Below are 72,089 nucleotides of genomic sequence, written 5' to 3' on the forward strand. Positions count from 1 at the left end.
GAGCAGGGGTTGGCTAATAGAGAGAGTAGGCTGGCAGCCCCCCGCCCCCACGTTAGAATTAAAAATTCTTTCATCCTCATGCCTCTCTTCGGAACCCGTACTTTTGCCGGCTGGCTCCAGCAGTGATGGGAAGGAATTGCCATCTCAAGGAAAGCTTGCAGGGCTGATGCTCCCAGAAGCAGGAAGCAGGCAGAAAAGAGCAGGTAGTTTCTTCTGCCCCCTTCTGCCTCATACTTGCCCTCTACACACACCACCACCATCATCATCACCACAGAACTTAATAGGGGACCAGCTGCCAAAGCCAAAATATGGTTTGAAGAGTCCCAGCTCCAGCATCATGTATAGCAGTAGGAAGATTGGGTGCTAAGATACAAAAACCTAGTAACTGACACATTCATTTAATTCTGAAAATAAAAAGCTTCCCTTCCCAACCAGTTGCTTTGTTTTCTATGTGTCTGGAATTCCCAGAAAGTTCTCACATGGAATGATCAAATATCTTATAATTTTAACCAAGGCTGAAATAGAGTTGATTTTTACTTTCTATTACAGCAGGAATTGGGAACCCACAGGAATTATCAGGAAGGAGGAAAAGGATTATTTTTAATTTCTATAATGGATATTTTATTTTTATTGTTGCTATTATTGATGACCTTAACTATGTTGGAGGAATATGGAGTCTAAATTACAAATAAATAAAATTCAGCCATGTTAACTAATAAAAATTATTACCTAATTTTCTAGCCTGGGATGCAATTATAGGGGTAACCATTTCAGGTTTGTAGCAGAAGGCAGGATATGACAGAATGGAAGAGAGAGACACACAGCAAGACACAGAAATTCTTTCTTTTTTTTTTTTTTTCTTTTTGTAGTAGGGATTGAATTCATGGGTATTTTACCTCGAAGTGAAACCCTCTCTTTTTATTTTTTATTTTGAAATCGAATCTCACTAAATTGCTAAGGCTGGCCTTGAACCTGAGAGCTTCCTGTCTCAGCTTCCCAAGTATTAGGATTGTGGGCGTGCACTGCCACAACCAGCAGGCACGGCAGTTCTTTAATCACAACTTCCTTTTTCATTCACCTGAGGGCCAAGAGCCTAACAGTAGTTCTAGTTCCTATGTTATATTCAGATATAAAATGTCCCCTGGAAAGCTCGTGTATTGGCAATTTAAAAATGTTCAGAGGTAGCCGGGCGTGGTGGTGCACGCTTGTAATCTGAGTGCTTGGGAGGCTGAGATAGGAGGATCGGACAGGTTGGAAGCCAGCCTCAGCTACTTAGTGAGGCTCTCAGTAACTTAGTGAGATCTTGTTTCAAAAAAAAAAAAAAAAGAAAAGAAAAAAATAGGTCTGGGAGTATAGCTCAGAGGTAGAAAAGTCCTTAAGTTTCACCTCCAGTCCCACACACACAAAAAAACAATGTTCAGAGGTAGCCGGGAATGGTGGCACATGCTTGTAATCCTAGTAGTTAGGAGGCTGAGACAGGAGGATCTGGGTTCACAATCAGCCTCAGCTACTTAGTGAGGCCCCTTGCAACTGAGTGAGACCCTGTTTCAAAATAAAGAGTAAAAAATAAAGCTGAGGGTGTAGCTGGGAGGTAGAATGCCCCTGGGTTTCATCCCCACTACCAAAAAAATATATTCAGAGGTGAAATAATTTAATCACAAAACTCTAATCTCATCAGTAGATAATTCAATGATGGTTTAATAATTTGGATTTATTGAGTGGTAACTTAGGCAGGTAGGGTATAGCTGGAGGAGGTAGGTCACCAGGGATGTGGCCTTGGTGATTATATATTTGTCCCTCGTTCCCTCCCTTCCCTCCCTCTCTCCCTCCTTGCTCTTTGCTCTTTCTTCCTCTCTTTCTCTCCCTTTTCCAGTCCCTCTCTTCCTCTCCCTCTCTTTCCTATTTTCTCCTTCTTTCTCCTTCTCCCTCTTTTTTTGCAACCATGCCCTGAGCTCCACAGGCATGACCCAACCTAACATGGACTGAAACTTCTGAAACCTCCGAGGAGTGAGCAAATAAATCCTCCTTCCTCTAATTCATGATCCACAAGTATTTGGGGTCACAGTTGAAGAATGTTGCCTGAAACATCCTATCTCTCTTTCTTTCTTTTTTCTGAATTTGTTGCACTGGGTATTCAACCCAGGGGCATTCTACCTATGAGATACACCTCAGAGTTTTTTTTTCTCTAATTTTGAATTAGGGTCTTGCTAAGTTGCTGCTCAAGCCTAAAACCTGCGATACTGCCTCAGCTTCCCAAGTATTGGAATTGAGGCATGTACAATATACCCAACTTGTAATCCTATTTCTATCATTTCATTCCAATCTTATTTCTATCATTTTAAACAGTCGATGGACCAACCTGAATTCCACACTATGTAGCCATCATCGCCCTTTGCATTTTGCATATCAACTTACCTCTGTTAGAAAAACTCTGCTACAGAAATAAAAATAACTTTGCATTGATATCTGTGGCCTCAAGTTTTGAGGCACAACTTTCATAAACCTATAAAAATCTATATTAGTTTCCCTTGGCATTTTCAACATTATTTATGATGTCCCTGCCTTCATTTTATAGAAGTCCACATGTGTTAGTCCATTTTCTATCACCACAGCTAACACCTGAGATGACCAACTTATTGTTGGCTTATAGTTTTGTAGGTTCCAGTTCATGAGCAGGAAGACTCATTGCTTTTGAGGGAGGATACATCATGGTGGGGAGAGTGTGGTAGAGCAAAACCACTCACCTCATAGCTAGGAAGAGAAAGGAAAGAAGAGATGAGGGCCCCACAGTCCCTTACTGGACATACTCTCAATAACAAAAACACCTCCCTCTCAGCTCTACTTCTTAAAGGTCCCATTGCCTGCCAATAGTGCCAAGCTGCAGGCCAACTCTTTAACACATGGACCTTTGGAGGATTTTTAAGAAAGTCTTTTTTAGCAGGGCATGGTGGCACAGGCTTATAATCCCAACATTTGGGAGCCTGAGACAGGAGGATCGTGGTTTGTGGACAGCCTCAGCTACTTAGTGAGGCCCTTTGCAACTCAGTGAGCCTCTGTTTCAAAAATAATCAAGAATAAAAAATAGGGCTGGGAATGTAGCTTGATATCCCTGGATTCCATTCCCAGTACCGAAAAAGAGAGAGAGAGAGAAAAGAGTCTTCTTCTTTTTAATTTTCTATAGTGCCAGGGATGGAATCCAGGGACTCAAGCATGCTAGGCAAGCATTCTACAACAAAGCCATAAACCCAGACCTGAGGGGCATTTAAGATCCAAACCATGCCTTCATTAGATTGAATTTTATTATCAAGTTGTTGTGAGGATTAAATGAGATAACACAGAGAACTGAGCAAGAATTTGAACATCAGGGGTTGGAGGTCTGCAGGTTTACTGATGAGAATTTTGGTACAAAAAGAATTAATGATTGGCTCAAAAAAAAATTTTTTTTTTTTTTGGTGGTACTGGGGGTGGAACCCAGAGGCTTTCTACCTCCAGGCTATACTCCCAGACCTATTTTATAGTTTATTTGGAAACAGGGTTTCACTAAGTTGCTGAGAGCCTCACTAAGTAGCTGAGGCTGGCTTCGAACCTGTGTGATCCTCCTGTCTCAGCCTCCCAAGCGCGGGGATTACAAGCATGCGCCACCACGCCCAGCTCTGATTGGCTCAATTTTGAAGATTCTAAGTCTTCCTGCAAATACTAGAATTCTTTCAAATAGTCATTCTGTTACCTTTTATAAAAAAAAAGTACACTTTTTTACACTCAAAGCACTCAAATGAAAAAAAAAAATTGCTTAGTATAGTGGTTAGAATCAGGCCTCAGAGCCACCATTGAGGCTGGACACGCCCCTTTCCTATTGAATGATTCTGGGTAAGTGATTTTCCTCTTATTTTATTTCTCTATCTCCTTTTCTCATCCCTACAAAAGGGATAATAATAGAACCTCCTCCACAGGATCATTAAAAAGATTCACAGAGTTCACATATGTCGGGTATTTACAACAGAGGTTGGCTATGTTAGCCAATGTTAGCTACCTTCTAAGGATAAATTTAAAAAGTCTTTCAAATCAACTTAGCTTCTGGCAATTTATTTTTAACTTAGTTCCAGTAACAACAAAGCTAGGATTAAGACTTTTGCCCTATAATTTATAAGCAGGCTTAGAAAACTCTGTTTAAAAACTTTTATTCTATACTTACTTTAAAAAAATGACTTTCTGCTTTTAAAAATGCATTAATTATTTGAGGCATCTCTGCAAATCTCAATGGGTTGTTTAGCGTGTCTATGGAATTATCATTTCTAGAACCTGCTTTGAAAACTAATGTGTTTGGCTCACTCTAATCTGCTTTACTCTAGCCTGCAGCAATTTCCAAACCTGTACTTTTCTACCAATAATAAATATGTTGTGATACAGATTCCTATCTGTGTATTGCTAGGAACCTGAGCTGAAAGCTACCATAGAAATATAATAAATGAACTCCATGTTATCTTGGTTTTTCAAAAATATATTTCATAATTTACTGGCAATTTTTAGATCACTCCAAATAAAGTGACAATTAGAGCTGCCGCATATGACCCCATTCAATAGTTTGTAATTTACATCACAAAACAGCCTTGGCTCATCAACTTTCTGTTTCTCTTCTGTGACTTATTCTTTGAGATGCCTTAAATAGATGATGCAGTGATCACTGTGATGTAACTAGTTCATTTTATTAAGCTTAATTTAAGATGTATATAAAGAAAGCTAAGGGCTCATAAATGATGAAAAACAGGCATTAAAAATCAATTGCTGTTGGAACTTGGACATAAAGTTAATGAGGTGGTGCATGTTTTCTGGTAACTTTTCATCTCTTGCATGGGATTTTTCCATTAGAAGCAAGGTTTGAGGACCAATATGTCATCCATTTGTCTTTTCTAGTAATGATTTTTCTTTCTCCAACTTGTTCTTTTCTTTTCTTTCTTTCTTTATTTATTTATTTATTTATTTATTTATTTATTTATTGGTGGTATTGGGGGTGGAACCCAGAGGCTTTCTACTTACAGGCTATACTCCCAGACCTATTTTATATTTTATTTGGAAACAGGATCTCACTGAGTTGCTGAGAGCCTCACTAAGTTGCTGAGAGCCTCACTAAGTAGCTGAGGCTGGCTTAGAACCTGTGTGATCCTCCTGTCTCAGCCTCCCAAGCGCGGGGATTACAAGCGTGTGCCACCACACCCGGCAACAACTTGTTCTTTTATAATGATCTTGGGGAAAGCTCTAGTCACATTGGCATTATATTGTATAATATTAAAATATGGTTAAGTCAGTAGAAAAGGCATTAGTAGTTAAGCAGTGGGGGGAAAAAAAGGAAATAAAATGGAATGTACCTGGAAATAAATGACTTGAAGGAAAACATCCAGAGTCCTCCTCTTTTATAGTTTGGGCAGCAAGATTTCTCATTTTGTGGTAAATAGATAATGCAATCCTCATTTCTGAAAGACCATAAAAATAGATTGAATATTTTTAAAAAGCAATATGGTTGGAAGATAACTGTGCTATCTGAAGAATAGCTAACAACAGTATCTTCCTGGGAATTTATTAAAAGAGAATTGATGAACAGGTTTGATATTTTTAGCATAAATTAGATTTTATTTTGCACAAATCTTAGCTGGGAATGAATTTGTAAAATAAAATGTCTTCTAATGTAATTATATTGTCTTCTATTAAACCATTTCAGAAATAAAATCTCTACTTTTAACAACAAAGGAATACATGTTTCTAGCAGAATTAAATAGAGACCCAAGTGGAACCTACAATGCATATATGTAGTAGAGGCTGAAATATGAAAAAAAGTGGGATGCATAGCACCTCTATAAATACTTGATTTGAATAGGGACAGCTATATTCAGGATATAAGTTAAATTTAGTGCATTTGTTTTTTTTAGTTTTTAATTTTTGGTGGTACTGGGGTTTCTGGAAACTCTTCTACCTCCAGGCTACACTCCAAGACCTATTTTTTTTTAAATTTAGAAACAGGGTCTCTTAAGCCACAGAGGCTGGCTTCGAACCTGAGCGATCCTCCTGTCTCTGCTTCCCAAGCAAGGGGATTACAAGCGTGCACCACCACGCCCGGCTAGTACATTTGTTTTAAAAGTCTATTTTTGTAACTTGAAAATTCTCAAGAATTTTACTTTTTTAAATAGGGTGGGTTTGTTGCAAAATGTTTGTCCATCTGTTTCTTCTGGATAATTAAGGACTTAGGATATATTTGAACAAACATGACTAAGCTGAATGTTATTAAGTGCATAATAGTTATAGTGGGTGTGTTATGGTTGGGGATGAGTTCATTTGAATCCTGCTGTGCGTGTGTGTGTGTGTTTGTGTGTGTGTGTGTATTATTAGGGGTTGAACTCAGGGGCATTCCACCTCCAAACTAAACTCCACCCCTATTTTTATTTTTATTTTGAAACAGGAGCCGGGTATGGTGGCATGCACACTTGTAATCCCAGTATTTGGGAGGCTGAAATAGGGTCTTCCTAGTTTGACATGACTATCACTAGTTACTGAGGCTGTCCTTGAACTTGCAATCTTCTGTCTCAGCCTCCCAAGTACTGGGATTACACACGTACAACCCCATGTGCGGTTTGAATCTTATTTTTGTCACTTATTCTTTGAGCAATTTAGGCAACCCTCGCCTGTAAATTGGGAACACAAAATCCAACTTTAAGCCCTATCCTAAGGATTGATATGTGGAGGATACAGCATGCTTCCCCAGTGTTCTCTTGGTACCTAAGTTACCCAAGAAATAGAAACTTTAAAAATTCTATTCATGAGTATTTATTAAAGAGGGCTTCTTAGAAAAGACAAATTGAATTGACTAAGTCAATTCTGCTCCTTTCAATCATACGCCCTTACTATCCTCACAAGTCTTAAAGTGATGTGTGTGGGTTTATATCTACCTTCTTGCCAGGCGTGCTAGCACAGGCTTGTAATCTCAACACTTGGGAAGCTGAGACAGGAGGAACACGGTTCGAGGCCAGCCCCAGCTACTTAGTGAGACCTTTGCAACTTAGTGAGACCTTGTTTCAAAATAAAGAATAAAAAAAAATATGTCTGGGGATGTAGCTCAAAGGTAGAATATCCATTGGGTTAAATCCTAGTACTGTAAAAAACAAACAAACAAAACATTCTTGTCTGTTCGTAGTTTGCAAGTCTTATTGACTCCTTACTCTTGACAATTGTTCTATTCCCCTTTTTATATGTATGTCTTTTTATTGTATTCTGCATTGTGTATGAAAAAAAACAGTGGAAAGCAAATGTATTTTCATGCATGTGTGCATGCAGGAGAGCACACATGTATCCAAAAGCCTTTTAATTCTGTGTGGCTAGGATGATAGATTTTTCCATCAGAATCCCCTGCAAGTTTAACTAGAGGGAGCTCCGCTGCAGCTTTAATTAGACTGAATTTTCTTCCAGTTAGCCCAGTCCCTAACCTTCCATGCCGCAGCTGCCAAAAGACTAAGCTATTTGACCTCTATTGTGTGAATTGGAAGAGAGTTAAGCCTCATTTTTAGATAATTTGGATTCAAAATAGTTTCAACTCTAGAACTTCAATTCTAGTTCAAACACTAGAATCCCAGCACCAGGAGAATGTGTACTGGTATTGGGAAGAGAGTTTAAAAAGTATTAATGTGTCAATACTGGGAAAGATGTCCAATCTTGAAATATGTCTTCTTTACTAAGAAAGCCAGGGTTAAGCTAACATGTCCTTGCATTCCTAAGAACAATTTAACACATTTTGGGGGAGAAGACGAAAGGTAAAAGCCTGTGTCTGGAGACAGAGATGCCTCCCCCTCAGGCCATAAATCTGGGCCTGTGTTTGGAGACAGAGATGTCTCCCCCTTTAGGCCATAAATTTGGCTGGAGAGATACCAGAAGCAGAGCCGGGGTTGGAGATAAGGGATAACATGATCTCCAAAAATCAGAGGGACCTGCTGGACTTAGACAGGATAAAAACTCAGTAAACTGGAGTTCGTTGGCATTTTCATTCGAATTGCCCCCCTGTGCCTCGCTCCGGCACAGGGCTGTAACTATCTCTATATTTCTATCTTTTTAATAAACTTCTTTAAATCTGCAGCAGCTGTCCAAGCGATGAATACTTATTCTTAGCTTAGGACAAGAATCCACGGTTTTTCTGTGTGTCTCTTGTGTCTGGTGGTGGTGGTGGGGGGGGATTATTTCACACCACACACCTTTCCCCCCCCAACCTATCCCCTGCAACAGAATGTACAAAGCCACACGGATTCTCTGTGCTTAAAGACCCTCCTGTGCTGCCATGATCCTGCCAACATTCCAGAGAGAAGGGGCAGAAGAACTGTTGGGGCAAGCATTTAATGCTCTTGCAGACCCATGTCATCAGCCTGCCATATTGTCAAATCCTCAGTCAACTTCTTAGGCCCTGCAAGGTCTCCTGTCTATAGCAGCTACACTACTCACCTACCAGCACCCAAGCAGCCATCGGCCCAGGGACAGAAGCCGCATCGGACTCTGCTTGCTTGTGTCGAGTTCAGTCCTCTTTGGAATTTATTTCATGCAGACTTGGTTGTATATGTGATACTTTAAAAGCATCATTAAAGTATACACTTATTTCAATAAATTTCATATATTTCCACTGGAGTAAGGGCTTGTTTTGCATTTTATGTCCTAACCAGATGTAGAAGTTGATTTCACAAGATTTTTTTTAAATTACATTTACCTTGGCTTTTAGTTTAAGAAAAGTGAACACATACCTATGTCTTCTCTTCCAGTTCCTATTAGATAAATAATGCGGGAATAAACAAGTGACTGTACCATCAAGATGTAGGGAATGAGAAGATCCATTAGACTTAAGAATTTAATACACAGCAAGACGATAATGATGGACAAAAGAGTATGCACTCGCATGTCAGAGAGGAGCAAGCTGTAGCCTAGCAACCTCATACAAGAGGCTCTGGGAGGAGCTTCCTACATCCCGCATGACCCAGAAAGGCTCTAGCCTCAGAGACCACTGATAAATTGAGGGAGGAATTACTCAGTTAACCACACACACAGACAAAACAAAACAAGACAAAAAATCCAATTGCCCTTCTCTCCTGTGCTCCTGAGTTTGTAGCCAGGTGTTTACCCTCTGGGCAAAATAACTTAAACAGTTCTCTAAAGTGCATTTAAATCTAAGAGTAAAGCCTTTCTTCTTTTTTTTTTTTTTTTTTTTTTTGACATGTTGGGAATATCCAGGACATAAAACTCGGCTTCCTGGTTGACAGTTCTCACAATTGATAAATAGATTTAAGTCAGCCTTTTTATTGCCTTACTCCTTAAACCTGAACAGGCAGCCAAAGGTCTGCAGATATTTAAGGAAAGTTTGAAGTACAAGAGCGATTACGGGAAACTGACAGAAAGATCAATTTCAGAGAAAGCAAAGAAAATTTAGAAATCCAAAGAGAACTTTAAAAAAAATCTCTCTAATTAGTGTTTAGAAAATCTAAGACACTAAATTCATATCATGAAAAAGGAGTTATAAAGAATTTGAAAGAGTTCTTGGAAATTAGAAGTATGTTTTCAGGGGAGTCATGAGAAGTACTGACAAATAAACATGAGAAAATCTTCCAAGATATAGAATAATAACACCAAAAAAAAACTAAAGAAAGTTCTACATCCTGTTAGTGGTACATTAATAAAGTGAGCAGACAGAAAAGAGAGGAGAGAAAAATTTGAGGAAATAATACAATTTTCAGAGCTCTAGGAAGACACAAGGATTTGCTATGAAATGCCAATAAGAACAACTAAAAAGATACCCATACTCAAAAACTATTGTAATGAAATTTCAGGAAAACCAAAGATAAAGAGAAAATATTTTGAGGGGTCATAAACACTTCAGAGAGGGAAAACGACTAGAGTATTGACAAAAAAGCCAAAATCTAACTGGCAATAGGAACAATGCCATCAAGTTTCTATAGGCTAGAATTCTTTATCCAGACATTCCAAGAGTGAGACAGAAAAATAACCCTGTTAGAAAAACATCACCTAAGAACATTTTCTTCCATGTGTTCTTTCTTTGGAACTTACTTCATTAAATTTTCTAATCAAAGTGATCAAATGAAAAAGAGGCAGACATTGAATCCAAATGTTTCCCAATGCTGGCCTTGTCCAAAGCTCTAGAGAATAATCAGTACATGTCGGGAATCCAGCCCGACGACTCGAACACAAACCCACGAGCCGGGAGTCAAGTCAAGCAAGATCTCATTTATTTCTCTCCAAGCAGTCCTTTATATAGCACCAAGCCACGAGGGGAATTTGCATGAGAAATAGCCTAGCCTATCAGGATAAAGATCACTAGCATGTAGTTTACAGCCAATCCCAGGCCAGTACATGAGCCATTCATGTGTGCGGAAAGCTCCTTTAAAGGTAGAAAGGGAAAAATCGCTCAGTCTCCCCACCCATAATGAATGGGGAAACCACGCCTTACTAGCTTCCTCCGGGTGCCATCTTTGCCCCTTTTCTGCTGAATCACTTTACTTAAAGTTTTGCCTTAGGCTATAGGCCGCTCAGGCCGAGGAAGGCTGCATCTCCTTAGGCGCTGTATGGACACACCCCATCAAGTACAGACTAGAAGAAGAGAAGAATAGGGAAGAGAAATTGAGGGACGCCAGCATGTGGCACATGTTTGTAATGCCAGCATTCAGGAGACTGACACAGAAGGATTGCAGTTTGTGGACAGCCTCAGCTATTTAGTGAGGCCCTTTGCAACTCAGTGAGACCCTGTTTCAAATAGGGCTGGGAGTGTAGCTCAAAGGTAGAATGCCCCTGGGTTCCATCCCCAGTACTACCAAAAAGGAGAAGAAGAAGAAGAAGAAGAAGAAGAAGAAGAAGAAGAAGAAGAAGAAGGAGGAGGAGGAGGAGGAGGAGGAGGAGGAGGAGGAGGAGGAGGAGGAGGAGGAGAGAGAAATTGAGGGAAATTATAGCCCATACATCAGATAGCTTGCACTTAGAAGAATGTAAGAAAAATTGGGAGGATTTTAGATGTTGGAACTGAAAGATATAATCAGAAATGTACAGGGGCAAGCTGGGCATGGTGGCACATGCTTATAATCCCAGCATTTGGGAGACTGAGACAGGAGGATCACAGTTTCTGGATAGCCTTAGCTACAACTTAGTGAGGACTTTTGCAACATGCAAGACCCTGTTTCAGAAACTTAGTGAGACCCTGTTTCCAAATAAAATATAAAATAGGTCTGGGAGTATAGCCTGGAGGTAGAAAGCCCCTGGGTTCCACTTAGTTTGTGAAGCTCTCAGCAACTTAGTGAGAACCTATTTCCAAATAAAATATAAAATAGGTCTGGAAGTATAGCCTGGAGGTAGAAAGCCCCTGGGTTCCACCCCCAGTACCACCAAAATAATAATAATAATAATAATAATAATAATAATAATAATAATAATAGAAAGGAAAGCAATCTTTTCTATCAAATTTACAAAATCACATAGAAACTGGCAAGCCTCCATTTTGTAAATGTATATGTGTCTATGTGTTTCACTACAGATATACTATTTAGTGTTTCTCCTTTTATAAAATCTGCCCAGTGAAAACTAATCAACCAGATTAGATCAGAAAAGTCATACTTCAGCCAATGGGGATCAGAGTAGTGGCTTTCGTGTTAGGGAATAAAAGGCTGAGTGGACACCCCCACAGTGTGTTTGTTGTACCAGTCTTACAGTGGCTTAGCACCCTTCTGTGCAGAAGTTAATTGCCTTGCCCTGCTGGGGTCCAGCCCTAGCAAGAGTCGAGGTTCATATGTTGGTGAGAGAAAGCCAAGGTCAAATGAGAGAAGAACTGCCACACGAGATCAGATTCAAGCTTCTTCATTTTATTTTGGATTTGTTACAATTTTTATACTTTATTTTTTGGCAGAAAAGCAAGGGCATAGCCATGCAAGCAGGAACTCCAAGGACAGGAAAAGTTTTATTTTTTATAGAGTTCAGGGCAAGGGTGTCAGACATTTAAATAATCATAGTATGCTTTGTCTCACTTCACAAGGCTGACTCAAACTTAATCTTATACATTAGCCCAAACTAAGGTCAGTTTAAACTTAATGTTTGGCCCAAACTTTATCCTTGAAAAAACATCTTTGTTGCCTGAGTCTCTCACAAGCCTCTGCCCATCAGTTTTAGTTATAATGCTTATACATAAAATTCCAATTTACATATTAATCCAAATAATTCTAAAATAATTTTTTGAAAAAAGGAATGCTAGACATACTTTATGGGGGATCTATGCCATTGCGGATCCCCTGATCGAGCTTTCTCAAGATCTGCGTGAGATGCTGTAGTAACTTGAATGTTTATTTGCAGCTCCCCTAAGATCTGTTTCTAACAATAATAATATAACTGTGTAATTGTCAGCCTTTAAAGTCAACCATTAAACCAGGTGTGGTGTGCGACCATTAAACCAGCTGTGGTGGAGCACACTTGTAATCCCAGTACTTGGGAGGCTGAGACAGGAGGATTACAGGTTCGCGGCCAGCCTCAGCTACTTAGTGAGGCCCTCTGCAGCTTAATGAGACCTTGTTTCAAAATAAAGGATTAAAACATAGGGCTGGAGGGTATAGCTCTAAGGTTACAATTTTCTTTTTATAAGCTCCAAACATTCATAGAAGAATCTTTTTTCTGTTATATTTGAAACTAGTTATTTTTGGTGAAAGGAAATTTTTAGCAGAAAGACCCTAGCCCCTCCAAAAAAATCATATAATAAGAAAATGAAGCCGGGCATGGTGGCACATGCTTGTAACCCCAGCATTCGGGAGGCTGAGACTGGAGGATTGTGGTTCGCAGATAGCCTCAGCTACTTAGTGAGGCCCTCAGCAACTCAGTGAGAGCCTGTTTCAAATTAAAGAATAAAATGCCGGGCGTGTAATCCCCGCACTTGGGAGGTGGAGACAGGAGGATCGCGCAGGTTCGAAGCCAGCTGTGCTGGCTTAAGAGACCCTGTTTCCAAAAAAATAAAAAATTATATAAAATAGGTCTGTGAGTGTACCCCAGAGGTAGAAGGGCTTCCAGGAATCCCAGTACCACAAGAAGGAGAAGGAGGAGGAGGAGGAGGAGGAGGAGGAGGAGGAGGAGGAGAAGAAGAAGAAGAAGAAGAAGAAGAAGAAGAAGAAGAAGAAGAAGAAGAAGAAGAAGAAGAAGAAGAAGAAGAAGAAATTGGGCAGTGGGTATAGCTCAGAGGTTAAATGCCTGAGTTCCATCTCCAGACCCACAAATAAATAAGAAAGAAAGAAAGAAAGAAAGAAAGAAAGAAAGAAAGAAAGAAAGAAAGAAAGAAAGAAAGAAAGAAAGAAAATGAGAAGCCAGACAAAGAAGATAAATGCCAAAGAGGAGGGTCAAGAATAGGTTTTTGAGTCCCTCATCCCTCTGGAAGATGTAAAAGGCTGAGAAGTTGGGGGTTAAAGACAGATCTGTGGAGAGATCCTTGGAAAGAGTTGTTGTGTGTCCTCACTGAGAAGGGGATGATGAAGTATATTCCTCTCATCTCAAATCATAATGAAAAGACTTTAGTTGAGCTCCTTGGAAATGCTGGTACTTGGCTCTGCAGTCGGCAGGCACAGTGGACTGGTGTTAACACTCGCCTGAGAAATCTGAAAGACCAGAGAAGGAAGGGCCAGGTGCTGAGAAAGGTGCTGAGAAAGGAGAAATAGCTACTCATATGCCTGGACTTGTTGGGCATGGTTACAAAAAGGGTTTCCATAGACTAAAAGATGGCCAGGACAGAGTGTCCGGGACCACATAAGTCCTGCCCATGAGGGTCTCCCACCCTAGAACAGCAAACACACCTCGGTAGGAGAAGTTGGGGTATCAGATGAATCCCTAAAAATATGGAAATAGAAAGGTAAATAAACAAATGCATACAGGCAGAAGGGCCCCAGCAACTAGTGTTTCAGTGTAGGGTGTGCTGCATGCTGCAAATACCATCAGAGGCCAAGGGCAGAGCCATGTTGTCATAGTATTGAGATAGGACACCCAGTCAGAGCCTTGTCAGGTGGTTATTACTGTCCACCATTTGTGGGTTTTTTTTTTTTTTTTTTTTAGTACTGGAGATGAACCCAGGGACATTCTACCTCCAAGCAACACCAGCAGCCCTATATTTTATTCTTTATTTTGAAACAGGGTCTCACTGAGTTGCAAAGGGCCTAAGTAGCTGAGGCTGGCTGAGAATCCAGATCCTCCTGTCACAGTCTCCCAAATGCTGGGGTTATAAGCATGCACTGCCATGCCTGGTTTTTTTCATTTAATTTAATTTAATTTTTTTTGTGGTACTAGGGATGCAACCCAGGATAGTTCTTCCTCAAAGCTACACCCCCAGCCCTACTTTTTATTCTTTATTTTGAAATATGATCTCACTGAGTTGCAAAGAGTCTCACTAAATAGCTGAGGCTAGCCATGAACCAAGATCCTCCTGTCTCAGCCTTCCCAATGCTGAGATTACAAACGTGCACCACCATACCCGGCTACCATTTGTGTATTTTTGGAGAAAAACTTATTCAAGTTCTTTGATCATTTCTGCCTTGGCATTTTGTATTTTTTGTTTTTGTTTTTGTTTTGTTTTGTGGAGCTGGGAATGGAACCCAAGGGCATTCTACCTCCAAGCTACACTCCCAGCCCTATTTTTTTATTCTTTATTTTCAAATAGGGTCTCACTGAGTTGCAAAGGGCCTAAGTAGCTGAGGCTGTCCTTGAACCATGATCCTCCTGTATCAGCCTTTCCAATGCTGGGATTACAAGCATGCACCACTATGCCCAGCTCTAGACTTTTTTAATTTCCTTTTCAAATTGTTCATGTGTAAACATAGAGCTGATTTTTTATTTTGAAATAATTTTATTTAAAAATTAACTTATGTACTAGTTATATTACAGAATCCCTCAAACACCCCTTTCCCTATTGAAATACAAGCACAGGGCATTCACAAAGACAGTCTTCTATTCCACATAGAGCTGATTTTTGCATATTGATTTTGTATCTTGTTACTTTGCTGAAATCATTTACTAGTTCTAAGAGGCGCCTCCGCCAATCCCCAGAATCTTTATGTGTATGCAGAGATGCTTTTACATCTTACATTTTACTTTTATTTTTTCCTAATTGCTCTGCCTAGAACTTCAGTATTGCTGAGAGGGGTTGTGAAAGTAAGCTTTTTTTTTTTTTCTGATTTTAGAGGAAAAGCTTTCAGTCTATCAGTGAATCCAATGATTGCTATGGGTTTGGTTGTTTTGGTGTGTGTGTGTGTGTGTGTGTGTGTGTGTGTGTGTGTGTGGTACTGGGATGGAACCCAGGGGCTTTCTACCTCCAGGCTATACTCCCAGACCTGTTTTATATTTTATTTGGAAACTAAGTTGCTGAGAGCCTCACTAAGTAAGTAGCTGAGGCTGGCTTCGAACCCATTCAATCCTCCTGTCTCAGCCTCCTAAGTGCAGGGATCACAAGCGTGCACCACCATGCCCGGCCATTTTGTTTGTTTGTGGTACTGGAAATGGAACCCAGGAGCATTCTACATCTGAGCCATACCCCCAGCTCTATTTTGTATTCTTTATTTGGAAACAGGGTCTAAGTTGTGGAGGGCCTAATTACCTGAGGTTATCCAAGAACTGCCATCCTGCTGTCTCAGCCTCTCAAGAGCTCCCACCACACCTGGCTTCGCTATGAGTTTTTTAATATATGACTTATGTTGAGACAGATTCCTGCTATCCTCTACTTTTATCAAAAAGAAGTTTTCAATTTTGTAAAATGCCTTTTCTGTATAAATTGAGATTACCACACATTTTTTTTCTTTCATTCTGTTAATGTGGCATATGATATTGATTTTCATGTGTTAAGCCATTCTGTGCATTTCAGGAATAATTCCCACTTGATCATAGGATATAATTCCTTTAATATGCTAAACAATTTGATTTGTTAATCTTTTGTTGAAGATTTTTGCAATTCGAGAAGTTTGCTGTCTATGTTGGTGTAGCTGGTATACAGTGGTTTGAATTCAGACTCCCGGCCATGGGACAACAAAGCTCACAGGATTTTGACACAGAGTGTCTCAAGGTAACTCGGCCTGCTCAGAGCTTCCAAGCTGCAGTATTCTGCCACATGTGGACCCTGCACCACAAACAAAGAATGATACAGTAAATACACAAGTCAATCAGCCACTGGAAGAACAAACCCTGGCTTGCTTCCTTCGCTTCCAGTACAATCAATCCCAACCTGCTGTGACAACAGGCAAGCGCCTTGCTGTACCAGTGGGGAGGCTGAGACAGGAAGATCACGGTTTGAGGACAGCCTCAGGTACTTAGTGAGGCCCTTTGCAACTCAGCGAGACCCTGTTTCAAAATAAAGAATAAAAAATAAGTCGGGCGTGGTGGCACATGCATGTAATCTCAGCATTTGGGAGGCTGAGACAGGAGGATTGTAGTTGGCAGACAGCCTCAGCTACTTAGCGAAGCTTTCTGCAACTTAGTGAGACCCTGTGCTGGGGGTGTAGCTCAAAAGTAGAAAGCCCCGAGATTCTATTCCCAGTACTGTAACAAAAACAAAAACAACAAAAAACCCCGACCTGCTCATTTTCTGGGAAAGGAAGTACCAATGGTAGTAAGAGAAATAAATGCAGAACGAGGGACCCTTTCTGTGTGTTGGGGGGGGGGAGTACTGGGGGTGGAACCCAGGGGCTGTTCTACCTCTGAGTTATACTCTCAGACCTATTTTATACTTTATTTGGAAACAGGGTCTAATTAAGTTGCTCAGAGCCTCACTGAGTAGCTAAGGCTGGCTTCAAACCTGCGTGATCCTCCTGTCTCAGCCTCCCAAGCACTGAGATTACAAGCGTGCGCCACCACGCCCGGCTTCAAGGGACCTTGTAAACATCCCAGGAAATCCCGCCCTTCTCCAGCAGCCATGCTATCTCCAAAACAGACGCGTCCTCAGAAGGCATAAACTCCCTCTTTGCAGCACCAAGGTTTGATTGGAAAACTCAGATCCAGGTGCAGAAGGGGCTCTGTGCTGCAGCCTCCAGCCACCCAGAAGCCAACTCCATTCTACCCAGGAGCAAGGCCGTGGCCCCTATTGAAGAGCAGGAAGGACACGCAGCCCTCGCCCTCACCCAGGCTCAGTTTGAGAATGGCGAATTCTCAGAGACCAAGGAGCTGAACTCCGCTTCCATCTGCCAGTCCAATCCCTAGTTTTCTGAATCGACAAACCTCACCAGGAGAATAGAAGGCCAGTGGGAACCGTGCACTGTCTCTCAAAAATTGTCAAAGAAAAGAAACCACAGCTGGGTAAGGTGGCACAATGTCTATAATCCCTGTACTCATGAACCTGAGGCTGGCAGACCCAAAGGCTGAGGTCAACTTGGGCAAGTTAGTGAGACTCTGTCATAAAGAATATAGACAAAAATGGCTGGGGGGAGACCCCTGGAGAAACCAGGCCCATTAAGACGCTGGGTTCTGGGCGGGGGTCGCGGGACTCTGGGCCCCAGGCCGAACTGCGAGTAGCACGCCAGACCCCTGGAGAAACCAGGCCCAGTAAGACCCTGGGTTCTGGGCGGGGGTCAAGCACAGGGCACACCAGCTGGGGCTCGGGTCGCGGGACTCTGGGTCTCGGCCGAACTGCGCATAGCACGCCAGACCCCTGGAGAAACCAGGCCCAGTAAGACGCTGGGTTCTGGGCGGGGGTCGCGGGCTGGGCACGCCAGATGGGGCCCGGGTCGCGGGACTCTGGGCCCCAGGCAGAACTGCGAGTAGCACGCCAGACCCCTGGAGAAACCAGGCCCAGTAAGATGCTGGGTTCTGGGCAGGGGTCGCGCGCGGGGCACGCCAGCTGGGGCCCGGGTCGCGGGACTCTGGGCCCCGGGCCGAACTGCGAGTAGCACGCCAGACCCCTGGAGAAACCGGGCCCAGAACAGAAAAAGATAAAGAAAAATATCAGAGAGGTGGTAAGAAAGCCGTTATGGATGCCAGGACACTGGAGATGCAGACAAAACTTATCTAAATGCACTGGAACTTATGGAAAAATTCGCCATGAAAGAGGACTGCTATTTCTCTATATTGTTAAGAATCTCAGACATCACATATAAGGAGAGAGTTTAGCGGAGACCAAGGAGAAATGCAGTGTTGAAAGAGTTCTCCGCGATGGTGGTGGAGACTTGTATTCAGGAGAAGCAGAAACCGGATCTTACCAACTTTATTTTTTTGGAGAAATTACACCAAATGTCGAATGCTACCATCACGCATGCTTAGGAACACTGGACAACATTCATAGTGGAAAAAGAGCCTGGGAAGGATTTGAAACGGTGGAGGCAGTGGCAATGCCAGTGGCCAATATTCGGGGGAGGCAGAGATCTGATACATTACAACTGGAACCTTTGAAATAATAACCACAGAGACAGTGATCGGAACCTGCTGAGGGGTTAGGCGGGCGCCGGGGCCAGTGGCCAACATCAGAGCTTGCTGTGAGACAAGGCCACTACTGAGGCCTCCGTGGCCGGGATTGGAACCTGCAGAGGGGTTAGACCGATGCTGGGGCCAGCGAGGCCGGCATTGGAGCCTGCCATGATGCAAGGCTTGTGCTAGGGCCTCCAAGGTCGGGTCCGGAACTTGCTGAGGGGTTAGGCCGGTGCTGGGGTCAGCGAGGCTGGCATCGGAGCCTGCCGTGAGGCAAGGCCAGTGTTGGGGCCCCCGAGGACGGGACCGGAGCCTGCTGAGGGGTTAGGCCGGTGCTGGGGCCAGCGAGGCCGGCATCAGAGCCTGCCATGAGGCAAGGCCGGTACTTAGGCCTCTGAGGCCAGGATAAGAGCCTGCCGAGGGGTTAGGCCGGTGCTGGGGCCGGTGAGGCCGGCATCGGAGCCTGCCTTGAGTCATGACCAGTGCTGGGGCCTCCGAGGCCGGGATCGGAGCCTGCCGAGGGCTTAGGCCGCTGCTGGGGCCAGTGAGGCCGGCATCGGAGCCTGCCTTGAGGCAAGGCTGGTACTGGGGCTTCTGAGGCCAGGATAAGAGCCTGCTGAGGGGTTAGGCCGGTGCTGGGGCCAGCGAGGCCGGCATCGGAGCCTGCCTTGATGCATGACCAGTGCTGGGGCCTCCAAATCCGGGATCGGAGCCTGCCAAGGGGTTAGGCCGGTGCTGGGGCCAGCGAGGCCGGCATCGGAGCCTGCCTTGAGGCAAGGCCAGTACTGGGGCCTCTGAGGCCGGGATTGGAGCCTGCCGAGGGGTTAGGCCGCTGCTGGGGCCTGAGGCCGGCATCGGAGCCTGCTGTGAGGCAAGGCCGGTACTGGGGCCTCTGAGGCCGGGATCGGAGCCTGCCAAGGGCTTAGGCCGCTGCTGGGGCCAGTGAGGCCGGCATCGGAGCCTGCTGTGAGGCAAGGCCGGTACTGGGGCCTCCGAGGCCAGGATAAGAGCCTGCCGAGGGGTTAGGCCGGTGCTGGGGCCAGCGAGGCCGGCATCGGAGCCTGCCTTGATGCATGACCAGTGCTGGGGCCTCCAAATCCGGGATCGGAGCCTGCCAAGGGGTTAGGCCGGTGTTGGGGCCAGCGAGGCCAGCATCGGAGCCTGCCTTGAGGCAAGGCCGGTACTGGGGCCTCTGAGGCCGGGATCGGAGCCTGCCGAGGGGTTAGGCCGCTGCTGGGGCCTGAGGCCGGCATCGGAGCCTGCTGTGAGGCAAGGCCGGTACTGGGGCCTCCGAGGCCAGGATAAGAGCCTGCCGAGGGGTTAGGCTGGTGCTGGGGCCAGCGAGGCCGGCATCAGAGCCTGCCTTGAGGCAAGGCTGGTACTGGGGCCTCTGAGGCCGGGATCGGAGCCTGCCGAGGGGTTAGGCCGCTGCTGGGGCCAGTGAGGCCGGCATCGGAGCCTGCCGTGAGGCAAGGCCGGTACTGGGGCCTCCGAGGCCAGGATAAGAGCCTGCCAAGGGGTTAGGCCGGTGCTGGGGCCAGCGAGGCCGGCATCGGAGCCTGCCTTGAGGCAAGGCCGGTACTGGGGCCTCTGAGGCCGGGATCGGAGCCTGCCGAGGGCTTAGGCCGCTGCTGGGGCCAGTGAGGCCGGCATCGGAGCCTGCCGTGAGGTAAGGCCGGTACTGGGGCCTCTGAGGCCAGGATAAGAGCCTGCCGAGGGGTTAGGCCGGTGCTGGGGCCAGCGAGGCCAGCATCGGAGCCTGCTGTGAGGCAAGGCCGGTACTGGGGCCTCCGAGGCCAGGATAAGAGCCTGCCGAGGGGTTAGGCTGGTGCTGGGGCCAGTGAGGCCAGCATCGGAGCCTGCCGTGAGGCAAGGCCGGTACTGGGGCCTCCGAGGCCAGGATAAGAGCCTGCCGAGGGGTTAGGCCGGTGCTGGGGCCAGCGAGGCCAGCATCGGAGCCTGCCTTGAGGCAAGGCCGGTACTGGGGCCTCTGAGGCCGGGATCGGAGCCTGCCGAGGGCTTAGGCCGCTGCTGGGGCCAGTGAGGCCGGCATCGGAGCCTGCCGTGAGGCAAGGCCGGTACTGGGGCCTCCGAGGCCAGGATAAGAGCCTGCCGAGGGGTTAGGCCGGTGCTGGGGCCAGCGAGGCCGGCATCGGAGCCTGCTGTGAGGCAAGGCCGGTACTGGGGCCTCTGAGGCCAGGATAAGAGCCTGCCGAGGGGTTAGGCTGGTGCTGGGGCCAACGAGGTCGGCAGCGGAGCCTGCCGTGAGGCATGACCAGTGCTGGGGCCTCCGAGGCCGGGATCGGAGCATGCCGAGGGGTTAGGCCGGTGTTGGGGCCAGCGAGGCCGGCATCGGAGCCTGCCGTGAGGCATTACCAGTGTTGGGGCCAGCGAGGCCGGCATCGGAGCCTGCCTTGAGGCATGACCAGTGCTGGGGCCTCCGAGGTCGGGATCGGAGCCTGCCGAGGGGTTAGGCTGGTGCTGGGGCCTCCGAGGCCGGGATTGGAATCCTGCCAAGGGGTTAGACCGGTGCAGGGGCCAATGGCCAGCATCGGAGCCTGGCGTGAGGCAAGTTCACTCCTGCAGTCTCCAAGGTCGGGACCAAAGCCAGCTTAGGGGTTAGACCAGTGCAGGGGCCAGCGAGACCAGAACTGGGGCCTCCCATGAGGCAAGGCCGCTGTTTGAGCCAGCGAGGTCTGGATCAGTCCACTGAGTAGCCAGGCCACTACTGGGACCATCAAGAGTGGGATTGGTACTTGCAACGCAGCATGCACAGAGAAATATCGCAGAAAATATAAATCAGACGCTTCTCTTAATCAGCAATAACTAGGAGGAAAAGGGCAACAGGAAGAGGTTGAACTATAGAAAGGGCCCTATAGTGAAGCAACTAATGTGACCAATCAGAGGGTATGTAATACTGGAGGACGAAGCCTCTTTAAAACGCAGGAGGTACATAAACAAATGTATCAAAGTAAATCACCAAAGAAGTGTGGGATGGAGGGAGGGGGAGGGAATGGGATGGGGGCTGAAGGAGGGCTAATTGGATGATGTGTGCTTGTATATCCTCTCAAGTCTTGTACTCCAATGTGATTGATATATGACTACAATGCACCAATTTAAAAAATAAATTAATTTAAAAAATTAAATAGTAAAAAAAATAAAATAAAATAAATATAATTCAAAGCACATTTTTGTTTCTAGATTCAAAAATAAACGAATTTTATGTATACACACACAAAAAAAAAAAATGGCTGGGGGTGCAACTCAGTGCTTGCTTAGCATGTATGGGTCCCTGAGTATGGAAGGAAAGAGAGAACAGAAAGAAGAAAAGGAAAATACCAAGTAAAATGTGTAACACTGAAATTGAGCTGGGGAGTCACTAAGGAGGTAAACACCAGGCAGGTTATCAAAAGTGGCTTTAATCAAAACCTGGCACCTTCGGGGAGTCTGCTGGCCATGAGGAAAAGAATTGATGAGCCACACATGGTCTGGAGAGTCCTGTAATCCTTATTGAGCCGACAGAGTCATGTGGCAGAGCAGTAGTACCAGTGTTTTAAGCAGTGGGGTTTGGGGTGAGGCTAACAGTGTGGGAACACCAATTCTCTCATGACATCTGGAGCCTTGCGATGCCTGGAGTCTGCCCCACGATGCCGGGGGTCTCATGGCGTCTTTGCTCTGGATTCTGGGGTTCTGCCTCCTTTCTCCGCTGTGGAGTCACGTAGGGGAAGGGGGGACTCAGCTTATCATCCCAGCCTTTTTGTGATAATGAGTGAAGATCGAGTTCACAACTACTTCCTGCTGTCAGGGGACATTGTAGGAGGCCCCTTGCCCAGGAAAGGTCGAGTCCTTTGGAAGTGAGCAGGTGGGAGTATGGCTGCAGCAAGAGTCGGAAGTCACCCTGGACAGCTTGGTAATGCATGTTGGAATAGACTTTAACAGACAAGGAGTTATGGCTGTCTGGCATCCGGAGAGGGAGAGCACCATACTATGTAAACAAGTGGACCTGCTGAAATAAAAGCATCAAATAGAATTATGCTGAGAAAAATGGAGCTTAGTGGGCCCCAACACTGTACAAGAGAATTTGTCATGAGGTTGTTGTAATGAAGCCCTTTTTAGCCAAGTAAGGTGATGCCAGTTGGGGTCCCCCAGCAGTTTGGCTGCAGTAGGTATGGTAAGGATCACTGTAAAAAGCCCAGTCCATTGTGGTTGGAGATGTTTTGGTTGGAGCAACTTGAGGAGGACTTGATCCCCTAGCTTAAAGGCCTTGACTGCCAGGTATGGAGCTGCTTCTTTAGTACCAGGTTGGAGAAGATATCAGGGGCTTAAGAAATGCTTAAGCACCATAGGTCCCACATGTAGGGAATTATGTATTAGGGTAATGACCTCTTTGGCCTGAACCTCAGGCAGGGCAATTCTGTACTGTAAAAGAGGGCCTGTAGACTTCAGCCAGGCCAAGTAGGGCCAGCGGCAGGGCCTGATCTGGAAGGGTGGTCCTTCTGTGTTGAGACACTTGAGGCCCATTGCTTTTCCAAGGGCACTCACTTTTCCAGTGTCCCTCCTGGCCACACGCCGGGCACGGTCTAGTTGGTGGGCATGGCTGAGGGCAATTTCAGGCCCAGTGTCCTTGCATCCACATTTAAAACAGGCTCCCAGAGGTAGTTGTCGTTGCTGTCCTTCAACCCTAGGTGGCACTCGTTGTCCTGAGGGTTAAGCCTTCTCCATTGGCTGCAGGGCAACTACCAGGGCTCAAGCATGCAAATCTGCCTTCTGGTGAAGTCAGAGTGTACACTCCATTTCCGTCTGTTCCGCTCTGGAATTAAAAACTTTAAATGCCATGTTCACCAATCTCAGATAGGAGTTTGAGGCCCGTCCTCAGCCTTCCTTAATTTTTTCTGAATATCAGGGGCTGATTGCCCAATTAAATGAGTTGCCAACACCACAGATCCTGCCTCACAGTCTAGGTGAAATGAAATGTTTAATATGTGACTGAGTACATGCGCCTGGAGTCCCACAGATGTCTAGGCTGGGTGAGACATTTCAGATTCATCAGTGGAATATAGGGTAAATACCAAATGTGGGTAAGGTTAACGATAAAAGTAGATCATGGGATGGACTGAGGGGGAGTTAGGAGGTAAAAACAGTAAGTGGAGAAAAGGTTGGCAATATATACCAACAAACTAAGGCATGTCCAGACAAGTAGCAGCAAATTAAGAACAGTATTAAAGGGCTGGACTATAGTGCTGTGATTGGGCACTTGCCTTATTATGTTCGGTGCCCCGAATTCAATTCCAAGCACCTCACACACATGAAAAATAGAAGCCAAAGACAGAGAAAATAGAAACAGAAAGCAGTTAATAAATGCTCTAGAGATGAATTGAAATAATGTCTCTTTATTTGACAATTTGAAGGTCATTGGTAAGTGAGCAAGAATGTTACTGGGGTGTTTTGGGTGGAATTCAGATTGCTGTGGATACAAGATGCAGTGAAAGAAAATAGGAGACTAATTGTAAAAGGCTCTTAAGTAATCTTGTGGTGAACAGAAAAATACATAAAGTTCCCATGTATTATTGAGGGAAGATTTCACTATCCAAAAGCCTAGAGAATGCTCATACCATATTCCATAGAAAAAGCACCAGTAGACATTAATAAATTGGATAGGATTAGTAGTTAAAAGAATTTGAAGCTATACCTGAGTCTGAGACCCAATTTAGGTAGGTCTCAAATGGGTTTGAGACACAATTTCTTAGAGCTGTATTTAGAAAGGTACGCAAGTTCTTGCCTAACTCTGCTCACTTATAAAGCCAAAGTATATACATCATAAAAAGTGATTGGTAAGGTTTAATGAAATTATGTATATAAAAGTACCTGGGCATGATGGCTCACTCTTGTAATCCCAGCAGTTGGGAGGCTGAGACAGGAGGATTGCAGTTAGCGAACAACCTCAGCTATGAGGCCCTTTGCAACTCAGTGAGACTCTGTTTCAAAATAAAGAATAAAAAATAGGGCTGGGGATGTAGTTCAGAGGTAGAATGCTCCTGGGTTCCATCCCCAGTACTGAAAAAAAAAAAAAAAGTGCTTAGTGCAGTGCCCAGAACACAGTAAACACTCAGTAGATGATAGTCATGGTTGTTTTTATTGTTGTGGATAAAGTTATTTTATATGAAAAGAAAGCAATCCAAAGGCTAGGTTTAGAGAGAAAAAGGAATTCCTCTTCTAATTAGGTAGGAATGGGTATCAATACACATGGATGTAGATTACAAATTAAAATCCTTTCTCCCCATTTTTTTTTACCAATAGTTGTGAAGATAAAGAAATCATTATAAGGACTCTTGGAGAAACTAGAAATATCTATTAAAAATGCATTAAACTAGTATTCACTTGGAATTCCATATATGTATACATATATACATATACACACACATACAATAAGATAATTTGTTTAGTGAAAATTCATTGTGCTGTTTGCATTTCAAGACAGAAAAAAAATATTTAAAAATATTCTGGAGTGCCATTAACATCCAATATCATGTGCAAAGATTCTGTGTTCTGTTATAAGGAGGATAAAACAAATGACTCACCACAAGATTAAAATTGCTTTTAAGTGTTATAATTTATATTAAAAATTGACACAAATTTGGCTCATCAATACATTACTATATGTTTTAATATAAAATTTTTACTTACCATGAAGTAAACAATGCTAGTTTAGGGAGATATGCCACATTTCTTATTTATTCTTGACACACCGCTAAAAATATTTTAGCTAAACCAGTACTTTTAGGTCTGGACCAAATAACAACAAAAGCTTATTACTATTATTCACCTCTTCTAATTATTTTAAGTTCGAACTTAGAAAAAAATGTAAAGTCATCATACAAAATGGTCAATTTGATATTTTTGATCAACCAAATGGATTTTACTATTAGATATTTTAAAAACTCAAATTCTTGCTTTAACCTCATAATTCTCAATTTTCAATCAGCTTTGGTCTAATAATAAATGAAGAGTAACAAATATTTCCTAATAAACATAAATGTAGATTGCTTTAGCCATAGAATGTTGCTCAAAGCAATCACTGCTTAGATTTCATTGATTTATATTTTATTTCTATGTATCACAACTGTAACTAGGGAAGATACCTTAAAGGTAAGTGCAGTTTCCCTAGCTTTTCCTTAACCTGTTTATGTTGATGGGCCACTTTTCTGGCTTAACAATTTAGTTGTCACTGATAGGCACAAATTCTTTTGTTCACCAGTCAGACTTTGAATGAGTTCCATTTATAGTAAATCCCTAATCTGTCTAGATGTAATAACAAGGAAATAAAAGACTCATGATTCATCTTGGAATCATGACAGAAATGGACTCACCTCACAAAAAGCAAATTTTGGGTGATATCAGTTATATTTTCATCCAAAACATTGAGACAGGTTACCCTTCTTTAATCTGATACTTACTACTTTTAACTTCAAATCTTTCACCTGCTTATTGAGGAAATTGAAATAATATACATTCAAATGAAATTACAAAGGAAATGTACTAATGTACAATCAAGTTATTCCAATTTCTCAAGATTTTAAATTCATTCACTCAGTTGAAATTTCAAGCAAGGCACTCTTCTGGGTAACTGTGAACAGAAATACCAAAATATGAAGGCATTAGCAACCTAAAAGAGATGACAATGTAATCGTTTCCTAGAGGCATTCCAAAGTACTAACAGATCTAACTCCTTTGAGCAGTTACTCTCAAATACATCTAATCACTTTCTTTAAATTAAACCATTTCTTCTGCAAACATAGTATTACTACATCATCTGTGGAAAGATAACGTAGACCATTGCCTCAAAAGAAACTGAGCTCTAATTGTGAAAGAATACATATAAAGAAGCAGTACCCTAAACAACAAATATGTCAGGAAGTACAAAGAAAATATACTAGCTGGGTGTGGTGAAGCACGTTTGTAATCCCAGCATTTGGGAGGCTGACACAGGAGGATCATAGTTCACTGACAGCCTCAGCTACTTAGTGAGGCCCTTTGCAACTCAGTGATACCCTGTTCCAAAAATAAAAAAATTAGGGCTGGGGGTGTAGGTCAGAGGTAGAATGTCCCTGGGTTGCATCACCAGTACCACAAAAAAAGTATATAAAAAAAGAAAATATACTTAGAAATAGGTCCTAATGAAGACTTTGCTCATAAATTTACCCACTGATGCATTAAATATAAATGCATCTTAATTAAGAATGTAATTGTTGCCGGATGTGGTGGTGCCCACTTGTAATCCCAGAATTCAGGAGGCAGAAACCAGAGTATCGTGGTTCATGGCCAGCCTCAGCTACTCAATGAGGCCCTCCACAACTTAGTGAGACCCTGTTTTAAAATAAAGAATAAAGCCAGGCGTGGTGGTGCACGCTTGTAATCCCCGCGTTTGGGAAGTGGAGACAGGAGGATCGCGCTGGTTTGGAGCCAGCAATAGACCCTGTTTCCACATAAAAAAGTTAAAAAATAGGTCTGAGAGTGTAGCCCGTGGGAGTGTATCCCGGAGGTAGAAGGGCTTCCAGGAACCCCAGTACCACCAAAAAATAAAAAGAAAAAAGAAAAAAGAAAATAAAGAAAATAAAGAATAAAAAAATTGGGCAAGGGGTGTAGCTCAGAGGTCGAATGTCCCTGGGTTCTATCCCTAGACCCACACACACACAAAAGGAATGTAAATTTTGAGGCACATAATTTATGAAAACACTGATTATTTTAGTTTCTTTCACAGAATGTTGAGAGCAAGACAGATTTTATGGAAAGATAAATCCAACTCTCCTAGAGGAAGAGTTTAGACCAGAGTATATGAATACAAAAATTTTAATGAAATAATAGCACACTTAAAAGTTACAGGGAGAAAAAGAACTTGGCCCCTTAATTTATCACATAATGGTATATACTTTCTTAAAAGATGTCCTCAGGGACTAGTCCTTCTGTGATTTCTAGCAAGGTATCATATAATAAAAAACAGATATTAAGACAAATAATGTTGAAAATATTTCCATGTTCTCTCTTTTGAGCAGAATGAGTTTTTACCCTAAAATAATTCCTTTTATGTGCAGCTATTCCTTTATTTATATATCTGACCTATAAAATGACAACCATGAACAAATAATCAGTGGATGGATAATTTAAAATTTTAGGTCAAAGTAACCAATTACTTTATTCTTTTTATACTATTTTAATAGGCTGTATTATTTAGGATATATCACCCTAAAAATCATTTATAGTTTCTATTTGGTTAGGAAAGGAATTTCACCAAAGTAAATACTTTATTGTAAATAAATTTGCTTTGGTCATAAGCTTAGCCTAAAGACCTTTTCTGATTATTCTTTCACAAAAAATATATATATTAAAAATTTAGATTTATGACTTTAAGATTGCTATCTTTTTTGCTTTGTTTTGTGATACGAGTGATCAAACCCAGGGGCATTCTTCCTCTGAGCTACACTCCCAGGCCTACTTTTTACTTTTTATTTTTTGTTATTATTATTATTATCATTTGCAGTACTGGAAATGTATTCTACCTCTGAGCTATATCCCCAGCCCTATTTTTCTAATTCTTTATTTTGAAACAGGGTCTCACTGAGTTGCAAAGGGCCTAAGTAGTAGCTCAGGCTCTCAGTGAATTATGATCCTCCTGTCTCAGCCTCTCAAATGCTGGGATTACAAGTGTGAGCCACCATGCCCGGCTTTTTTTTATTTTTTATTTTGAAACAGAGTCTCACAAAGTTGTAGAGGGCCTAAATAGCTGAGGCTGGCCGCGAACCTGCGATCTTCCTGTCTCAACCTCCCAAGTACTGGGATTACAAGTGTACCCCACCATGCCAGATGATTGCTATTTTTTTAGTGTAATTTTTAGTACCATCTTAAAAATACTTTATAAAGAATGAAGACTATACTTGTATATCTGGCTTTGTCAGAACAAAGAGATATGCTTTAGTTAAAGCTAATCTGTTCAGTACTGAGAAATTTAAAAGGATATTTTATATAACATTGGTTTTTTGATATAATAAGCTAATAATTATTTGTGTGTGTGGTACTAGGGGTGTAACCCAGGGGCTTATCTACCTCCGGGCTATACTCCCAGACCAGAGTCTCACTAAGTAGTTGAGACTGGCTTTGAACTTGTGCTATCCTCCTTTCTTAGCCTCCCAAGCGCTGGGCTTACAAGTGTGTACCACCATACTCAGCCTAAAGCTAATAATTTTAACATGCCTTTTCTACAGCATTACATCTGAATAGAACAATAATGAAACATTGTACTATTCCATTTGAATAAGGCTAATATACTTAACTGAATATAGGAAATTTTTATATCAACCTGCCACAAACAAGAACTCTAAAAAATGGGCATTTTTTATAACTTCTGCTTTTTTTTTTTTTTGGTGGTACTGGGGATGGAACCCTTCTACCTCCAGGCTACACTCCCAGACCTATTTTATATTTTTCATTTGGAAACAGGGTCTCTTAAGCCCGTGAGGCTGGCTTCCAACCAGTGAGATCTTCCTGTCTCCGCCTCCCAAGCACGGGGATTAAGAGTGAGCCACCACCACGCCTGCCCAGCTAACTTCCACTTTTAATATGCTAAAATCCTCATTAACTATTAATCACGTATTAAATGAAAAATTAATTCTTTAACAAAATTTTATTCAAAGCATCAGAAAACCATATTCAAAACATAGAAATAACCAGGCTGTAACAATGCTGCATAGATAGTGGTATACAAGTTCCCTGGCCCTATGTGACTTCTTCCTAACTAAAACTTCAGTCTTCAGGTTAGCAGTACAAAATGGTAGAGGCATTATTTTTTTCTCTCTCTGAGGCTGGAGAAATGGCTTTAATGGTGAGAAGCACACCATTTAAACAATGAAAGTTACATTATATCCAATTTAATTATGCTCCCTTTCTCAAAGATGAAAATTTAGGATGTAAGGACTATTGGAAAGGACTAAGAAGTGAATTATCTCTTAGAAGATACCCTAATCAGTGCATGCATTACTCAGACAAAACACTGAATTAAGCTGAAAAATTACACACCATTATGCTTAACTAAAATTGACAACATGAACACTTTTTTACATAATACATTACATATATATAAGAAAACAATGACTTATTTCCTATTCAGTAGGGAAAAAAATGTTATCACAAATGGGGATCAGAAAAATAATTTTCATGGCACAACATTAACTTCACAGAGATCAAAATCTTTTCTGAATACTTAAAATAGACTGAACTGGTCAATGAGAAATATTTCTTTATTTGGGTACTTTTGGAAAAAAAAAAAAAAGACAGATTGTTTCAAAGGAATTTGTAGCTTGAAACACTGTTCATTAAGAAAACATTAAGTTACCCTGAGAAAGACTTAAAATTACCAGTGTTTTCTGAGACCCTCATCAATGCATAAAGAAACAACATGTAGGCTCGAGACTGTACGGTCGAGATTGTTACAGTTACATACATAAAAATGTTTTGATCTAAAAATTAATTTGGGTCTCTGCTTTACTGGTAACAGGTCACAACCAAGATATTTAAATGTGATGGAATATAAGCAAATTTTGCCTTCATTTTGGGCAAACAAAATGCCTCTTGCTTTTCTAAGGGTTTATAGTTCCTCAAAGGTCTTAGACCCAAACCTACTGTTCACACAAAAAAAGAAGACAGTTAGGAAATTGGTAGTTTTCTTAAAATAGTAAACAATTTGTCTGGTCTACATTCTCTAATGTATGCCTAGAAAATAAGGCATTAATAATTATTCATTGGCCATTCAGAGCATAGACAACTGTTTTTTCTCTAATTAGAGCAAATGCAAACATTCATGAAAGTGCATTGTTATTTTTATCATCTTTTATGCATTTATGGTCAGTATTCATGACCACCTAGATACTTTTAGTACAAAATAGTGCTTATTCCCAACACCTTACATATCTCATAATTACTTGAGAAAAGACAAAGTGAAAGCAGCTACAGAAGTAGCAAGCTTTTTACCACAAATAAAAATATGGCATACAAAAATGGCAAGTTAGTGATAACTGGTAATATGAACTCTCAATAATATCCTGCTTTGGGGTCCAAGTTAAGATTTGACAAGTTTAAAGCCTTGTCCTGTGTCCAGCACAGTAGGAAGGAACCAACTCATTTTCAATCTTTTCAAGCACCTGAAACAAGTTTTGCAGATCCAGAAAAGGTTCAGCCCACATAGCCAATTTGCCAGATGCACTAGTGGATACGTAACACGAGGAAAGTGCAACATCCAGTGCTTGGCCACGTCACTCCCTGTTGGCAAGTGCAGAGTGTAGTCGCTCCACCGCTTTGACACACCATACACTGCTTTCACTGTGCGTCCCTTTTCAGTCCAGCAGATGTTATGACTGGAATTGCAGTTATATTCTACCCAGTCTTTTGTAAAGTCACCCAGCTGTGGCAGGTCAGCTTCTTCAATGTCTACTGTCTTTGCCATCTCTGCTCCTTGCACTGCAATATACTGGTCATTAATCTTTCTTACTTCTTTCACCCAAGGGGTTGAGTTCTCACTGTCTAATATGATAATCAGTCGGGAACAGAAGGAGCCATTCTTTTCTCTCCACAATTCCAAAAGTGTGTCAAGGCGTAGTATTTCCCCACCTGTGGACAGAGAAAAATTCAGTAGAGCAATACCTTCTGTAGTCTCTCATTAAGTATATTCACTTGGCTGGGAATGATGGCGCACACTTGTAATCCCAGCATTTGGGAGGTGGAGACCAGAGGATCACAGTTCTCAGACAGCTTCAGCTACTTACTGAGGCCCTTTGCAACTCAGTGAGACCCTGTTTCAAAAAATAAAAAAAATAAAAAATAGGACCAGAGGTATAGCTCTGGGTTTCATCACCAGTACTGGAAAGAAAAAAAAAGAATATTCTCTTAAGTATATTTTCTTTAAATTCTCAGAATTCATAAATAAGAAAACAGAGGAAAATATTAAAAAATACTTCCAAAGTATCTTTTCATAAGATACACACACACACACACACACACACACACACACACACACACACACACATTTTTTTGGTGGTGGTACTGACTATTGAACCCAGGGACATTCTACCTCTGAGCCCTACCCCCCCAGCCCTATTTTTATTCTTTATTTTTAAAAAGTACTTACATTTATCTCAGATAACAGCTATCTGAAGCATTTCAAGTAATTGAGACTACTTTTTTTATTATTTATTTATTTATTTATTGTGGTACTAGGGATGGAACTCAGGGACCTTCTACCTCCGAGCTACATCCCAGCCCTAGTTTTTATTCTTTATTTTCAAACAGGGTCTCACTGAGTTGCAAAGGGCCTAAGTAGTAGCTGAGGCTGTCCTCAAACCATGATCCTCCTGTCTCAGCCTCCCAAATGCTGGGATTACAAGCATGCACCACCACACCTGGCTCTGAGATTGCTTTTTAAAGGCTTTGTTTATCTATGATAAACTGCTTTCTAGATTATCTATATTTCTTATTTTCTTTCTATTTCTCTTATAATTAATATAATTGTTTTTTACCCTAAAGCAAAAAAGCAAAAATAGCAAGTTCTATATTATGAAACTCCATAAAAGTAAAAATACTACATATTCTAAGAAGTGCTGTGAGTAAAAGTATGGGATATAAGGCAAATGGAGGCTCCCTTTTCCATAGTAGTATTTAGTTCTGGACCTGCTCTTTCTAACCCAAGTAAAATCCAGTCATGATGCTTACTATTTCAAAGGTTGTTTAGAAAGATAACTACTAATAAACTATCAGAGCTTAAAGTTCTTTATCACTTGGTTTGAAATAAGTGAAAGCATTTCCTCAGAACAGGGGTGTTCAATATTCCAAGACAGAACCAGCCTTGTAAGTCTAAGGCAGGCCTTAGCATATACTGACTGAAATGAAGGCTTCTAGCTCTGACTCAACCTGAGTACCTGCAAATGAGACAGGGCCTCTGGCCTGGTGTGATGGTGGGCAGTTGCTGAATTATGGAATAAGGGAAGGCCAGGTCGAGCTATGACTTCTCTATTCATTTTTTTTACTTATTATAATAAACTCTCTGACAAAGATAGCTACACAGAAACAAATTTAGGCTAATAGAAGTGTTACAGTGGTATAGCAAAACTGTACCAGTGTGAGATGTAGCCACAGGTTCTTGGTACACAGCAAAACTACCAGTGTGAGATTTGGCTGTAAATTCTTGTTTTTAGTTATTTGTAGAAAAGAATAGCCAAAAACTCTTCTGCTGTAAGCTTAAGCAATTTTATTACTACAAAGGCAGAAAGATAGACAGAAATTAAAGCACTACATGAGGAATGTAGTGGAGTAGCTTAAAAATAAGTTACTGAAGTTTTGGGATATAGAACAGGGGTTTATTTATTTATTTATTTATTTATTTTTATTTATTTTTTTTTTGTGTGTGTGTGTGTGTGTGTGTGTGTGTGTGTGTTTTGTGGGTCTGGGGATGGAACCCAGGGCCAATTTGACCTCAGAGCTACATCCCATGCCCTACTGTTTATTCTTTATTTTGAAACAGGGTCTCACAAAGTTGTGAAGAACCTCACTAAGTAGCTGAGGCTGTCCGCGAACCACGATCCTCCTGTCTCAGACTCCTGAATGCTGGGATTACAAGCATGTGCAACCATGCTTTACTCAACCAATAGTATTTCTGACCAAACATAGGTGTCAATCAGTTGGGACAAGTCTTTTGACATGATGATTTCTTCCTGTAGGCCCATCCTGTCTCCAGTACAGACCCAAGCCTTTTGTTATGCCCCAAAATGTGTTAATTGGTTATCAAAGGCAGGGATCTCTTGAAGACATCTTCCCACATCCTTGGGGAATTTTAGCTTGTCCTATAAGTTATTTATTGTGTAAAACTTGTCTGTAGAATGCAAAGGCCCTGGGTTACCTCTATCCTGGGAACTCTGCAGGGTTCCTTCTCTGCCTGAGTACTTGTGCAACACCCAAGCTCTGACTACTTTCTATATTTTAAAATTAATGCCAAAGCACTTGAAGCCAATACATATTGAAATCAGTACCAAAGACGGTTCCCAATACTGGCACAAGAATTCTACAATGGTCACTTTATTGGAGGTGTGCATCAAAAAATGAAGATACCATTCCATGTGATGTTACATATTTTATCAAAATTATAACTATTTTAAGTCTTCATAATTATTTCTAATTCATCATAAATGAAAATTTAATAGTAATTTATGGTGTTTATCTTATTTTTTTTTTTACTTTTCCTAGGAAAAAAAGCTTAAGTAAATATTAACAAACTGAATGCCCAGAATTTATTTCCAAAGCCATCTTTAAAAAATACTTCAAATTTGAGCCGGGCATGGTGGCGCACGCTTGTAATCCCCACGCTTGGGAAGCTGAGACAGGAGGATCACACAGGTTCGAAGCCAGCCTCAGCTACTTAGTGAGGCTCTCAGCAACTTAGTGAGACCCTGTTTCCAAATAAAATATAAAATAGGTCTGGGAGTATAGCCTGGAGGTAGAAAGCCTCTGGGTTCCACCCCCAGTACCACAAAAAAAAAAAAAAAAACAAAAAACCTTCAAATTTTAAGTATTAAAAAAATGCTAACTTCTTGAAAAATTATTTTCTCATGATACTTACAAAATAACTAGGGATATATGAGTAACTATCAGAATTATGCCTTTTCCCCCATTTGATCTGGGAAGAGGATATTATTATAAACACTACAATGCACTTTCAATAACTAGTCTCTATGTTTAGTTCTGAAATTTTGCTTCTTTTTAAATCAACCAGAACTTTTTTTCTTGTGCTGGGTTAGAATAAACAGAATGCTGTACTTTACCTGGAATTGAAGTAACCATAAAGGTTAGTAAGTTACATTCTACTTGTGATTAAAAAGTTACAGGCCAATTAAATGAGTTTATAAACTACGTTTAACTAGTACTAGTATAGAGTACCTTCTTGAACATTCTACTATGTTGAAAATGGGTGATCCATGCTAACAGAAATACCAATTTAACCAGAACATGCCATTTCTCTATCATCACCTTGTTCGCCTTTGGTGACAAAATGTAAGAGTGGGGGAAAAACACTTCAGGAATCAAATCCGAGTTTAACTCCTAGGTCTACAACTTTGTGGTATGATCATAAATAGATTGCATAATTAGTTTCATCCTTTGAAAAATGAAGATAATAGAAGTAATGATATCTACCTTAAATTATTTCATAAAGATTCAATTTAATACTGTCTGTGAAGTATTAGCTGATGCTTTGAATGTGTCCAATGAATGTTATTACTCCTAGACAGCACTGAATTATTTAAAATTTATTTGCAAAAAAGTAAAATTTTAAAAATATTATTTTTGCAGTACTGGGGGGAACCCAGGGGTATACTACCACTAAGCTACATCCTCAGCCCTATTTTTTTATTCTTTATTTTGAAACAGGGTCTCACTGCATTGCAAAGGGCCTCACCAAGTAGCTGAGGCTGTCTGCAAACCATGATCCTCCTGTCTCAGCCTCCCAAATGCTGAAATTACAAGGGTGCGCCACCATGCCCGACTTAAAAAAAAAAGGTATTTTTTTAAATGATAAAACCATGCTTCAAAATCTGGCATGAAGGTAGTAAGATCCTTCTGGTTTAAAATAATCTACTTTATCCTTGAGTTTGTTGGTTTCCTTGTGGAGTTATCATACTAGCAGTTCTGCCTGTTTTTTCTATACTACTTCTATCTTGTTGACATGAATGTATGTTTCCATTTATACTTTACTATTTTACTATTGTCATGTGTTCTTGGTTTAACACTTCTAGAATCTTTAATGAAAAAAGATAGGTTATTAAATTTTTATATTATTATTATTATTATTATTATTATTATTATTATTAGTGGTACTGGGGTTCCTGGAAGCCCTTCTACCGAGCTATACTCCCAGACCTATTTTATACTTTTATTTTGGAAACAGGGTCTCTTAAGCTAGCAGAGCTGGCTTCGAACCTGCGTGGTCCTCCTGTCTCTGCCTCCCAAGTGAGGGGATTACAAGTGTGCACCACCACGCCCGGCAGGTTATTAAATTTAAATGAACTATTTTAAGTTTAAAATAAAAAATTATCTTCCTTTTTATATGATTCATTTAATGACTTCACCCATTTATAAATTATTTAAGGATCCCCCACTAACTGTTCCAAGCTTGGTTCTATATTCTAAGCATATAATAATTCATAAAAAAGACCCTTGACTTATGAGCTCACTACTATCAAAGGGAAGATTGAAAAAATAATATTAATATTAATATTAATATTAAAGAAAGATCTCATTTCCCTTCTGGCAATACTCTTGAGAAAAAAATGGGGTTTTTTTCCCCATAATGCATGCAAACTATGGTTATTTTATGTAAAACAGCCTAAAAGCATCAAAAAATTCAAACAAACATTAAAGAGTTTTATACCTCACAATAAAACTCAATGATCATTCAATATAACTTTATCATTTTACAGATGAGAAAATCAAAGCCAATAGGAGCACCTCACCTAAAATATCTCACCTAAAATAACACTGTTGTGGCAATTAGGACCAGAACCCAGGTCTCTTGCCCTGGTACTACTCTTACCATATCACAATACCTGTTGTATTGTATTTGTATAGAGCTATTGAACTAAACATGTATAGAGCTATTGAAATACACATTATAATATGTAACAACTTAGAAGCACTAGTCAAATAAGTTAATTACCTTCTGAGAAATATAAGTATAGTAATCCTTTTTTTTTTTTTTTTTTGCAGTACTGAGGATGAAACCCAGGGGCATTCTACTTCCAAGCTTCACCCCCAGCCCTATTTTTTAAATTATTTATTTTGAAACAGGGTCTCACTGAGTTGCAAAGTGCCTAAGTATTAGCTGAGGCTGTCTGTGAACCATGATCCTCCTGTCTCAGCCTCCCAAATGCTGGGATTACAAGCATGTGCTACCATGTCCGGCTTAGTAATTCTGAAAATAAGGAAAAACTGATTTTAAGTCTCAACAAGCACAATTTTTTCTTTCAATTCCTATAGGACATTATTCTCAAACCTTATTATTATAGATTACTAAAAATTATACTAATCAGGGATGCTAGGGAAAAGAAAAAATCATCGTATATATTTCTGGTAAATTGTAAAGTAGAAAATTGAGAAATCTAATGTCTCTAGGTGAAGAACAGATATTCATAAATGTGTTTATTCACAATAATGAAATTACTAAAGATAAATTTACCTGCTAGAGCCCATTCTCCGGACCCATGAGTGTGTCCACTGTAATACAAAACATAGGTATCATGTCGAGGTCCATCCACAGTCCGAAGCTCAAGGAAAGCTTTGAGTTTGGAATGTAGAGTATCAAAAGACAGTCCGCTTGTGGAATAATCACATCCATAGGTCTCAATCATGTGATATGCAAAGAATCTTTGGATAGCATTGAGCATGCCAGTAGATCTCAAATTTAACTCCTGCACATGTTCTGGTGGAAGCAGTGTGGGCTGACCATCAGGACTAAAAAAGGAGGAAGAAAAATTATTTTCTTGTTTAAGCAATATTACTCTATTTCACATTCTCATCTTGTCATTTATAATTTATTAAGAACAGTAATAGGTGCTGCTAAGTGACAGGAACTTTTTTTTCCCTAGTACTGGGGATGGAAGGCAGTGGGGGGCATTCTACCTCCGAGCTATACCCCAGCCCTATTTTTTATTATTTTGAAACAGGGTCTCACTGAGTTACAAAGGGCCTCACTATGTAGCTGAGGCTGTCCGCGAACTGAGATCCACCTGGCTCAGCCTCCCAAATGCTGGGATTACAAGCATGCACCACCATACCCAGCTGACAGGAACTTTTTTAAATAATTTTTTTTTTTTTGTGGTACTGGGGCATTCTACCACCAAACTATACCCCTAGCCCTATTTTTTATTCTTTATTTTGAAACAAGGCCTCACTAAGTTGCAGAGGGTTTAAGTAGCTGAGGCTGGCTGAGAACCTGCAATCCTCCTGTCAGCCTCCCAAGTACTGGGATTACAGGCGTGCCACCACACCTGGCTCCTAAAATAATCTTTTCTATAATTTCTATGGGGCTAAGAGTTGAGCTTAGAGTCAAAACCTGGTTTTAAAAGTTGTATATTTTATATATAAATATGAAATAGTCACAGATATATATCTGTTTCTTTTTATTTCCATGCCAAATGACAAATAATAAACAAGATTTTTTAAAAGCAAGAATATATCATGTTTCAAGGACATCTGTTGGGAACTATAAGAAAATAATATTTTATTCTGGAGAAAAGAAAATTTAACACAAGAGTTGGAAGTAATATTTTAATTATATATTTAATTTCTATATTGGAAAATGATCTTTGCTAGGTGTGGTGAGACATGCTTGTAGTAATCCCAGTACTTGGGAGGCTGAGACAGGAGGATTGCAGGTTCACAGCCAGCCTCAGCAACTTAGTGAGGCCCTCCATAATTTAGTGAGACCCTGTTTCAAAATAAAATAATAAAATAGGGTTGAGGGTGTAACTCAGGGATAGAATGCCCCTGACTTCCTCCCCTGTAAAACACACACACACACACACACACACACACACACACACACACACACACAAAAGCTTTATAACTTGTGTTTGTGTTTTACTAAGTTAAAGTACATAAATGCTAGAAGAATGATCTATTAATAAATGTCGCATAAAAACAATTCTTAGCCGGGCGTGGTGGCGCACGCTTGTAATCCCCGTGCTTGGGAGGCTGAGACAGGAGGATCACACGGGTTCAAAGCCAGCCTCAGCTACTTAGTGAGGCTTTCAGCAACTTAGTGAGACCCTGTTTCCAAATAAAATATAAAAAAGGTCTGGGAGTATAGCCCAGAGGTAGAAAGCCTCTGGCTTCCACCCCCAGTACCACAAAAAAAAAAAAAAACAATTCTTAAAACTTATTTCTATTGTCTTATACTACTGAGCAATAATTAAAAACTCAGATCTAATCCTAGGAACAAATGTAAAATGGTACTTTACTAAAGACACTAAACTGAGCCTGCGTAGTGGCACACACTTGTAATCCCAGCATTCAGGAGGCTGAAACAGAAGAATAACAGTTCATAGACAGCCTCAGCTACTTAGGCCCTTTTAACTCAGTGAGACTCTGTTTCAAAGTAAAGAATAAAAAATAGGGCTGGAAGTGTAGCATGGAAGTAGAATGTCCCTGGGTTCCATCCCCAGTACTACAAAAGATAAAAATAATATAAATAAAGACACTAAATCATGTCTTATAACTATCAAACTATTACAAATGTTTAGAGGAAATAAAATCATTATTCCTATCCAGAAAAGGAATTTCTACAGAGAATTTTGAAAACTTTAAATTTTGCTCCATCTACTATCAATACTATTATAATAACACATTGGTTTTTATTAAAATAAATACTTTTTTACATATCTATAATATTTAACAGTCATAAAAAAGTTTATAAAGTAATACATAAACAAAAATTATAATGGAACAAAAATCTAATTGCCGGGTACAGTGGTGCATTACTGTAATTTCAATACTTGGGAGACTGAGACAAACGGATTGCAGGTTTGAGTCCAGCCTCTGCAATTTAGTCAGACCCTATTTCAAAACAACAATAACAACAAAAATAAATAAAAAGGGACTGAGGGTATAGCTCAGAGGTAGAATGTACTTGCAATCAACCTCCAGTAAATAAATTCAATTCAGTTAAAAAAGGGCTGGGTGTGTGGCTGAGGGAGGATGTCCTGTGTACAATTCCCAGTACCAAATAAGAAAAGAAAAAAAAAAGTTGTGTCTATTACTATTTGTACACATTGTTTCTGCAGAATTCAATGTCTTAAATTACAGGCCCCTGTTGAATCTCTTTCATTTCTCATGAGAACTTTCAACTTTTTATCAGTCCTTTAATATGGAGGAAAATATGTATTACAAATCTATTTGGGAGGTTTATGTCAAATATTTGAAATCAGGTAAAAACATTTGTTTTAATTTTCTTTTTTTCCTCTTTTATTTTTTATTTTGAAACAGTGTCTTACTTAATTGGTGAGGCTGGCCCAGAACCTGCTATTGTCCCATTTCAGCCTCCCAAATACTGAGATTACAGGCAATAGCCACTGTGCCAACCAACTTTTTTATTTCACAGTACTCCTACCACTATAGGAAAGCATAATGTAAATGTGGCAAAACTCATTAGTTGCAATACGTTTTTTTATTCTAGTATAGATTCTCACATATTTTGGGGAAAAATATTTTGGAATAAAATTGTAATCAAATAAATATTTATTAAGCCTCACTGCTAATGTTTATAATTCTTGGTATTTGTATAACAATTATCAGGGTGCAGAATGCTTTAATATCTTAGTTTTTCATAACATTCTTCTGAAATAGAATGTGTATTGACATTTACACTTTAGATAAAGACACTAAAGTTCAGAGAAGTTATGATTTACCAAAGGAACTACAAGACTTGAATTCTAGGATTTCAGGTCCTGTGCAGATTCTATTTCACCATGTTCTTCACAGGACATTTTCCCAAATGATATATTTCCTTTAGAGAAGGACTTTTCCTTAGAAAATTCACTCATTTTTTTCTGATTTCTTATTAAACTATAAATTAATCATATTTATCAAGATACTTAAATTAAACTTGGAATATTATATTGTCACCTGGAATAGTTTTCTAAAAGTCTGGAATAAAGAAATGCAATATAATATTATATTTTGAAAATATTATGTTTTTCAAAATCTAGTTATACTTTATATACATATTTATATAAATTTAAGAAAAAGTTTGAGTCAAGTAGTTACTACTAACTATACTACGTCACAGTACCTGCAGAAGTTGGTGGGAATTACAATAGCATATCCAACAGATGTTCCTCCTAAACAGTTACCCAATTCATGGAAGAGCCCATGAGCCATGGACTCCAATGGCAAGACGATTAGAAACATGCTCAAGAAGATTCCATTTGTTGGCTAAAAGAAAATCAAAACAACATGCTTATATAGTATGTGTATTTATGTATATATTTACATATATGCATACTGATTCACATTCTTACCCCTACTTCCAAAAGAAGTAAAAGCAACAATTAATAACCTAAAAACAATTATAAGTTAAAGCAGACACATATACACAGATAAGCTCACTAGAAAGAAACTTAAATTTATCTTTAAGCTTCCTGGAAGTTGTGGCAAAACACATCATATTTTTTTTAAATCTCTGAAATAATATCCTATTCAAACTAAAAATAGAACAAAATATAAAACTTTAATATGAAAGAAGAAAACCCAAAGCATATGTTTAATGATCTTATATTTAGAAGATCAAAAAAACTCAACCAGAAGACTTCTAGAGCTAACAAATTATCAAAGTACCTGGACACAAAATCAACTTACAAAAATCATTAACTTCTCTATACACCAATCATGAATCCAATAAGAAAGGCGGCCAAAAAATTCCATTACAATCGCCTCAAAAAAAAAAAAAAAAAAAACCTTAGGATTAAATCTAACCAAAGAGGTTAAACCTCTACAATGAAAATAGAACACTAAAGAAAGAAATTGAAGATCTTAGACGATGGAAAGGCTACCCATGTTTTTGAAAAGGCAAAATAATCAAAATGGCCAGCCATACTACTGAAAGCCAAATGCAAATTCAATGCAATCCTTACTAAAATACTATTGTCATTCTTCACAGATCTAAAAAAAAAACCTAACCTAAAATTCATATTTAAAAATAAGACCCAGAATACTCAAAGCAATTCTCAGAAGAACCACACTAGAGGCCTTATAATACCTGATTTCAAATTATACTCCAGAGCTGTAGAAATAAAAACAGCAGGCTATTGGCACAAAGACAGACTAATGGAATAAAGTCGATGATACAAAAACAAAGGCACACATTTATAGCTGGTTGATTTTTTTGAAAAGATGACAAAAATATACTCTGGAGAAAAGACAGCCTCTTCAACAAATGGTGCTGAAAAAACTAGCTATCCATATATAGAAGAATGAAATTAGACCCCAATCTCTCTCTGCTGAGTCAACTCAAAAAGATAAATGAAAGAGCTGAAATCAGACCAGAGACTGCAATTACTAGAGATTAGCCTTTCTTCACTATGTATGTGCAGCCGGGCATGGTGGTGCATGTTTGTAATCCCAGTATTTGGGAGGCTGAGACAGAAGAATCTCGGTTCTCGGACAGCCTCAGCTACTTAGGCCTTTTGCAACTCATCGAGACTCTGTTTATGAATAAAGAATAAAAGATAGGGCTAGGGGTGTCACTTGGAGGTAGAATACCTCTGGGTTCAATTTCCAGTACCGAAAAAAAAAAAAGTATGTATGTGCACAGAATACTTATGATTACTACTGAATTCTGCATTATAGAATTTTATAAAGCTGTTAATTCTAATAGCTTCTTGTGAAATTATATATTACAGTTTTAGCATTAGAAAAAAGTGTTAGTTTGATTTAGCAGTGATACAAGTAAAGATAAAGTTGAATAGCCAATCAATTGGTAAATAACTCAAATGAGAAACCTAAATAACTTAAAATTCTATTTAAAATGTTAGTTGATATTGATGTTATTCAATACTCTCATGTTCATTTTACAAAATTGACGGTGATATTTAATACAAGAGAACTAAGTAAATAGATATTCCAAAGTCTAATGATGACAATTCATATACAACAGATGGTTGGCTATCATTAGCTTGGTTATTTTAAAACTTTGACAATTGAGAATTTTGTATTATAAATATCTTAAAGGAAAAGGCAATTAGATAGTAGTAAGTAAACAGTTAAGATAAATATTATTATGATAAAACACATAAAAGTAAATACTGTTTGGCAATACTAAAATAAAAATCTTTTTTTTGTGGTAGTAGGGACAGAACCCAGGGGCATTCTACCTCCGATCTGCTCTGCACCCCCAGCCCTATTTTTTATTCTTTATTTTGAAACAGGGTTTCACTAGGTTGCATAGGGCTTCACTAAGTATTACCTGAGGCTGTTTGCAAAATGCGATCCTCCTGTCTCAACCTTCCAAATGCTGGGATTACAAACATGTGCTGCCACACATGGCAAAAACACACAATCTTAACAGATGACAAGTATATCCAGGAAAAGCAAAAATAAACTTAAGATGTTTTAGTCACTTGTTACTTTTCTGCAAGCTTCAACTTTACTGGCTTGTAAACTTTTATTTTATAACCTGAAAGTCATTTGTGACTAGAGTACTCTTTTATATTTCAGATGATTTTCAGTAACAAATAAAATAAACCTATTAAATTAAAACCAGTAAATTTAGGTACTTTTCTTCCTTCTCCAAATTATCCCACACTATCAATTTTTTAAGACATGGCTCAACTTTTAGAGCAAATATAAACTCAACCTAATAATCCTTTTACTTAAGGTAGTTATAAGTAATTATCTATTCAGCAAGGTGTTCAAATAATGGTCAAAATACTCAACATTCCCTATCCTAAAATATTTCAGGGAACAGGAACAAAATCTATGTAATATATAAATATCAACGTTAAAACTTCATTTCTGTGTGGGTGTGTGGAGGTCTAGGGATGGAACCCAGGGGCATTCTACCTCTGAGCTATACCCCCTTCCCTATTTTTTATTCTTTATTTTGAAACAGGGACTCACTGAGTTGCAGAGTGCCTCACTTAAGTAGCTGAGGCTGGCTGTGAGCAAATGATTCTCAGGTCTCAGCCTCCCAAATACTAGGATTACAAGCATGCACCACCATACCCAGCTAAAACTTCATTTAAGAGCCAGGCGTGATGGCGCATGCTTGTAATCCCAGCATTTGGGAGGCTGAGGCCTGGAGGATCGCGGTTCACAGACAGCCTCAGCTACTTACTGAGGCCTTCTGCAACTCAGTGAGACCCGGTTTCAAAATAAAGAAAAAACAGGGCAGGGGGTGTAGCTCGGAGGTCAAATGCCTCTGGGTTCCATCACCAGACCCGCAAAGAAAAAAAAAAAAAAAAAAAAACACTTCATTAAAAAAAAAAAATTGGCATTAGCTGGGCATGGTGGCGCACACTTGTAATCCCAGTGCTTGGGAGGCTGAGACAGGAAGATCACACAAGTTCGAAGCCAGCCTCAGCTACTTACGAGGCTCTCGGCAACTTAGTGAGACAAACAAACTTTATCTGTTTCCAAATAAAATATAAAATAGGTCTGGGATTGGAGCTCAGAGTTAGAAAAGCCCCTGGGTTCCACCCCAGTACCACACACCCCCCCAAAAAAATGGCATTTACATAACAGAGTACTTTATCAGAAGTATTCTATCAGTCACCTTAAGTAAGCCTGATTTAGAAAATAAAGACATCTAAAGTAAAGCACAACTAAAAAACAATAGATGTTATAAAGCAATATATAGATACCTTGCTGTTCAATGTAAGAAAACAATAGGTTTAAGAAACTATACATGACTTTCAAAACTTTGCTTAGTTCAGGAAATTCAAGAACATTATGAAAGTCACCACAGCTTTAAAGTTGAGTGACTTCCTTATGTAGAGACAGTTGGGTGTTACAGAAAGAACTTAAGCTTTGAAGTTAGACTTTGATCCAGTCCTAGACTAGCCAATTTACCATCTGTGTGTACATAAACAAGTTAATTAACCTTTAGGGTCTCGACTTCCTGAACTTATTAAAAGGGCAAATTTTATTATATATACATTAGAAATATATAAAATATTGTAGCACAATAAATGGTAGCTATAATTGTCAATGAAGAATTTTAAAATTAAATGAGGTTATAATGAGCAAAAAAACAAAAAATCTAAACTATTATGTTTTTATCTAAATGACTAAGAGCTATTCAGAAGACCTAGGTATATAGTTGTCTAAGTCCTAGTAGAAGCATGAGAACTCTATCTTCTAGTTGAGAAGCCTCAAATGAGAATTTTTATTTTAGACCACAACTCTGATGAAACAAATTGCATAGAAAATCAACTAGGCAATCTACTGATTCTTACTTTTCCCTATTTCCAACTTTATTTATTTATTTATTTATTTATTTATTTATTTATTTAGCACTGGGGATAGAACCCAGGGGCATTCTACATCTGAGCGACACCCTCAGCCCTACTGAAACAAAGTCTCACCAAATTGCAAAGGGCCTCACTAAGTAGCTGAGGCTGTTCATGAACCAAGATCCTCCTGTCTCAGCTTCCCAAATGCTGGGATTACAAGCATGTACCACCACGCACGGCTCCTTTTTTTAAATTTTTTTATTGGTGCATTGTAGTCATACATCTTAGTGGGATAAAAAAAGTTGTGTAGACATACATGCATACATCACCCAATTAGCCCTTACCCAATCCCCACCCCATTCCCTCCCCTTCCCTCCTTCTCATGCTTGGCTTAGTGATTGACTTTGATATGTTTAAGTACATCCTGTGCTTTAGAGAGTTTCTCTCTTCCCCTCTCCCATCCCCTCACCTAGGCTGCCTTATTTGCTCCTCTATAAGATCTCTTCCTTCATCCAGAGTTCCTCCTGTTACCCATTTCTCCTTAGCTTTCACATAAGGAAAAGCATCCAATTTCTTTTTTGTGACTGACTAATCACACTTAGCATAATGTCCTCCAGTTCCATCCATTTCCCTGAAAATGATGTGTGTTATGGCTGAGCAAAATTCACAGTTTTGTAATCCATTCATCTGTTGATAGTCATCTTGGCTGTTTCCATAGTTTGGCAATGGTGAATTGTGCAGCTATGAACATAGATATGCATGCATTAGTTTGGTAGTTTGGTTTGCTTTCTTTGGAGTAGATAGCCAGAAGTGGTATTGCTGGATCAAATGGTAAATTTGTTTCCATTCTTCTGAGGGTTCTCCATACTGTTTTCCAAAGTGGTTGCACTAATTTGCAATACATTTTAGAGTTCCCACTTCTCCACATCCTCACCAGCATTTGTTGTTGTTTGTGTTTTGAATGATTGCCATTCTAGTTGGAGTTAGGTGAAATCTTAGGGTAGTTTTGATTTGTATCTCTCTGATTGCCAATGATGTTAAACATTTTTTCATGCATTTATTGGCCATTTGAATTTCTTCTTTTGTGAAGTGTCTATTTAGTTTACTTGCCCATTTTTTGATTGGGTTGTTTTCTTAGTACTGATTTTCTTGAGTTCTCTCTATATTCTTTATTTTGAAACAGGTCTTACTAAGTTACAGAGGGCCCTCAATACGTAGCTGAGGCTGTTTGTGAACCAAGATCCTCCTGTCTCAGCCTCCTAAGTACTAGGATTACAAGCATGTGCCACCATGCCCAGTTTGTTCCCAAACTTTAAAAGTAAAGGAGGCCAGGAGTGGTGGCCCACGCTTGTAAGGCTGAGACAGGAGCATCACACAAGTTCGAAGCCAGCCTCAGCTACTTAGTGAGGCTCTTAGCAACTTAGTGAGAGCCTGTTTCCAAATAAAATATAAAATAGTTCTGGGAGTATAGCTTGTAGAAAGCCTCTGGGTTCCACCCCCAGTACCATGAAAAAAAAAAAAGTAAACGAAACCAAGGAATGTGGCTCTTTAAGAGTAGTAGTATAAACAGGGCATGGTGGTGCATACTTGTAATCCCAGCATGTGGGAGGAGGATCAGGGTTCACAGCCAGCCAGTGAGGCCCTTAACAACTTAGTGAGACCCTATTTCAAAATAAAGAATAAAAATAGGGCTGGGGGTGTAGATCAGAGGTAGGCATTCTGGGTTCCATCCCCAGTACTGAAAAAAAAAAAAAAAAGAGTTGTCATAAAAAGCCAGGCGTGGTGACACATATTTGTAATCCCAGCATTTGGGAGGCTGAGATAGGGGGATCTCGGTTCATGAACAGCCTCAGCTACTTAGTGAGGCCCTTTGCAACTCAGTGAGACTCTGTTTCAAAATAACCAATAAAAAATAGGGCTGAGAGTGTGGTTCAGAGGTAGAATGCCTCTGGGTTCCAACCCCAGTACTGAAAGAAAAAAAGTAGTAGTATGAAGATGAAGATAGACTGCTAAGAATACATTTCTCAAAACTTCTCTTTCATATCAAAGATTTTTATATGACCAATAAACACATAAATATCACTCATCATTATCATAATATAACTAATCATTAAGGAAATACAAATAAAAACTATAGTCAACTACTACTTGCTCCAGCCTTTTACCTTGAGTTTGTTACTATCTTTACTTGTAAAGTGTGTTTCTTGTAAGCAGCAGATAGATGGATTCTGGTTTTTAATCCATTTTGCCACTTTATGTCTTTTTATTGGGGAATTGAGGCCATTTACATTCAGTGTGATTACTGAGAGATAACTTTGGAGATTCATTATCTATTTTAGTCTCTTACCTATTTCTAAATTGTATTGTTTGCTTTTATTGTTGCTAATTTTTAGGATTTATATTTGGAATATTAATAAACCTTCAGATATAACATTTGGAAATATTTTATCCCATTCTATCAGTAACTTTTAATTCTGTTTACAATGTCTTTGAATGTACAATACTTTTCTATTTTTTATGAAGTTTGTTTATTCTTTTGTTTCCTGTGCCTTTGGAATCATATCCAAGAAATCACTGCCAATTTCAATGTTGTGAAGTTTTATGACCCTGGTTTTCTTCTAAAAGTTTATAGTCTTAAGATTTACATTTAGGTCTTTTATCTATTTTGAGTTAATATTTGTATATGGTGCTAGGTAAGGGCCCAATTTTATTATTTTTCATGTAGTTATTATTTTTCAACAATATTTAGTGAAAAGATTATTATTTCCTTCCCCAAATGTTCTTGGAAACCTTGTCAAAAATAACTTGACTATATATGGGGAAAAAAAACATATCAAAGTTAATTAGGAAACCAAGCATGTGAAGGAGGGAGGAGGGAAGGAAAGGGAAGGGGTAGGGATTGGGTAGGGACTGATTGGGTGATGTGTGTATGTATATCTCCACAAGTTTTTTATCCTATTAAGATGTATGACTAAAATGCACCAATAAAAATTTATTTAACAAAAAAAGAACTATATCATATTTTTCTTTATGAAGAAAATATTCAGACCATTGTTACTGGTGGTTAATTAAAAAAAAAAAAACTACTCCTGACCAATAGTTTCAATATATTCCCTCCTCAAAAGCATGTGTTGAGCAGGGCATGGTGGCGCACTCTTGTAATCCCAGCATTTGGGAGGCTTACACAGGAGGATCATGGTTTGTTGACAGCCTCAGCTACTTAATGAAGCCCTTTGCAACTCAGTGAGACCCTTTTCAAAATAAAGAATTAAAAAAATAGGGCTGGGGGTATTGCTCAGAAGTAGAATGCCCCTGGGTTCTACCTCTAGAACTGCAAAAAAAAAAAAGTGTGTGTTAGAAACTTAACCCCCAATGTAACAGTTTTGTGGAGATGGGTCTTAAGGGGAGCCCTCATGAATGGATGAATAATGATGATGAAAGGGCTTGAGGCTGTGAGGTAGATTTCTTATTCCACCTCTTTTGCTCCCATCTTCCTCCCAGGGACAAGGCAAGAAGGTCTTCACTAGATATCAGCACCTGATGTAGACCTCTTATCCTCCAGAACTGTGATTCCATTTTTTTAAACATTATCCACTGTGTGGTACTGTTAACAAAACACGGAATGAACTAAGACATCCTGTTTCATAGTGTTCTGGCAAAAGTGACAAAATTTTAGTTCAAGATAAGTCTACTATTGCTGGGCGTGGCGGCACACACTTGTAATCCCTGCATTCAGTAGACTGAGACTGAAGAATCTTTAGCAATTCAGTGAGATCCTGTTTCAAAAATAAAAAGACTAAAAAATAGGGCTAAGAGTGTAGCTCAGAGGTACAATACCCCTGGGTTCCATCCCCAGTCCAAAAAAAAAAAAAAGATGAGTCTACTATCTGAACTAAAATGGCTCAAAACTTTAAGAAGAAATGAACCAAAATAAAAATTAAGAAAAATGAGCACTTTTAGTTTGGGAGCAGATATAAAAACTCCCTATTTTCTATGCCAAGAAAAATAATATGGCTGATCCTGCCATCCTGCCAAAATTTAAACTGCTGCAATATATGGATTTTATCTCTTGTTTGGATGCAAGGCTTATACTAGGACATCTGTCATACCCAGTAATTGCCACTCCTTCCCTGCAGAAAAATCAAACTGTGATTATGTTTTTTTCTGGTTGGGTCAAAAGGGCTTGTACAAAGAACAAAAAGCTGCATCAAATGCCCATGGAATTTGCAAATGACAATAGCTGGCAAGGATAAAGGCATATAAAATCTCATGTGAGATTCAGAGAGTTTCTAAATATAATAAAGCACCATGGAGCATATTTCCTTAGGTATCTGGTAATATTCCCTCTTTTATCCTTCTGTGAATTATCAATTACCATAAAAGCCTGTGGCTAAGCAGCAAAATTAGCACCAAATGCTGTGGGGTATGTGTCTTTCTAATTGACTTATTTAAGGGAAAAAAGTTTAAAAGAGGAAAGCAAATAACATTCAATGAACATAATATAAATTGTAGGAAACAACAGCTGTAATGTTGCATTTAAAGTTGAAATGAGATTATGAACAAAACACAACAGAAGTTAATGGTAAACTTCTAGCTTTTTAATGTAAATGACTTGGAATGATACTACTGACTCATTGCGACAATGTTAAACTTGGTAAAATTAACAAAAATAAAGTTTTTTATATGGTGTTAGGCAAAGATTTCTTAGATAAGACATGAAAAGGTTCATAACAGAAAAATAATGATGAACTAGACTATACCATCTCTACTTTCATCAATCCTGCCTATAGCTGACAAACTAAAAAGATTTCTTTAATTTCTCATTTTTCTTCTTGCCACATGGGTTCTGCCACCACCTAGTTGAAGGAACAGTTTTTCTAGTGGAAATCTACTGAAGGATGTGTTAAAAGGGCAGTGTGTAAAAACAATTTAGGATTTTAGTATTACTGTTACAAAAATGTGTGTTGACAAGCATATATATATATATATATATATATATATATATATATATATATATATTGTGGTACTGGGGGGTGGAACCCACCGGTTTTCTACCTCCAGGCCCCCAGCCCTATTCAATAATTTATTTGGAAACAGAGTCTCACTAAGTTGCTGAGAGCCTCACAAACCTGTGCAATCCTCCTGTCTCAGCTTTCCAAGCACTGAGATTATAAGTGTGCGCCACCAAACCCAGCTGGTTTAGATATATTATTAAAATGTTATAGACGGGTGTGTTAGCACATGCTTGTAATCCCAGCATTCAGGAGGCTGAGACTGGAGGATCGTGGTTCGCAGACAGTCTCAGCTACTTAGTTAGGCTCTCTGCAACTAAGTGGGACCCTGTTTCAAAATAAAGAATAAAAAATAGGGGAGGGGATGTAGCTCTGAGGTCAAATGCCTCTGGGTTCCACCCCCAGACCTGGAAAAAAAGTAATTAATCAGAGCCAGGCGTGGTGGCACACACTTACTTGTAATCCCAGCATTTGGGAGGCTGAGACAAGAAGATCATGGTTCATGGACAGCCTTAGCTACCTTGCAACTCAGTAAGACCCTGTTTCAAAATAAATAATAAAAAAATAAGGCTGGGGATGTAGCTGGAAGGTAGAATTCCCCTAGGTTACATCCCCAGCACCATACACACACACAAAAATTAATCAGTATTCATATCATTTATCATTTTTTTTTACATTTAGAAATTTTAAATAAAAATAGTTCACCTTTAGCCAGGCATGGTGGTGCATGCTTGTAATCCCTACCCTTGGGAGGCTGAAACAGGAGGATCACACAGGTTCGAAGCCATCCTCAGCTACTTAATGAGGCTCTCAGCAACTTAGTGAGACCTTGTTTCCAAATAAAGTATAAAATAGGTCTGGGAGTATACCCCAGAGGTAGAAAAGCCCCTGGGTTCCACCCCCAGTACCACACACACACACACACACACACACACACACACACAGAGTTAATAATAGTTCAACTTTAAAAATCAGCTAAAATCCAATTTAAATAATTTGCACAGCTCTTATAATTCACCTGAACAATATTATCCCCCAATCAGTCTCATCCTAACAAACCACTAAATTATTGACCTTTCACTATGTAATTTTTCCAATTCTTTCATCATTCAAAAGGATTGGAACTAGAATAAAGCCAGTGGATGCTTTCCAAATTTTGTTTTATACAGAGGTTACACTTAACCTTAGTCAAAAATCCAAAGAGAGATCACATACATAGAGGTTAAAAGGTACAAAGTGTACACCATGACTAAGTTGGTTTCATTCCAGGGATACAAGACTGGTTCAACATATGCATATCAATATTAAGGACAAAAATCATATGGTCACTTCAATAGATGCTGAAAAATCATTTGACAAAATACAATACCATTCACATTAAAAAACACGGCAGAAGCCGGGCATATTAGCGCATGCTTGTAATCCCAGCATTTGGAAGGCTGAAACAGGAGGATTGTGGTTCACAGAATGCCTCAGCTACTTAGGCTTTCTGCAACTTAGTGAGATCCTGTTTCAAAATGAAGAATAAAAACTAGGGCTGGGAGTATAGCTCAGAGGTAGAATACCCCAGGGTTCTATCCTCAGTACCGCAAAAAACAAAACAAACATAAAAAAATACTGCAGAAAATCAGAATAGAAGGAACTTATCTCAACATCATAAAGGTAATATACAATAAACTCAAAAGCCAGCATCATACTGAATGGAAAAAATCTGCAAGGATTTCCTTTAAAATCAGGAGTAAGTCAAGAATGCCCACCATTCACTACTCCTTTTCAACATAGTACTCAAGACTCTAGGCACAGCAATAAGGCTTGAAGGAAATCAAGGAATACAAACAGGAAAAGAACTGAAATTATCACTATTTGTAAATGACATGATTCTATACTTAAAAGACACAAAAAACTCAAAAGACTTCTAGAGCTGATTAACAAATTCAGCAAAGTGGTAGGATACAAAATCAATCTATAAAAATCAGTAGCTTTTTAATATACCAATCATGAGTCCACTGCAAAAGTAATCCAGAAAACAATTCCATTCACAATAATCTCAAAAACAATAAAATATATAGATATAAATAATCAATGAAGTAAAAAACCTCTACAATGAAAATTATAAAACACTAAAGAAAGAAATTGAAGAGCTGAGGGTGCTGGTGAACACTTGTAATCCCAGCATTTGGGAGGCTCAGACAGGAGGACTGCAGTTCAAGGACAGCCTTGGCTACTTAGTGAGGTTCTTTACAACTCAGTGAGACCCTGTTTCAAAATAAAGAATAAAAAATAGGGCAGAGGGGTGTAGCTCAGAGGCAGAATGCCCCTGGGTTCTATCCCCAGTACTGCCCCCCCCCAAAAAAAAGATGGAAAGATTTCCCATGCTCTTGGATAGGCAGAATAAATATTGTCAAAAAAGGCCATTTTATCACAAATAATGTACAATTAAATGCAATTCTATTAAAATACCAAGCCAGGTGTGGTGGCGCACGCTTGTAATCCCAGTATTCAGGAGGCTGAGACTATGAGACTAGAGCATAGCAGTTCGAGGACAGCCTCAGCTACTTAGGCCCTTTGCAACTCAGTGAGACCGTTTCAAAATAAAGAATTAAAAAAAAAATAGGGCAGGGGGTGTAGCTCGGAGTCAAATACCCTTGTGTTCCATCCCCAGACCTGCCCCTGCCAAAAAAAAACAAAAAACAATGTATTTACCTGTACGGAATTAGAAAAATCAGTCCTAAATTTTATATGGAAAAACAAAAGACCCAGAATAGCCAAACCAATTCTCAGTAATAAGAACCGTGCAGGAGGCATCACAATCCCTGACTTTATACTACAAAGCTATAGTAATAAAAAGTAGCATGCTATTTGCTCACACACGCGCGCGCACGCACACGCACACGCGCACACAGAAACAAAGACCAATGGAACAGAAAATACAGAAACAAATCCACATACTTATATCCATATGCCAAAAACATATGTTGGAGATAAGACACACTATTCAACAAATGGTGTTGGAAAAACTGGTTATCCATTTATAAAATAAAATAGAATTAAATCTCAACCTCTCAACCTGAACAAGAGTCAACTCAAGATGGATCAAAGATCTGAAAATTAGACCAGAGACTTTGAAATTACCAGAGGAGGACACAGGTCCAACACTGTAACATATATGCACAGGCAGAAACTCCCTCAATAAGACCCCCAAAACTCAGGAAATTAAAACAAAAATAAATGGGATAGAAATAAACTAAGAAGTTTCTATTCAGCAAAGGAATCCACCAAGAGTCAGAAGAGAGAGCCTATGAAATGGGAGAAGATCTTTATCAGCTACCCCTTTATTAGAGGACTAATATCTAGAATATACAAAGACTAAAAGACATAACACTAAATAATCCAATTAAAAATAGGCAACTGAACTAAACGGACACTTCACAAATGAAAAAATGTAAGTGGCCACTAAGTACATAAAAAATGTTCAACACCATTAGCAATTAGAAAGGTGCAAATAAAAAATACATCAGGATTCCATCTAACCCCAATTATAATGACAATCATCAAGAATTCAAACAATACATGCTTGGCAGGATGTGGGGGATATAGGAACGCTTATATACTGTTGGTGAGATTGCAAATTAGTGTAGCCACTATGAAGGTCAGTGTGGAGATTCCTCAGAACACTGGGAATGGATCCATCCTATGACCCAACTATACTAATCATGAGTATCTTCCTAAAGGGACTATAATCAGAGTATTACAGTGATATAAACCGGGCATGGTGGCACATGCTTGTAATCCCAGTATTTGGGAGGCTGAGACAGGAGGAACCAGGTTCACGGTCAGCCTCAGCTACTTTGTAAGGCCCTCCAAAACTTAGTGAGACCCTGTTTCAAAATAAAAAATCAGGCTGAGGGTGTAGCTCAGAGGTAGACTGCCCTTGGGTTTAATCCCCAGCACCTGCACACACACACAAAAAAAGTCATTAAAGAGTGACACATGCATATCCACTTTTATGGCAGCTGGGCATGTTGGTGAATGCTTGTAATTCCAGCACTTGGGAGGCTGAGACAGGAGGATCACACAGGTTCAAAGACAGCCTCAGATACTTAGGCTCTCAGCAACTTAGTGAGACCCTGTTTCCAAATAAAGTATAAAATAGGTCTGGGAGTATAACCTGGAGGTAGAAAAGCCCCTGGGTTCCACCCCCAGTACCACACACACACACACACACACACACACACACACACCAAAAAAAAAAAAAAAATACCATAGCCAAATTATGGAACCAACCTAGGTGTTCTACAACAGATGAATGGATTACAAAACTATGGAAAATACACATGATAGAATTCTACTCAGCAATAAAAAAAGAACAAAATTATGTCATTTTCAGAAAGATGGATGGAAACCTGGGTGTGTGGCACACACTTGTAATCCCAGTATATGGGAGGATGAAACAGGAGTATGGAAGGTTGGTCTCCAGCCTCAGCTATTTAGTGAGGCCCTCTGCAACTTAGTGAAACACTGTTTCAATATAATGAATAAAAAAAAGTGGGGCTGGGGGTGTAGCTAGGAGAAAGAATGTCCCTGGGTTCCATCCCCAGTATCCCCTCCAAAAAACGGATGGATCTGGATAACATTATGTTAGGTGAGGTTAGCCAGTCACAGAAAGTGAAGAGTCATGTTTTCTCTCACATGCAGAAGCTAGGAAGTAATCTGAATACAAGAGGAACTTTAGATTATGGAGGAGAAACCTCAGTGGAGAAAGGGAATTGGTCTAGAGAAGGGCAATGGGGGAGATAATTAATGAAGGAAATGTTACATACATATCTGAGGATACCAATGTCAACCTCATTATCATGAGATACCACTCCACACCTAAACTGAGGGAAAGCCTCAAGCAGATAAATTTTGGAAATGAGTACAAATGGAAGGTGAAAATCTAGAAATAGATTTCCTTAAAATTATCTCCTAAACTGGGTCTGGTGGTGTGCTCTTGTAATCCAGCCTTTGAGAGGCTGAGATAGGAGGATCATGGTTGGTTCTCCACCAGCCTCAGCTACTTAGTGAGGCCTTCTGCAACTCAGTGAGATCCTGTTTCAAAATAAACAATTAAAAAAATAGGACTGGGGGTGTAGTTCAGAGGTAGAATACCCCTGGGTTCCATCCTCAGTACCACGAAAAAAAAGAAAGAAAGAAAGAAAGAAAGAGAGAGAGAGAGAGAGAGAGAGAGAGGAAGGAAGGAAGGAAGGAAGGAAGGAAGGAAGGAAGGAAGGAAGGAGAAAAAGTAATAAGTCTGGGAAAGAAGCTAACACAGAAAAGGGAGAAGGAAAATTCTAGTTGGAGTTTTCTGACATCATCGTAATTCTGACAGTCTCCATCCCTGGCAAGTAAAGCAAAGTGAGGAAGATGTCCTCAGGCAACACTCAAAATGTTTTAATCATTTGTGTGACTCCCACCAAGCTCTCTGTGGTAGCCCACAATGACCAGAAAGCATCATGCCTAGGCAAGTCTAACGCTCTTATCTAGAAATCACTCTAGCAATAAACTGGTCCAAAGCAGAGTACTGCACCAAGCAATGACCTGCCTTTATGCCCCACACCACAGCCTGAGATAGTCAAATTATAGCATTTGTCACACTGTAATCATAATTGTTTGTTGGCATGCTAGCCTCTTCCCCTCACATTATAGACTATGCCTTCTTCTTTGAAGACAGAGACATCTTGAGATCTTTAACACCCTCTATAGTGCCTGGCATAGCATGCACAGTCTATGAATACTCAAAAGGAGACTGGGCTGGTTAATACTGTAGATACAAAATCCAACTGTACAGATTAAATGTCTTGTTCACAAGGGCCTTTTCAAAAAGCATTTCTGGGAAGCAAATGTACTGTAAAGTTCACACACACACCCCCCCCTTTTAGGGAAATCTCTAAACTCTAAGAACCTGATATGGTGTTCTATATCAAATCTTTTCTTTTACATAGAATCTTCATAGCAATAGCTACATTTTTAAAAAAAATGTACTATAGCAAGATCAGAAACTAGACAGAAGAAACCTAACAAATTGTGGCTAGTACTAGTAACTCTAGATATATCTTCTCTGGCCTTCAGTTTCCTCCTGGGTAAAATAAAAGGATTAAAGTATAATCTCCAAAAAAACTCTTCAAATGCTAATATTCTAAGGATCTTTAATCTGTAAGTGTTTCATTAATGAACAATCTGGAGAAGTATTTCACATACTGAGTACTCCTAACATTTTAGTACCTCTTTACTAGAGATCAAACTAAATTATCTTGTCAAAATTCATTTAGTGATTCAATTCCATGAACAAACTTAAATAAGCACCTAAAAAGAATCTCCTTTTGAAATTAGGAACTTGACCTCAGAATCCTAATTTCAACTCTTGAACCTAGCATTGTATTGCATATCATAGGCATTGACATAATTTAAACCAAAAAAAAAAAAGGAAAAAAAGAAAAAGAAAAGCTTACCTGCCAAGAAACTGCTCCCAAAATCGCTGTTGCAAGAAGACTAAAAAACACTAACTGCTCTGAAATTAAGCAAAAATGACGCATCCCTTTGGATGCCATGATCCTATCAAGGCTATTGTTATCTGCCCTGTGGGTAAAATATACTTTATGACAGTCATTTAATTTGGTATGGAATCCCCAAAGAGTTAGGAGAAAAATAATATGGCAAATCATCCAGAAAATTCCAAAAATGGAAAAGCCTGGTATTACAAAATACCAGAGATGAGTGTCTCTAAGTTTAAATGCTGAAAGAATAAAAAATGTAAGCTCAATCATTCCAGTGAAAACAACTGAAAGTCTTCTGCAAATTCTTCCACGGTACAAAAAGGGCTTCCATCTTTCAGTTACTGAAAGTCCACTAAAATAAGTATCAAGGAAAGGGTCAATTATCAGGCAAATAAAAAAACATGCAAAAGCAATTGGATTTTGGGGAGTTTCCAATGAGGAAAAAAATAACAATACTGCAAAAATGACTAAATTTGGAATAGCTAGGAAGGACTTCATTCTCAGGTCAGTAATCAGCATGGCCAGAGCTACAACAAGTAAAATGACACTCAGAGATTTCTCTACCAACATAGTTGTGCTGGCAATGGCAAACCCAACAAGTTCCAGAAACTCCACTGTGGTTAGTAAAGTGGGTCGATGACGGACATAACCAGAAATTCTCTCCACCAAAGAGCATAATATCCTTAATACTATGGAAGTTAGAAGCAAATATTTGGTTGATTCTTCTTTCACGTCATTTTTAAAGGAAGAATTATCAAGGAAGCACAGAAGGCCAAGCAAGAATCCAAACCAAAGATTGGAGAGACTTAAACTTGCTGCTTCCATTGAAAAATAGTAGTAGAGTATGCTGGCAATTCCAAGAACAAAAAGACCAAGAATAAATATAACCAAAATTAAAGAATTTGCTGTTTTTTCCCATCTTACATAAAGGCCTAAACATATAGCCACCAGCAGGTTGATTCTGGCTAAATAGCCAAGATACCGCACTGAGGAATGCATGTTGACTTCTCTATTTACTTCTTCCAGTCTCGTCATTGCTAAATAGAGACAATGACTAAAGCAATAACGCAGTGATTTACACATGTAATCCGACAATTTAGGCCTTTTCCCGTTACAAAAATTAGCTTCTTGTGTTTCATCCAACAAATCCAATGTATCTGTTAACTCCTAATCCAACATTTTCTGTTATTTATGGTGATCTAAAAAGAAAGAAAAAAGTTCATTGTTAATTGTACATAATATTTTGCCATCTTCTTTACAGGAAATAAGTGGTAAAAAAAGGTTCTTCTGAAGCCCAGTTAAAAACCTGATTTGCACTGGGCGTGGTGGCGCACGCTTGTAATCCCCGCGCTTGGAAGGTGGAGACAGGGGGATCACGCAGGTTCAAAGCCAGACACGCTGGCTTAAGAGACCCTGTTTCCAAAAAAATAATAAATAAATAAAAATAGGTCTGGGAGTGTACCCCTGAAGTAGAAGGCTTTCCAGGAACCACAGTACCACCAAAAAAACAAAACAAAAAAAAAATGATTTGCATAAATCTTATATTTTTTTTTTAACTTAAAAACTCCAGGGCTTATCCAAAGGAAACTGGCTGTGCTTTCCACGCATCTTACTAAAATTGCATGTCTAAATCACGTTCACTGGACTCATCCTCCTAGAAATGGTGAAGAATTCACCTAACCCATTCTTACACCAATGTTCATTTGGCTTCGATTTCAGAAAAGGGGTTTTACGCAATGGAAAGCTACTCAGCTCTTAAACGGAATGAGGGATTTCATTATTACCTCTAGTTTGGAAAGCATCATTATATAGCAATAGCAATCATTATTACCTACCTAAAACCCCCTACATCTTTTTTTAAGACAGGTCCAAAATGCCATAAAATCTTTTTTTTTTTTTTTCCAGTACTGGGGATGGAACCCAGGGACATTCTACCTCCAAGCTACACCTACCTCCAGCCCTATTTTTTATTCTTTTTTTGAAACAGGGTGTCTCTCATCTCACTGAGCTGCAAAGGGCCTCACCAAGTAGCTGATGCTGTCCTCAAACCCTCATTCTCCTGTCTCATCCTCCCAAATGCTGGGATTACAAGCATGCGCCACTATGCCCAGCAACAAGTATATTTTTTTACTAAGTATTCCAACTGATTTTTCTCAATTACATTTTCATTCAACTAAGTCTTAAGATAACAGACATTAAAGAAAATGTCTTGTATGGCTATATTTTGGCTTATCTTTTTATTTTAGTATGAGAAACAGATAAAATCTATAATGCACTGAGTTTTATTTCTTAATATCACTCATATGTGTTATATAACCATTCAATAAATATCGTTGAGATATATACCCTTAAAAGGCTGATGGTAGAGTCTGGGCTCGAGGGGGAAAAATCAACATATTATGCTAAACAGCACTACTCTAAATTCATAAAACATCTTTCTGTGTTTCCTGGTAAACTCCTATTATCTGTGACTATTCAAAATCTCTCTTCCTTCCAAAATCTCTGACACTCACTTCCCACCACATCTTCATGGACTCTGCCTCCTAGAGTCAGCATAATGGAGTTCACTTGAGTTTCCAACACCACAAACCCATTTCTGCCTACATTTCTGGATACAAACGAGAGTGTGTCTTCCATATATAAGACTAAATGTCTCATCCATGTTGTTTCCTGTCTATTTATTTATTTATTTATTTATTTATTTTTGGTACTGGGGATTAAATCCAGGGGCACTCAACCTCTGAGCTACATCCTTATTTTATTTATTTGGAAACAGGGTCTCACTAAGTTGCTGAGAGCCTTCCTAAGTTGCTGGGGCTGGTCTTGAACATGCAGTCCTCCTGTCTCAGCCTCAGGTGGGATTACAGAAATGCAACATGTACAGCTCTATGCATGCATCTTTTTCCTTTTGCCTGTTCCAGAATATCATTGTTTCCAAATTCTCATTTATCTCTTATGTATTAGCACATTTGTAAATCTCTTTTTTATACAAGAATAAAAATGGAAAAAACCAAAAACAAAACAAAACAAATACTATCCTTGTTTAGCCTCATCTTTCCTATGGTCAATCTTTCTTTATTCTCTCTATAGACAATATTCGCTTGCTTCTTACCCACTCACTTTTCAAAACAGTGGTTTACACCAACTGCTCTGCTAATTTTTTTTTTTTTTTCAGTACTGGGGATGGAACCCAGGGCCATTCTATCTCCAAGCTCAACCCCCCCCCCCAGCCCTATTTTTTTATTCTTTATTTTGAAACAGGGTCTCACTGAGTTGCAAAGGGCCTCACTAAGTAGCTGAGGCTGTTTGCGAACCACGATCCTCCTGTCTTCCCACTGTTTCTCCTGAAACCCTCCCTTGGCTTTCAAAGACCAAGTCTCCAGATTTTCTTCCTAATCCACTGGTCTGTCCTGGGTGACTTTGGAAGTTCATTCTCAACCCATCTTCTGGATACTCAATCCCAAGCCCTGTCTTTTATCTTGCTACATACTTCCTTTAGGCAATCTCAAATGTTTCCATCGCTTCAACTGTGTAATTTAATAATGTAAAATATACCCATATCCATAGAATGTTATGTTACATTCCATGAATATGGTAGGTAATTATATTTAAAGAGCTAACTTACACATGTCTATCCCCACTCTTATCTTCTTAAAAAGATAAATAGCCTGAATTAGAGGGCAAATTAAATTTTTTTATAAAAGCATTTCAATTAGTCTGCCATTACTAATGATTCAATGGAAAATTACTCCAAGGCAGATAAAAATGGAGCACAAAAGAATCAATCAGCATATGGCAAAAGTTAACTAATCACTGCTAGAGTCTAGTTTTTTGTTTTGTTTGTTGTTGTTGTTGTTTTATTTTTGTTTTGTTTTATTTTATTTTTTTGGTACTAGGGATTGAATCCAGAGGCAGTCTACCTTCAAGCTGTAACCCCAGCCCTTTTAAATTTTGAACTGGGTCTTCCTAAATTGCTGGGCTGTCCTCAAACTTGAATCCTTCCGTCTCAGTTTCCCAAGTACTGGGATTACAAATGTGCACAACTGCATCCAGCTGAATCTAATTACTTTATAAAATCCTGGGTTCAGTGGTGGGATAAATGCTTAGTACACAGAATCCCTGGGTTTGATCCCAGCATCACACACACACACACACACACACACACACACACACACACACACACAAAAATCTCATATACTACTCTAACCCTGTCTATCACTACCTAGTTTTATTTATTTATGTATTTATTATTTGTGGAACTGGGGATCAAATCCAGGGACATTTTCCTCTGAGTTACAACCCTAGACCTATTTTTTTATTCTTTATTTGGAAACAGGGTCTCACTAAGTTGCAAAGGGCCTCACTAAGTAGCTAAGGCTGTCTGTGAACCTGCCATCCTCTTGTCTCAGCCTCCCAAGTACCAGGCACCACGCCCTGCCTATCTACCGTTTAATCCTCACCATGCCCTATTATTCCTAAACATCTCTGCTTCCTATTAATTCCATGCCCTATTATTTCTAAAGGTTTCTTCTGTTTCTCATTCTCAATGTCACCATTCCAATTTTGGCTAGCAACCTCTCATGCTTGAATGTCTCCTTTTATCCGCCTGTCCTTCCTTAAGAAGTAGCTTTTTTAGCGGGCCTAGTGGCATAGCTTGTAATGCCTGCATTTAGGAGGCTGAGACAGGATGACGGTTCACAGACAGCCTCAGGTACTTAGTAAGGCTCCATGTAACTCTGTGAGATCCTGTTTCAAAATAAAGAATAAAAAACAGGCTAAGGGTGTAGCTCAGAGGTAGAATGTCCCTGAGTTCCATCTCCAGTGCCGCAAAAAAAGTAAAAATAAAAAGAAGTATCTTTTTAAAACCAAAACTTAACAACTCCCTCAAAATTCAAAAATCTCCAGCAGCTCTCCTTCACGCTTAGCAATAAAGCCAAAACTCCTTACAAAGCATGCCTTATAAAGCATTCCACACTGGAGCTGAACAACTCTCATGCCTCTTCTGTTACCACACTTCTCACACTTTGTATACCTGACTTTCTGCCATGTCAGTTCTGAATTGCACAATACTATCTCCTCCTAGACTCTTTTCTTTCCTCCCTCCTCCTGGCCCCACCTGTCCTCATGGCTGGCTGAGTCCTACTCTTCAGGTCTTAAGTCATTTTCTTAGGAAGAGCAGCACTACATGAATGACCCCTCTATAGGAACCCTCTACTTCCTAATAGGAAAATACTCAACACTTAATGTCTGCATTTCGCACTAAATCACAATCTGAGTGTTCGTCTTCAGTAAAGTATGCGTGGTGTCTATAGCATAAAGTATGGAATCAAGTACTCAACAACCACTTGTTGAAAATATAAAGAGTAATGCAGTTTGTATTTAACAATAAAAACAGTAACGGCAATGGGTTCCTGAATACTTAATAATGCACACACATAAAAAAAATTGTCTAATATCCCACAGCCAGTAGGGGAAATCTCCGAATGTTTGGCTTTTCTTTGTCTTACTCCAGCCTTCACTTAATTCACCCAATGTCCTCCGAACCAGTACATGCTATCTCCGTGTCCTACTTCCTGGGGTCGGCTTCAAGGCACTGTATACCGCTTGCGACTTCTTCCCCTTGGGAAGCAACTACTTTTGTTCCACCCAGTGAAAGTGTCAAAGGCTCAAGGAGGCACTAGGAGCAGCCAGGCTCGGGAAGCTCGGGGTCCGGGTCCGGGTCCGGGATGCCGACTCTATTTAGGCCCGTCTCGCACGAAGAGCAGAGCGCCTGGGACACCGAAGTCCTCCGGACAGGGCGCCGACAGCGACGGGCGCCCCGCGGCCCCCCGGCGCGGGAAGGCCGGCCGGGGCTGCGCCGAGCCCGGCGTCCGAGCGGCCCGCGCCGCGGCCCCTACCTGGCTCGGCCGCCGCCGCCGCTCTCCGCCTGCTCCGGGGCCGCCGCCGGCTGAGCCTCGGGACGCGGAGGCGCCACGCAGGGGGAGCGCAGGCTCGAGGCCGCAGGCGCTAATACCCGCCACTCTCGGCAGGAACTTTCCCCGTTACGAGCCCGGCCGCGGCCGCCATGTTTCCGCCGCCGAGTCCGCGACGGTACGGAACGGCGCCGGGGTCACGTCGCGGCGCGCTGCCTCACGAGGCTCATCCTCCGGCCCCGCCCCGTCCCACTCCGCGCGGAGCGCCGCCGAGCCCAGGCGAGCTCAGCCTCCCCTAGCCGAGCCCAGCCGAGCTCAGCCTCCCCTAGCCGAGCTCAGCCTCCCCTAGCCGAGCCCAGCCGAGCTCAGCCTCCCCTAGCCGAGCCCAGCCGAGCTCAGCCTCCCCTAGCCGAGCCCAGCCGAGCTCAGCCTCCCCTAGCCGAGCCCAGCCGAGCTCAGCCTCCCCTAGCCGAGCCCAGCCGAGCCCCGCCGAGCTCAGCCTCCCCTAGCCGAGCCCCGCCGAGCCCAGGCGAGCCCAGCCGAGCTCAGCCTCCCCTAGCCGAGCCCAGCCGAGCTCAGCCTCCCCTAGCCGAGCCCCGCCGAGCCCCGCCGAGCTCAACTTTCCCTAGCCAAGCCCCGCCGAGCTCAGACTCCCCTAGCCGAGTCCCGCAGAGCCCAACCGAGCTCAGCCTCCCCTAGCCGAGCCCCGCCGGACTCCCCTAGCCGAGCCTCGCCGAGCACCCACCCTCACCCCCCGCCCCAGCCCAGCCGAGCTCAGCTGAGCCCAGCCTAGGGTGTCGGTCCATCCCCCTAGCTGAACCCCGCTGAGCCCAGCCGAGTCCCGCCAGCCCCGCCTGGGACTCGGGTCCAGCCCCCTAGCCTAGCCCAGCCGAGCTCAACCTCGGGCTCCCATCTCCTGCATCAGTTGTGCGGAGCTGGGAAATGGAGCCCCCCAGGATCCCTCCCACCCAGAATCTAGGCCACAGCATCAGCCACAACGAAATGAGGGCAGCTTGGCTTGGAAGGCCGCGGACTGTAAATACTTGCTGTTCTTTAATGCATATGGCGTAATACATGGCTTTGTGTCAACTGACCAGCTAAAGTCCAAGCTCAGGCCCGCCTTCAAAGCCCTTCTCTCCTGGCCCCAGCCTGCTTTTCTAATTAAGTCCACCATTAATCCACCACCTGGGCACCTTTACTCCCACACTCTTGGCTCTCCCTCACCCGGAGGGTTCTTCGAACTCCAGGGCTGAATCTTATTGGTACCCTGAACACACTGGCTAAACTCACGGAGATATAATTTGGAGGCAGCATTTCACAACAGCCGTGGAACCAGATAGTCTTGGGGTTTGACCCTGGTTGTGATCTCGATTTCACCATCTGTAGAATGGTAACAAGATCTTCTTTGTAAGGTTAATATTCACTGAAACAGTTCCCTCCCTCCCTGTCATAAAGCGATGGTAAAATTTTTCAATAATATTAAAAGATGGTAAAGAAGACTTGTTAAGACCATCGCCATAAGTATTGGGACTAATACACCATCTTGTAGAGGGAGAGATTGGGTTTAACTCAGAGAAGCTAGAATTTAAAGCCGTGTGTGTGTGTGTGTGTGTGTGTGTGTGTGTGTGTGTGTGTGTGTGTAGGGGGTTGTTAGAGGATGGGAAAATACCAAGTGGGAACATCGGGATAACGGGAGTCTGGCCAAAGGTACCTAATAAGAGCCTGGCTGAAGACTGACCAGGGTGGAGCAGATGTCACTCGAGGAAGTTGGAGGATGAGAAACCTCATCGTATGGAGATGGAGGATACAAGCTAAAATGATTTCGCAGGTGTTTGTTTGCTTAAAATGGACTTCATAGGGCATGGCATGTAGGACATAGGAAAAGGTTCAGAAACCTGACTAAAAGTTGGCCAAGCAAAAAGCCCTTTCTTCCTGCCCTTCCCGCCCTCATTTTCTATGGCTTGTAGTGCTTAGAAATAATTTCTGAGTTTCCATTTCCTCATATGTAAGTAGATGTTGATAATACCTACTTTACATGGTTTTGTATGGATTTAGTCAGATCAGATTTTTTTCAAATTCTTTAAATGTTTCTTAAAACTCTTTAATTTTTTTTAATAAAACACTAGTGTTTTATTTCCTTAGCATAAAGCTCAACATCTTTAAATAAGGCCTTGGGTTTTAGCTCAGCAGTAGAAGGCTTGCTAGTATACAGTGAGGCCCAAGGTTCATTTCCCAGCACAGGCGAAGAAAAAAAATTTTTTTTTCTTTTAACTTGAACCGCCTCACACTCTTCAATTCTGCACCCCAGTCTGTTTTTATTTCCTCAAATACAGGGGCATATCCAGTTTTGCTCACCATTAATAAAGTAAAATGATAACACGTAACAGGCCCTTAACCATTACTAGTTAGCTCCCCATTTTTTTTTTGTATTAGTGTTATCTATATACTTTTCCTGTCTGTCTTGAGTGTGAATTTTATTATTTTCATTTAATAAATGTTGGAGGTTGCTGTGAGTGGTACATCTATAGGACTGAACCAAGATAGGATAGAAGAAATAAAATATTAGATAGTGTAATGGTGGGAAGTGTTACAAGGGGCCCTATTGGGCTCTGAAACTGTAACAGTGAGATGTAGCTGTGGGTTCTTGTTCTTAGCTATGTGTAGAAAACAATAGCCAGAACTCTGTAGGCTTAAGCAATTTTATTATTGCAAAGATGGAAAGATAGAAACAGATATTAAAGCTCTATACTCCAAAGGAGGGGGGTGTAGAGGAGTGACTTGAAAATAAGTCACTGAAGTTGTTGGATACAAAACAGTTTTAAAGATACATGGTCCTTCGTCTTGCTCTATCAATAATCTTCTGACCCAACTAGATTCACCCTTCTAGAGGACAGGTCTTTTGATGTGGGAATTTCTTCCTGTAGGCCTACCCTGTCTCCCGTACAGATCTCAAGCCTTCTGTTCCACCCCAAAATGTGTTAATTAATTACCAGAGTCTGGGATCTCTTGAAGGCTTATGGCATCCCCCCACATCCTTGGGGAATTTTGCTTGTCTTTAAAATGCAAAAGACCCTGAGCTCCATCTATTTTCTTGCTAATCATCCTTGGTGCCTGGAATTCTGCAGGGTCTCTTCCTTATTTGAATGCCTGCCCACACCCAAGCTTGGGCTTTCTAATACCAAATATATTTTCAAATACATTTTTAAGCCATTTTCCAACACCAGCACATTAATACCAACGCTATTTTCAAATACATTTTGAAGTCATTTCCCAATACCGGCACAGATAGAAAGAAGATGAATTGGGAAGTAAAGAAAACTAAACTTTTAAAATTTGGAAAGTTTTTATTTATTTATTTATTTATTTATTTATTTATGCAGAACTGGGGGTGGAACCCAGGGGCATTCTACCTCACAGCTACACCCCCAGCCCTATTTTTATTCTTTATTTTGAAACAGGTCTCACTGAATTGCAAAGGGTCTCACTGATAGGTTGGGTCCCCCCCTTTCCCCACGGAACCCCTCAGTGGGGACAGGAGGTGGAACTCCAGAAGCCAGAGGCAAAGATATCACGAGAATCCAGGTGCCCCAAGACTCCAGCCATCGTGAGGCAGACTCCAGAGGTCACGAGATTATGGATATTACAAGAGAATCAGCATTTTCACACTGCTAGCCCCACCCCAAACTCCAGCTTTAAACATCAGTACTTCTGCTCCACCATGTGACTCTATGGACCATGTGGTTCATTGGTCCCTTCCCCCATGGTCCAGAGATATTATCTGTGAGAGGCCAGGTTTGATTAAAGCAGCAGTTTTTAATAACCTGGTTGGTATTTACTTCCTTTACAACTTCCCTGCTCAATTTCAATATTACACTTGGTGCACGAAACCTGGGAAGATTTTTGTATTTTTTTCTCTTTTTTTATTATTTATTTTATTTATTTATTTATTTATTTATTTATTTATTTTTGGTGGTACTGGGGTTCCTGGAAACCCTTCTACCTCCGGGCTACACTCTCAGACACCTATTTTTTATATTTTTATTTGGAAACAGGGTCTCTTAAGCCAGCAAGGCTGCCTTCGAACCTGCACAGTCCTCCTGTCTCTGCCTCCCAAGCATGGGGATTACAAGCGTGTGCCACCATGCCTGGCTTTTTTTTTCTATTTTTTTCTCCTTTTTGAGCCCCAAATTCTCCAACCCACCAGCTGCTTGCCCACGAGGTCCTGTGCCAGGCTTGCTAGACAGTGCCTGACACTCACGCCCCACGGCTGCCTGCGCTTCCTGCCATGCACGCCCTGCAGCCACTCAGGCTGCCACGTACCTCGCAGCCACATACCTTGCAGACGCACCCCTGCTGCCACCATTTCAGCTCAGAACTTTTGCACTGAGGTCTTTCAAACAGGGTAAACTCACTCTCCTTCCCTTGTCAGCAGGTTCTGGCTTTTTGCCTCTCTGGACTTGGGTTTTCTGCTGGTCCACTGGGATCTAAAATCCAAGCACTTTGTGACCCATTGTCCTCTAGTCCACTAGGACCTCCCCCTGGATGACCAGGTCATCCTCTGGTTTTGAGAAGGGATTGAGATATCTTTCCCAAACTCTTAACCCTCATTTCCAAATGATCAGGAAAATTGGGATGCCTGTTTCCTGTTCTTTCTTTTTGCCTGTAGACCAATTATGGGAAGTCAAACCTCCAAACTAGCAGAAGACTTATGCCCTGAGTACCTGTCTGGCCTTGATACGAGTTGGATAATGGGTTGCGGTGCCCCAAGAACAATCAGCAACTTTTGTAAGTGGTCTAGTACATGGTCTGAAGTCCAGGCTTTCTTTTTCCTGCACTCTCATCCCTCCGGCCACTCTCCCCACGTCAGCTGCCATTTTCCCATCATCTGCTGTTATGTGATGGCATGTAGCCACTACCTTGTGAAGTCACAGTCACCATCTTGGTCTCCATCTTGCAACGTTACACAGTTGCAACCTTGTGACATTACGCAGTCCCAATCTTGGTCACCTCCTGGAGGTGTGCAAGTGCCATCTTGTGATCTTGCTGAGTTATAGGCTCAGTCGCCAACTAGTGATTTTGCTGAGTCACAGGCAGAGTTGCCATTTTGTGGTGACATGCAATTGCCAGCGTCTGACCCTGCTGGGTTGCAGGCACCACTTTCTGAGGACTCTGATCCACAGAATCTCTCCTCACCACCCAGATCACAAACCTATCCTAGGACAGCCTCCCACTCTAACCTGCTCCTTCCCACCCCCACCCCCGCCACCCTCCCTTAAGGGACCAACTCAGGAGGCTTTTACCCTCTATACCTGCTTAGATCCATCTACTGAGGCAGGATATGTAGTGTTGGCAACCCATTGCATTGGGCAATCAGCCCTGAAACTCAGAAAAAAAAATTAAGAAAGGCTGAGGACAGTCCTCAAACCTCTATCCGAGATTTGGTGAACAAAAGGCAGATTTGCAAGCGTAAGCCTTGGTGGCTCAGCTCACGGGACGATAAATGCCACTTAGGGGTGGAGTACAGCAACGACAACTACCTCCAGAGCCTGCCTCAAGTACACCAAGGCCACACACACCAATCAAACCATTCCTGGCATGTCACCAGCAGGGCCACTGGAACATTGCCCTTGGAAAAGCAGTGAGCTCCAGGTACCTCAAAACAGGAGGACCCCCTCTTCCAGACCAGGCCCTGCCTCTGGCTCTCCTCAGCATGGCCAAAGACTGATGGCTCCTGGACTCCTCAACGTCGATCATTCTTGCCGGGCCAGGGTAATTCTAAAGGTAGTGAGTAAGCCAATTGCCCATGCACTACAGGCCTTCTTTTATGGGACAAAATTTTTCTGCCTGAGGCTCACGATGAAGAGGTCATTAGCCTAATACATAATTCTCTACACGTGGGACCTACAGCACTTAAACATTTCCTAAACCCCATGTTTTATTCTCCTCTCCTCCAATAGCTGATTAGTAAAGTTCAGTGCCTCCTATTCTACTTGCGCTGCTGTTTCTCCCCAAGGAGGCCTTTGCCCCTCTTTTCCTACCCACCAAATGAGAGGACACTTTCCAGGAAAGGACTGGAAAATTGACTTCATCCATATGCCATCTCACAAAAAACTAAAATATCTTCTTACCATGGTAGATACCCTAACAGGTTGGGTAGAGGCTTTTCCCTCAAAGGACGAGACAGCCAGTGAGGTGGGTAATGTTCTATGCTTGAACATCTTCCCTAGGTTTGGACTCCCTAATTCCTTACAGTCTGATAATGTACCAGCTTTTATTTCTCCAGCTTTTATTTCTAAGGTTACTCAATAGGTGGCACAAGCCCTTGGCATTTCTTGGAAACTCCACATCCCATATTGATTGCAGTCATCAGGAAAGGTAGAAAAGAATGAATGTGATTCTTAGAAACCATCTAACAAAACTCTCCCTGGAGCTGCGGGTATCACAGCCTGAACTCCTACCACTGGCTCTGACCCACGTATGAGCCACCCCTCAAAGCCCCACCTTCATGAACCTTTTAAAATTGCTGTATGGTTTCCCTTTTTTGCTTAATCACACTCTCCCTTCAGATCCCCCCCACTCCTTTGGCTTCCTATCTCCCTTACTTGTCTTTTCTCAGGCACCACCTTAGGAAACATGCTGACTGATATCTTCTCCCACCTGGAACAGAAGAAACAGCTCCACACCTGGCAGTCAAGGCCCTTAAGCCAGGGGATCAAGTCCTCCTCAAGTTGCTTCAACCAAAACATCTCCAACAATGTGGACTGAGCCTTGTACAGTGATCCTCGCCATACCTACTGCAGACAAACTGCTGGGAAACCCCAATTGGCATCACCTTACTCAGCTAAAAAGGGCTTCATTACAGTGTTGGGGCCCACTAACCTTCGTTTTCTCAGCATAATTCTCTTTAATGCTTTTATTTTAGCAGGTCCACTTGTTTACATAGTAAGATGCTCTCCCTCTCTGGATGCCAGACAGCCATAAGTATTAAACTCTTTAAAGTCCGTTACTGATGCTCCTGACCAAATAACATGTTTTCCATTTGACCAGACTGACCCATACCCACTCACTGCTAAAAAGATTGGTATGTGTCTCTCTCAGGGAAAATGCTGCTATTACATAAATGAATCTGGTCTAATGAATAAAACTGCTAAAAAGAGTGGTGTATGTCTCTTTCTCAGGAAAAAATGCTGCTATTGTATTAATAAATCTGGTCTAACAAAGAAAAATGTCTAAACTCTGACCAGGTTAGGCAAAAATCTAAAAACACAATAGTGACAATCTACCTCATATCTGGAAGAGTTCCAAAGGCCAGTAGCTGCGGGGTTCCTTCCCTCCTGGGCAAGGGCCAGTAGCTGATGGGCTTCTGCCTTTCCTGAAACCTGCTCTCACGATCTGCCTTTTCTTTTAATAGCTCCTCATCTGTTAAAGTTTATTTGAATGCACACTTCCAAACTGTCCAGGGTAACCTCTGACTCCCGCTGCAGCCATACTACTACCTGCCCACTTCTGAAGGACTCGACCTCTCCCGCCCAAGGGGCCTTCTATGACATCCCCTGACAGCAGGAAGTAGTTATGGACTCAGTCTCCACCCAATATCACCAAAAGGCTGGGATGATAAGTCTGGTCCCCCCTTCCCACACAGGACCCCTCAGCAGGCACAGGAGGCTGTATCTTGGAAGCCAAAAGTGGAGATATCATGAGAATCCAGGTGCCTCGAGACTCCAGGCATCACGAGGCAGACGCCAGAGGTCACAAGATTACAGTTGTTGCGAGAGAATGGCATTCCCAAACTGTTAGCCCCCCCCACCCCCCACCCCCCCGCTTTAAACATCTCTGTCGTGCAACTTTACGGACCTCATGGTTCATCGGTTTCTTCTCCTATGGTCCAGAGCCATTGTCCACAAGGGGCTGGATTTGATTAAAGCAGCTTTTAATAACATGGTTGATATTTACCTCCTTCACAACTCCCCAGTTCAATTTCAATGTTACACTAAGTAGCTGAGGCTGTCTGCAAACCACAATCCTCCTGTCTCAGCCTCTCAAATGCTGGATTTACAAGAATGTGCCACCATGCCCAACTTTGGCAAGTTCATCATATCTTTTTTCTTTTTTTTCTTTTCTTTTCTTTTTTTTATTTTTGTGGTACTGGGGATGGAACCCAGGGGTATTCTGCCTCTGAGCTATAGCCCCGGCCCTATTTTTTATACTTTATTTTGAAGCAGGGTCTCACTGAGTTGCAAAGGGCCTCACTAAGTAGCTGAGGCTGTCCAAGAACCATAGTCCTCCTGTTTCAACCTTCCAAATGCTGGGATTACAAGTGTGTGCCACCATACCCAGCAAGTTCATAATCTCTTACTCCTATAGAGAGTGTTCTGTTTTAGGTGAAAGCCTCTTCAAGCCCACAGACTTAATCACAATAACCCTGTCCCCACCTGAGATTCTAAAATGCTTAGTAAACAAAGGATCCACTAGGAGGAACAAAGTCAGATACCACCTCTACCCATTGATTCTGGGAGGTGAAAGTCCAGACCCCCAATCCAGTCATGTCCCCCTTGTCACCTCCCCAAGGACCCCTATAAAAGAAGGATACCAAAGATCCCCAGGGCCTCTCACAGTCTGGAGCTGGCCCACACTCTCCCTTGAACACACATCCTCACTTTTCCTTAATAAACTTCTGCCTTTATCTCTGACCCGGCTTATACTGAAATTCTTTTCCCCTTGAGAGCCAAGGACCCTACAGGCCCTGAGGTGAGTTTCTCTTTCCCAAACCTAGGAACTCCCCAGGACTCTCCAGAGGATCACGGTGCTGACCCATGACAAAACCACTCTCAGATTCAGATTCTACATCTGTAGATGAAAAGTTTGAATCAGATTCCCTATAGACTTCTAATTCTATATATAATCATTACCCAACTCCCAAATCTGTAGAAGTGGTTTTCAGGGGAACACCACTATCTTATTTCCAACTACATGGTTATAACTTTTGATTCAACATGCCTTCACTACATACACACACATCACACACTTGTGATGTGTGATGTGCTTCATCTGAAGTTCCCTTATTTGGGGAATCCATCACCTTAGGAGTCTAAGGGCTGAAGCTGAAGTGCCAAATACTTGCTCAATCATGTGTGGTGGGATCTAGCATTCAGTATGAGCTGTGCAGAGATGCAAGATGTCTGTATTTGACAACATAACCTTGGAGCCCTCTCCCAACCACTTTGATAGTATATTATAGTCTATGTGAATGACTGTATATCCAGTTATAGACTCTGTGTATTGTTTGGCCAGTGGTAGTCAGTCCAAGTCTCCAATATATATTTGCAGTACTACAGATTGAACCCAGGGGCATTATACCTCTGAGCTACACCCCTAGCCCTATTTTTTAAATTAATTAATTAATTTATTTATTTATTGGAAACAGGGTCTTACTAAGTTGCAGAGGGCCTCACTAGTTAGTTGAGGCTGGCTGTGAACCCTCAATCCTCCTGTCTCAGCCTCCCAAGTACTGGAATTACAAGTGTGAGCCACCACACCCAACTCCCAGCAATCTTCTGAGCTACCCAATATTTTCAAAAATTTATTTTCTTCTTAAATCAGCTGCAGCTATTTTCTGATGTTTATCCCTAAGTCCCCTCATTAAAATAGTGCTTTTTCATCTTCTTCCTCAGATATGATCTTCTTTCATGTGCCCTTTAAACCATTTTTGATGTTTATTATCTTATCCATATATTTCAGAATATTTTAGTGAGATGTGTATATATTATTTGAAAGTTAACTTTAATTTGCACACTCCAAGGTGGGTAATTAGCATTTGAAAGACACTAATTAGGAGTCTTCTCTACAGAGTCCTGATGCATGAATGCTTTTAGTATCACTATGTAAATCTGCACTAAAGGTATGTTAATTAGCATAAAGGATTAAGAAGGATTTTTATTGTAGAAAGGAGAGGTGTTCAAGGTATGTGGCTGGTTAGAACATCACCTTGGCCTTTGCATGAATGAGGTAGAAGAGCCTACAGAGGCTAGCAGATTGACCCTCTCCCTGTATCTAGACTGCTTTTTAGTACTTGGCCACAAAGTCCTGACTATTTTTGTGTTTGCTTGCTGATAAATACATTTTGTAGTAGCATTTAGTCTGCGATTTACTTGCTTTCATTGTAGGGCACTGCTGAGCCTC

The 72,089-nt window shown here is 40.8% G+C and overlaps 1 protein-coding gene across 1 annotated transcript; it reads right to left on the reverse strand.

Moving 5' to 3' along the window:
* Positions 1 to 30,526: 30,526 nt before the first annotated feature.
* On the reverse strand, positions 30,527 to 57,081 carry TMEM168 (transmembrane protein 168; the record flags this gene model as incomplete). Its single annotated transcript, XM_080701484.1, has 4 exons — positions 30,527 to 31,074; positions 36,683 to 36,957; positions 40,295 to 40,437; positions 55,954 to 57,081. The coding sequence occupies 4 exons, from the start codon at positions 57,079 to 57,081 to the stop codon at positions 30,527 to 30,529; spliced, it is 2,094 nt and encodes a 697-aa protein (XP_080557610.1).
* Between the last annotated feature and the right edge of the window lie 15,008 nt (positions 57,082 to 72,089).

The sequence above is a fragment of the Muscardinus avellanarius genome (genome assembly GCF_963383645.1).
Source record: "Muscardinus avellanarius genome assembly, chromosome: 9".
Taxonomy (NCBI): Eukaryota; Metazoa; Chordata; class Mammalia; order Rodentia; family Gliridae; genus Muscardinus; species Muscardinus avellanarius.